We start from the raw sequence: 69,484 nt of genomic DNA, 5'->3' as shown, positions 1-69,484 counted from the left end.
TACCAACCTGGGGGAAGACTCAAAGCGCCCCAAAAGTACAGCTTGGGGGTAGGAGGGGTCCAGCATTCCCCAGACTCACAGAAATCCTGATTTCGTTCCTATCAGTGTCCCAATCTGGTTTCGATTACGCTCCTTGATTTCCACGCCTGTGATTTCTCCTAATGCCTCTCTCCATCCCCCTCGCCTGCTTCACTTGCTAATCCTGACGGCTCCCAGCCTCCCTCCTTTCCCTTTTTTCCCTCTTTCACCGTCTTTCCAGCGCAATCCATCACCCTGCCTGCAGCAGGGGGGATTCGTGGTCGCGGCGGCGATGAATCTCTGGTTCCTTATAAGGCCGGAGCGGAGGAATCTCCGGCGAGCGGAGACCGTGATGGCCGGGAAACTCGATCCCTCCTCGGGATGGAGCTGTGGCAAAATCGTGAGACGGTAAAAATAGACCGTGGCTTCCCTCCCTGAGAAAGAAGCAAGATTTTGTATAATTTGAAATAACAGTGGCAGGGCCAGGCAGGGGGGGAGAAGATCGCTCCTCGTGGCACGTATAATAAAGCACATAAATATGTCCGCAGCAGCAGCAGCATTATCAATATTTTTCTGCTTAAGGTATCGATTGATTCCACATGCCAGGGGCAGGGCTGGCTTTCTTCTCACCAGCCCAGCTTTTGGGAAGTGATTGATTCAGTTTTGTTGCTGATGGATGAAGAATTCTGCTGTTAGGAGGAAATGAATGTCAAATCCGTCGTGGCATCGATAAGGACGGAGCAAGGCAGGCTGTCAGGGCTGAAGAAGGATGGGGGGGGCAGGTTTTTTTTTCCTTGGCTCATAACTGGGCTTTTTGCTGGTTTTGTTTTATTTTGCGAGTGGATGTTTATTTTAATTGCTTCAATGCCTAGCCAGTTGTAAAATATAGAATAGAATAGAATAGAATAGAATAGAATAGAATAGAATAGAATAGAATAGAATAGAATATTTCAGGTGGAAGGGACGTACAACAATCACCTCCTCCAACCCCGGGATGCGTTTCCAACTGGTTTTCAGAGCGTGCGTAACCCAGAGAAGATGCAGCAGGCTTTTTGCCTCCCTCTTCCCTTCTCCCAGCATTTAGCCAGGATGATATTACCGGTTGTGCCAGAAACATCAGCTGCTAACTCTGCCGTGCCTCAGTTTCCCCAAGTGTAAGCAGGGAAACTGATCCCTGCCTCTCTCTCTCCGATATCTGGAAAGACAAACTGTTTACTTGCCAAGTGCTTAGAGACACTGGGGCTCTGTTTGTTAACTGGTGAAGCTGGAAATGTCGATTTGCAGGTCAGGGTGTTTTCTGCTCTGCCAGTCCTGGGACTGGTTTCAGGCTCTGTATGGGCGCGTTGGCAGGGTGCCGCCAGGACGGGAACATCCCGCCATCCCCATGGACCAGCGCAGTCTTGGGAGGTCGTTCGGCTCTGCCGGAGCGGGACGATCATCCGCAGGGCGTCCGCTCTCCTCCCAGCCAAACTTCCGAAATCCCAGAGGGCATCCAGGCGGCAAAGCTGTGCCCCTGCTCCTGGCCGTCCAAGACCAGCTGAGGGCTGCTATTTGGGGATAAAATTCTCCTCTTTGCTCCCCGAAACCTTTGCTACTGGATTCCTGCATGCGCTGGCCACCAGCCCGCCGTGGCCACCTGCACTTTTGCACTGGCTGCTTCCCGCGGCTTGGCCCCATCCCAGCCCTCTTCCGACAGCAAGATCCATCGCCGCCACCGCCCCGCTGCCCATCCTTCATCCTGCCTCCCCGCAGCGCCGGCCCCGAGGCTGCGGGTCTCTAAATCACCTCCATTTCCCCCTGCCAGGCGTTTCTGCGGTAGGGGGGCTGGTTCGGGGCAGGGGCTGGGGAGGGAGTCCGAGCCCCTTCCTGGAGATCAGCGAGGTTTCTGCCAGGTTGGGCCAGGGACCAGTAGCTCCAGCAGCGCCGGGGCGAGGGTCAAGCTGTGATCTGCCCGCGACGTGCCGAAAAGCTGCGGCGCTCCAGCCCCATTTATTTTCCTTCTCCCCCTGGGGGTCCCCCAAGTTCTCTGTGCAGTTTTGCCCTCACTGAGGTCCCCGGTGACATCTTCACCACCCAGGGAGGGTGAAATGCTCCATCCCACCCCCTCAGTGCCTCCTGACGCCGTCCAGCCCAGCATCCCCTCCCTGCTCAGCAAAAGGAAAGGACGAATCCCTCCTCCTGGGGCCAAACGAAGCTTTTTCTCCAAGATTTCCTCAAAGCCAGTTAATAAAAGTGGTAGCACATCAGACTGCAGCTTCCCAACAAACTCAGACCTTTCCCCGCAGCCACTGTCCATCCCGGCACCTAAAGCCCTCGGGTGCCGGACGGTAAAACGGGGGCAAACCGGAGCGGAGGGAGCGCAGGTGTGACCCCGTTTTCCCCTTTTACACACCCAAATCACACGGCCTGCAAGAGCGGAAGGAGAGAGGGGAGCATCGCGGCGCTGGGGAGCTCCCGTCCCCTCTGCTTTTGATTAAAATGCAAAACATTTTGAAGCATTTAGGGGAAAACAAAGAGAGCCGGAGAGCCGCCTTCATTTTCCCGGGATAATGATGCCGTGGATGACGTCACTTAACAAGGGGGCCTCAGCCACCCCTCAGCCCGCTTCCCCCAGCCCCTCCGCCTGATGGATGGCCCTTTCCCTGTGCCTTTGGCAGGGGCAGGAGGTGCTGCCTGCGCCTCCCCCCGCGGCGTGGGGGGACTCTGGGCTTTCCCCGCCCAGGGCTGGGTCGGGGGCCGCGCTTCCACCCCGCGGGGCGAGGAGGGGTCTGCGCAGCGCTGGCTGCTGGGGCTCTGGAGCCCAAGCCTGTGCTTCCATCAAGGGATGCGGCTTTTGGGGGGCTGTCTGGCTACGTCTGCCCCCTCCCTGCCCCGGTCCGCGCTCGCCGCAGCAGACCCCGTCCATCCGCCCACCCGGCGCGATGCTCCCGGGCATCCAGCACTTCCCTCCCGCATCCACCCGGCATTCCCTCAGTGCAGGGGGGAATTTGATCCTGGCCAAGCTGCTGAATCCGGCTCCTCGCAGAGATCCCGACAGGGAGAAAAGGGAAGGAGAGGAGACCAGGATGGCAAAGGAAGCCCGAGCTGCCGCTCAGAGATGCTGTCCCTATGGCAACCGCAGCATCCTCGCCTCCCCATCTCCTCCTCTGAGCATCTGGGCACGAAAGCCGGGCAGGAAAAGCCCAGGGGAGGGCGGAGGGGGCTGGCACGGGGCTGACAATCCGGTGCCGTGGCAGGAGAGGTGGGAAACCAGCAGGGTTCTGCCCGGAGAGCCGTGGGCGAGCCAGTGCGGGGGGCAGCAGAGCCGGGACTCCCACGCTGTAGCCCCACGCGCTGCTCCGGGAGATGCCGGATGGCCAAATCCCAAATCCTTCCTTCCACCTCTCCTCTGCTGTCCCCAGGAGGTTGGTTTGGGGACAACCTGGGCTTTAAGCCTTTGTGTCGCTCAGCGGAGACCCCTCCCCTTAGTTTTCCCCCAGATCTCCCAGTTTGGAGGATGCTGGGACCTCAGCAGCCCCAGCTGGTGACCCCAGCAATGGCCAGGCAAGCCCGGAGCCGGGACGCCCTGCGGGGCTGGAGCGCAGCCGGATCGAATTAAGGGATTTTAAGGCAGATGGGAGGCAGGAGGTGATGCTGGGAGGGCAGAGGCGTTGCACCTGATATAAAAGCAAACCTTTTCTCAGTGTTACTGGGATGTGGTTTCAGGAAACCCACAAGCTTCTCACTTTATCCTTTTGGAAGTGCTGAAGGTCGGAGCCTCAGAGCTGTGGTGGGCCCTTCCCGGGGCTCGGCTGGACACGTTCACCAGCAGCGATGCGGTTGGGAGAAACGCATTTCCATCCATCTCCCGGCAGGAGCGTGGCTCCCATCGGCGCCCGATGGTGAGGCGCTCATCAAGGCGAAGCAATGGGAGCGCAATGGGGAGAGGGGCTTCTCCGTGCCTGTGATATTCCTGCAGGGTGGAAATCTTCACGGAGAATTACTGCTTTGTGCTGGGGATGAGATCTGGACAAGCGCATCCGCTCTCCCCTGGGGTGGGAGGGGGAGGCGGGAGCCCTCGTCCCTGGGGAAATGAGGAACTGGGGCTGGGTCCCACTCCTTCCACGAGGAAAGGGGGTGCTTGGGGCTTCCCGTATTTCATCCGTGTGGGATCTGGCAGACACGAGCCTGGAGATGAGGAGAGCGTGTGCTGAAGGCTGAGCTGTGGTGGGTGAGCTCTGGGCTGACTGGGACGTCAGCTCTGGTCCCCACCAGGCTGAGCCCGGCGCGGCTGTGGAGCGGGCGCTGGTGTCCCCAGAGCCTCTTCCCAGCAACCGTGATTGAATCAGAAGGGAGCTAATTTCCCAGTCTGCTGAGATGATGAGGTAAACTAATTGCTGCCTTCGTTCCTTATGCAAATTAGCCAGCCGCTGGCCCTCGCAAGGAAGCCCGGAGCATCTGCCGCAGTGGGGTGGGAGCTGCCCTGCGCTTGGCTTTTGGGTGGGAGCTGCTGGGCTCCGTGTGCCGAATTCTGCCAGCCCAGCACCCTGCTCAGCATCCGCATGCACCCCATGCACATTGTCCCCTTGGCTCTGTCCCCCCACCGCCTTGCCCTGCCTGTACCCAGCTCCTGCCCCTTCAGCTCCATCAATTATAACCTTTGGCACTTTTTTTTTTAATTAACCATTTCGCAGTGGGTTGTGGCAGGCTCTTTGCTGGGGAGTCAGCTGCCTGTGTAGAGCAGAGCCAAGGAGGGAGAGGAAGGAAACCGCACGCTGCAAACGCCTCGTGCTCTGTAAGCCAGGTGAGAGCTCTGTAAAGGTCATGGAAATGGAGATGAATTGGATAAGGGTAATCTGATTGGGACCAGCAGCGCGTCTCCGCAGGGCAGCGGGCCCTTCAGACCCGCTGGAATTCTCCGCGTAAGTAAACAACGCCGAGGACAAGGAGGAAATTAGCAAAGGCAATTTTATTCTGGCTTCTAGAAGGGGTTTAATGAGGTCCACGACATGACAGCAATGCAGAAACGCAGCTGGCGTTTGCAACAGCGGGGGAGCAGAAAATCTGCCCGGGAGGAGCGGCCCCGGCTTTGGGGCATGCGTCTCCTGGGCACGCCGGGTGGATGTGGGGAGGCCAAGGCTGCCAGCCCCAAGATGCTGCATCCCCCCAAGGTTTGCACCCAGGTTTGGTGACCCAGAGAGGACCCGAGGTGGGCTGATGCCAGCACCGTGCGATAGGAAAACGCGGGTGGAGGAGGATTTGACGTCTCCGAGAGCTGCACAGCCCCACCCTCACCGCTTCGGAGGGGCGAGGTCGGGACGCCGGGGCTGTGGGGCCGAGCCTTCAGACTCCCCGGGGACACGCGAGACGCGCTGAAAGCAAACAAACCGTCATCTGCCGTTCCTGTCGCCAAACCCTTCCCCTGCGCCCGCTCGGGCGCGCGCAAAGAGCGCAACAACCCAGCACGCGGGAGGCGAGGGTGGGGGAGCCGCCGTCCCCGCGGCCTCCTTGCTTCGGGGTTTTGGTTCAATTTCTGCTGGGATCGGCTGAGCCGAGCGCAGGGAAGCCGGGAGGTTTGGGGAGATGTTCTTGAAGCCGGCAGCGTGGAGAGGAGGAGGGTGCGATGCTCAGCGTGCAGGGCGGGGGCTGAGCTTGGTGGCTGGTTTTTTGGCTGAGATGTAAAGCTGGGGACCGGCATCCTGGCGTGTAGGCACAAGAAATTAAACCGAGCCCCTATTCCACCTCTTGTGCTGATCGGAGGGTGGGAAGAGCTGCTCGGGGTGGCTTTGCCTTCACCCGCTTCCCGCCCCATCCCCTGGGATGGGAAAGGGCAGGGAACCCACTGGCCACTGCTGTGGGGATGCTGTGGCTGGCTGAGCCCCCAGCCCGCCCCTAGCAGGGCTGGGGGCCACAAACCCCCTTGGTTTTGCCCCCCGGGTCCCGCTGGCAGCCCCGGCTGAAACCTGAGCTGTGGCCCCTGGCAGCGACTGATGGGCTGGGGGCTGCTTTTGAAAATCTCCTTGGTTTAAAAGCATTACGGCTCCCTGGCCAATAAAGCGGGGGATTTGCTGAAGCCGCTTGAGGTCCCATTTTCTCTGGAACCCATTTCCACGGCATGAATCACCGAGTGGAATGAACTCAATTAGTTCAGACAGAGGCAGGAGATAAATCAGGGTCCCATTAGGAAACCCTGAGGTTAATTTATGGCCTCGAGCAGGACTGGCTGTCTCCCTCCTCTCCCCGTGTGCAACCTGCTCCGGAGCTAGCAGAGCAGCAGGGTGGGGTGCTGTTATCTTTCCCCGCCGTGCAAGATGGACCGGAGCTATTCCGCCTGCTCTCAGACCTCTCCTTGGCCAGATGACCCAGATCTGGAGAAGCAGGGCAGCTTTCCTTGCAGGGAGCCTCGTTCACCCGTTTGCTTATTCATCCATCACAGGTTTCCTGCAAAGGGATGCTTGGAAGAAAGCCGTAGCCTTCCAGGAAACCAGGGCTGGAGCTCCCCTTGCCCATGGTCTGGGCGCTGGAGGCTTCGCGCCGTTAAATCCATCTGTAGGTGATGAGCTCCTTGGGCCCCATCCTGCTCCCCCTGCTTGCAGTCTCGGGGGCGCTTGCTGGGTGATGGGACCCCCGTTAGCAGCAGGGGTGTTGGGGATGCAGGGAGGGCTCCAGGAGCGGGGAGGTGAGGATGGGTTTGGTCTCTCTGGCCGATCTCACAAGGCTTGAACCCCCAGCGAAGCTGCTGGGTGCTCGTTGGAGCACCTGGAAGCTGCATCCCTACCCTGGGCATCAGACTGAGATGCTTCTATGAATAACGCAGCTGCTCTGGTCTCCTTCCAGTCAATGGAGAGGGACAGGAACCTTCCAGGGACAATTTATCTCTTAGATGGGCTGACTCATCGCCTGGGAGGAAAGAGGCTTCTCCATCCCTTGCTGAGGGATCTGAAAGCAGACAGCCGCTCAGGGCAGCTCAGGAGGAGGATTTGTCTTTGTGCACACACCCAGCTTCACTTGTATCCCTGAGCCAGGACTTTCCAGGGCATGTAGGATGCCAAAATCCTGCCCTTTGCTGTAGGGCCAACGGGAAAGCCCTTGGGAAAGCCGCTGGCCAGCTTGGGGAGCTTGAGCCTTGGACCCAGGAGCGATTTCCGCTGAGCAGAGGGCTGCCTGGGAGGCTTCCAAGGACGAGTGGCTCCTTCCACTCTTGATTTCACCGGAAAGGCGCTTGTGTCCTGCCAGAGCATCCCTGCCGATGCTGCGGGGCATTCCCGGCCCTCAGAGGCTGCAGGCTGTGGTGGTCCCGGGGGATCAGCTCTCTGGCTCGGGCCGCGGAGGTGGTTTTGCTCTGGAGGTCCCTGGTTGCCGTTGCTGAGTTTTAAAAGAAAAAAAAAAAAAAGTGCTAATGGGCTTCCGCAGACGAGCCCTCCCGGGAGCGGGGCGAGCAGGGTGCCTGTTCGCTCTGTTTGCGATGGGCAGAACAAAAAATAAATAGATGGTGCTTTGGAAACATCAGCGTCTCAGGGATCTCATTAGAGAGCATCCCGCTCCCCTTCTCCTCGCCGCAGCCCCGCGGGCTCTCGCGGAGCGGGTTGTGCTGCTGCGGAGCGAGGGAGGAAACTCTGCTGGGAACGCTGCTGCACAGAGACCTCGGCGGAGGGTCCTCCGGCACCGCGGTGACCCAAGCCATGTGGTGCAGGGTACCGGCTGCTGTCGGGGTGGCCGGTGCCTGGCAGGCAGGAGCAGACCCCAGCCCCACCCTTGCACAGGGATGGACTCCTCCAGGCTCCCGGCATCCCTCGTCCAAACCGGGTCCCTGAGGCTGCACAGGTTGGGTGAGGGGGAACCCCGCTGGAAACCAGCGTTTCCCGTTACATCCTTTCTCTTCCTGAGATAAGTATTCAAAGGCAAAAAAAACCATTGCCCTCGATTCGACCCCACAAACTCAGAGCTTTCCATCACTTTTGGCTGGAGGTCTTTGAGCACGGGAACATGATCCGCTGTGGCAGGGCCCGTCTCCGCAGCCGGCGCGCTTGGCTGGATTATTCTGCGTAAGCAACTCGCCCAGAACGCAGCGGCTGCTCCTGTTTTCTGATCTCCCCTCGGTGGGTTTTCTGTCTGCCCCTGTTCAGCCAGCCGGCTCTCGGAAAGCTCTCAGAGATGCTCTCTGCAGGTTATCCCGGGTCCAAGGCATCTGCCGGGCTTTGGGTCGCTCTCCTGCGTTTTCTGCCCGTGGGACATCCATGGTAGGGAAACGGAGCTGGGGGCATGGCTGTGAGTCTGTCTGCTTCGTTTTTCCGGCTCTGCACCACGGGTCCTTGTCCCCCCTGTGGTGCCTGTGGCCGGGCAGCCCCCGCTGCAGCCTCGCCTGGCTCCGCTCGCCCAGCGACTGCCGCGAAGGGACCGGGGACCCTGCTCCCGGTTCGGGTGGGGAGGCTGCACCCAGCCCTGCTAACGCCCTCCTGGAAATCGCATTTCCAGCACCTCCAAAGGATGTTAAAATTAAAACAAAACCACGCTGCGTGGTTTTTTTTACCCTCCACAATTGCTTTTAATTAAAAAAAGAAAGGGATCTGTACAACGCTTCCATCTGTACGGAGCTTTGGTGGAAGCTTTGCTCGCTCCGCACGGAAACCCTTGACTGCGGAGCGCTTTGAGCGGGAATCGCTCCGGCTCCAACCGCGTCCGTTGGGTCGGTCGCAGCTCAGGCGCGTTCCCCTCGAGCGATGCCTTCCCGGGGAGCTGCGCAGAGCAGGGGTTTGGGCAACCTGCTGCCAGCTCCCAAAAGGTTTGAAAGCCTGGCGAGGGGGGATTTGGGGAGAAGCAGCAGCTTTGCTCTCGGCTCCTGTGGAAAGAGCGTTTCCCTGCCAACAGCTGCCCGTGGCAGGGATGCTTTCCCCGGGAAAAGCTACGAAAAGGAGGGTGCAGGGTCCCGTCCGGGGCCAGGTAAGGGTGACGGCTTGGGGGAAACGTGTTCCCCCCAACCCAGCCTCGGCCAGCCTGTGGGGTGGGCGGCTGAGCGTCGCCGGGCTGAGGGAGCTCCGGTTCAACCCGACCGTCCTCATCCCCTCTGGCCCAGGGGGACAGGAGCTGCTGCCGGCCATCTCGGTGTCACCAAGCTGCGGGGTCACCGGCACGGCAGCGGGGAAGGATGGGGGGTGCGCAAGAGGGAGGGAGGTGACCCCACCCCGACGCCCGGGCGGAGGGTCGCAGCCGGAGGGGTTACGCGTATCTGCCACCTCCGTAACGCTCCGTGGCCAAGCTGGGCCCGCGATGCAGCCAGGGGAAACGCTGCCAGCCCCTCGCAGTCAGGACCCCCAAACCCACCCCCATCGTGGCCCCGCTCCCCCCCGGGGCGCTGGCGAGCGGCATTGTGAGCAGCTACGCTCTCGATGTTTATTAGCCCTCATAAAACCTCAATTCAAAGGCTCCGGGGAGCAAATTTGGTGCAGTGCAGGCTTCCAAGACGTCGCCCTGGGGAAATAAACCCCCAGCGGGGAGGTTTGGGGGAACGGGGGGCGGGGGGCGGGAGGAAGGAGGGCAGCTCCTGTCAGGGCAAATATTCCCTCCAGTATTTTTCGGGTTTTATTGTTTACTTAGCAGCTTTTGTTTCAACCTTTTTACTGTTTGTATAAAAAGGCTGGCAGCACCGCTCTGCTTTGATGGCCGTCGGCGTTCCCGGGCGGATCGGCTCCCGGAGGCGTGAAGGCGGATTGAGCGGGGAGGGCTCCGTCGCGCTACGGCTCCCCAGTGATGCTGGGACACCAGTAACCCTCTAACGCCGCCCAGCTCCCGACCCCCTGGCAGGATCCACAGCCTCCCCTGGCAGCGGGGTCTCGGGGAGCTGTCCCCCCCCGCCAAATGCCCCTGCCAGAGGTTGCGGAGCTGCGGTCCCCTCTCCCCCCGGAGCACCCACCCCGTCACGGTGCTGCGGGGACCGGCTCTTCGGCAGCGATGGGGTGGCGGGGGGCTTTGGGTCCCCTCTCTGGTGGGGAAGGTCTCCCCTGGGTGGGACACCATGGTGTCTGTCCTGGGGGGGGCTTTTCCCCAGCGCAGGGCTGAGCCCCCAGCCCAGGGGCCCCAGCTCCCACTCCTCACCAGTGCGTGCGTGACCCTGGTGCCACAACCTCCCCGTGCCACGGCTGCGAGGGCCGACCCCGGAGAGGACGTGAAGTCCAGCCGGTGTCTCCGGAGGAGCGGATGAACCCAGGCTTTTCCCAGGAGCCCCCCCCCGGCTCCCTCCCTGGACCCACGCAGCCCCCGAAGGTCTGGCTCCAATCAACTTCAAAGTCTCCTCCGCGGGCAGCCATCAGCTGAAGGGTTTTTTCATCTCCGTTTCGCGGTCGAGTTCATTATTTCTGTTCGGTGCTGCCGAGGCTTCCCCAGGGGATGGGATGCAGGGGGGGTGGGGGGGCTGGGGGAACCCCCCTGCCTCACCTGGGGCAGCTTTGCCCAATGCCAAGCAAATGAGAGGGGGGGGGACGGGGCAGGGGACAGCCTCGCCATGCGCGGCCGGATCTGGGGACACCAGGGAGTTATCCCGCGGACGAGAGCATCGCGGGGAGGTGGGAACCAGAGGGGGGGGTGCTTGACCCCCCCTCTGCCCCAGCCCACGAAGAAATGGCTTCCTCAGCATCTTTTCCCCCCGGCTCTGCGATCCGCCTGAGCGTGGCTGAGTTAGGGACGGAATTGTGCACCCCCCAGCCGCCGCTTTCCCAGTATCCACGAATTCAACATTATCTGCGTCAGCGGGGAATTCAGGGAATCAATGGGCAGACAATTAAAGTGCACTGAAATTTGGGTGTACGGCGAAACAGACAGCAGAAAGGTTTAATCTCCAAGCGCTCTGGGTTGTTAACGATGCCGGGGAATGAAAATGCTGGGAGAGAGCCATGGGGGAAGTAATACCTGGGGAGCGATGGAGATGCATTTGGCAGAGAAAACCCCCGGCCTTTTAGAAGCCGGAGGAGTTAAAGGGAAGGGCTGGAGGCGACGGGGCGCTTGGCTGGGGGGACGGCTGCCGAACCCCCCGCGGGCTGCCAGCGGTGGGGCAGATCAGCTGGCGGGCAAAGAGCAGGGGCCGGGTAACCCCCCAAACACCCGCGAACCCCCCAAACGCCCGCGAACCCCCCCCAGCGCCTGCCAGCCCCCCCAGCGCCTGCCAGCCCCCCGCCCGGCGCGGTGACTCCTGCCCCGGCTCCCAGCGGAGGGGCCCTGCGGTTTGTCCCCCCGCCAGCGCTCTGCCTGCCGGACAAAGGGCGGCCGGGGCTGCCTGACCTCGCCGGCGTTTCGGGGCGGTTTCTTTTCACAGCGGCCTCCACAAAGCGCCGGATTGTTTCCCCTCCGGCAGCCGCCAGCTCCGGGCCAGCGTTCCTGCCTCCTCCGAGATGGCAGAAAGCAGGGAAAGGCTTTTTTTTTTTCTTTTCCCAGAGTTGGCTCCTGCATCCGGCGTTGCCCGTCCGGCTGCTGGCTCAGCACGTCGACGCGCGTGGTTTTGGCTCGGGTGAGGATGCTCTGGTGCCGCTGCTGGGGAGGGGGCTGGGGCTCAGCATCCCCCGCAGCCCACCCCTCCTGCGGGCACAGGGGGACGCTGGGGATGGGCTGACCTTGACCTCGGCAGAGATGGGGGGACCGCGAGGCCACGGCCACGGCCACGCGCGTGCACGCCGCAGCAGCCCCGCTCGGCCCTGAGATCGGGAGCCGATCGATCCAGCGGCTCGGAATAGCCAGGCCGGGCTGGGGAGGCTCTGCCGGGGTCACACGGACAAGCCCAAACACCTGGGACTAATTGCAATAAATAAACGAGCGATTAAGGACGTTGCAGGAAGACTAAGACACCCCAGACCTCCCCCTGACCCTCTCCTGGTTCCCCCGGCAGCAGCCGCCCGCCTGGGATGCTGGGCCCGGCTGTTCCCAGCAGGATGGGGGGCACCACGGCCCCCCTGGGGGCGGAAGGGGCGCGAGGCCGCGGGGCACAGCGCCGTGGGGCACGGCGGTGCGGGCAGCTGCTGGCGGCGAGGCGAGGCGAGACTGAAGTGCTATTGTCCCGGGGCGGATGGGCCGCAGCGGGAGAGAGCTGTGGATTTGTCCTGGTATACGGCACAGCACACGCCGAGCCCAGCCCGTGCCCCCGGGAGGATTTCGGCTCAGGGCTGGGGACCCCCGCGTTGGGGACAGCGATGGGGCTAGCGGGACACGGCGGTCTTGGTGTGGGAACACTGGGATGCACCAACTGCATCCCTCCAGACCCGACCCCCACCCTGCTCCGGGAGGGTTTTTCCTGGGGAGCGCAAAGCCCACCCCGGAGCTGCTCCCCATCCCGCCGTGGGGAGCACGAACGAGGGGAGTCCGGCCCCGCGAGCCCTCCCGGCGGCTCTGGGGGGCTGTAAGACGGATCGGGGGCGGCGGGGATGCTGCAGCAGCACGCAAGCTTCGTCTGGGGGTTTGTACGGCTCCTAGCAGCCCCAAAATCTTAATTTAAGTCTTAATTTAATTTAAGCAGCGCTGCAAGTCCTCATCATCAGGAGAAAGGAGCGGGTGCCGGCAGCGCGGGTCCTCGGCGCTGGGGCTCGGGCTTTGGGTCAGCGCCGGCGTGGGATGGGGTGCAGGGGGGCTCACCCCCTCCGGGCTGGGCTTTACCTGCCCCCAGAGCCCCGCTCGCTCCCCCCTAACGTACTTAACGAGCAGGCAATTTGCTGGGAAGGAAATCAAAAAGTAGGCAATTAAAAAGCTGGTAGCCACGAGGAGAGAGGGTCAGCGGTTCACCTGCTAACGCAAGCAGATTTTGTTATGATTCATTAAGTCATTAACTCCTTTTAATTGGAGCTCTTTTATGGAGATGCCATTTTACCTCTGGAGAGAAAACGGGAGCTGGGAGCAAGGAGAGGACAGGCGAGATCCCCTGGCAGCACGTGAGGTACCCCCGCGCGCCGGGGGAGCCCCCAGATCCCCCCGGGGCTGCGTTTCGGCGCTGGAGCCCACAGCAGCCCGTTCACCCTGCAAACTGGGTGGAAGGCAGAGAAAGGGGCTGCAGAGCGGCAGCGGGAGGAAAAAGGGGCTGTGGGTTTTGGGGGGCCGAGCTCTCCCCTGGCCCAGCCCCAGCCTCCCCGGAGCTGCTGGCTGGCAATTACCAGCCTTCCCAGCCTTCCCGCCAGCGGCGCGGGGCTGAATGCAGCCGATTTCAGCTGGCTGCCAGCTTCCACCGAGGAGAAAACTTCGTTAAGCGGCGATAACCATCGACGGGAGCCGAGAAACCCTGGCCCCCGCGCCCGCAGCGCTGCTGGGACCCCGGGCGGCGGAGAGCCGGGATGCTGCGGCCCTGGCTCACCGGGCGTTGGGGCGCGGGCGGCTGCGGTTCGCTCAGCCCTGCGTTATTCCCCGATGGGGATTAAGGTTAATCCTGGTTTTCTCTAAACCCTCCCGGATTTCCCATTCCCAAACACACGGCCCAGCCCCGCGCCCGCCCAGGGGTCCCGTCCCAGCCCCGCCGCCCGAGGTGAGCCGGGTGAAGTTTCCCGAAGGAAAGACAGGCGCAGTTTCAAAGCAGATTAATGAACCTGCACGACGGGCCTGCGCGGACAGAGTTCAGAACAAAAACAGCCTTAATTCGATTTCTCTGACTTGCAAATCGTGGCAGGGAAGTCAGCTGAAATCACATTAAGGCCGTTTCCACTCCGAGCCGCGTCCTCGCGGGGGTTTAATGCACTTTGGCTAATTTAATTTAAATGCTCGTTGAGACTCCCTGGGTTACGTGCCGGGCGCGGGGCTGGGGCTGCCGTGGCTCGGGCTGGGACCCCCGGGTGGGAATGGGGCGACAGCATCCCGCCGTCTGCGAACCAAACCCACGGGCTGGAAAAAACCCCTCATCTCTGCCCAAAGCCGCTCTGGGCTCGGGTGGCTCTGCCGCCGCATCCCCTGCCTCCGCGGCCCCGCATCGCCGGGGTCACGGGCTGCCGAGCACTCAGATTCTCCGCAGTTTGCAAACTTCATGCCATAAATTTTTTGGGGGCAGCGCTGGCCAGGGACGCCCGGTTGCAGAGGGCTGGAGAAGAGGAGGCTTTTTGTTCCCGTGCCGTGGTGGCCGGAGCTGGGCCAGGCTGCCCGGCCCTGGCCGCGCTGGCTGAGGACAATGAGCTGCTTCTTGAAGCCACCCCATGAAGGAATGTCCCCCCAAAACGTGGCAGACAGCGGCAGAAAGACTCGTCGAAGGACTCAAGCGCGGGGCGCAGCTCGCCTCTATCGCCCAACAGCAGGGGCTCAGCCCGGCGCTGTTTCGGGACGACGCTCCGCAGCCGCCTTCGCCTCGCTCCCAGGGGTGCGGGACGCTGCCGGCTGCTCGAGGCAGCTCAGCCCCGCGCCTCCATCGCAAACCCGGCAAGTCCCCAGCCTTAGTGCCACATCCCCCAGCCCACAAAGCCAGGGAGGGTCTCAGCGGGCGGCGGGGAGACGCGGCGGGTCCCCCCGTGCCACCAAGCAGCGTGGCAGCCCGTACCGCTGGCGTCAGCCCCGGCTGAATCACCCGCCAGATATTTCCCGCACAAAGGACCCATTTTCCTCCGGTTTTGCCATGCTGGTGTCACCGGCTCCGACTCGGCGGCTCCTGGGGCTCCCACCCTAAAACCTGGGCCCTGGACCAAAAAAATCCCCGTTGCCACGAGCCTTTTTCCCTTTTCTGCACGAACGGGAACCGCTCATTTACGCAGCGAGGGAAAGCGAAGGGGGCTGCACAAACCCCACGGCTGCTACGAAATGCAAAGCGCGGCGCAACGATGGCCGGGGGGTGCAAAGCCCCGGCCCCCGGCTCCATAAATCCCAAGTTGAACGATTGAATTGAACCCTGCATGAATCTCACATCAAAAGGGAATAAATCTCTCGGTGTTTACAGCGGCGGCTTTGGCACCAATTAGGATTTGTTATTGGATTAGGTGCCAGAAGATAGCAGCCTCCCGGGACAAAGCCATCCTCGGGGAAAAGCGGCTGGCGGGGGACGCACCAGGCCGTGGGGGCTGATCCTGCCGGCTGGGCTGCAGGCAGAGGCGGACGCTCCCGGGGTTCATCCCTGGAGAGACGAGGGTGGATGCAGGAGCACCCAAAATTCAGCTTTAGACGCTTCCCGCTCGCTGCAGCTGGGGGTTGCCGGGATCTGGCCCCCGCGTCCGTCGGCGGTGCCGCGGGGTTTTAGGGACAGTGACCGCAGAGGGCCGGGTCCTGCTCAGGTACCTCCTAGGGCTTGGCCCTGGCTCCCTGGGGCCCCCCCATTTCAGCTGGGCTCCACGCGGGTCCCCAGCAGGTCCGGACGTCGCCGAACACCTTCACCTCATCCCGTTCCTCTTCAGTGTCCGCTTCCCAGCGCCGCCGAGGCACAAAAGAGCTTTTGTGGCCTCGGAAGGAGAGTTGCCAGACACAAGATGGGGCTTCCAGAGCACATCTGTCCGCACAGCTGTGCTGGGGACCTGGGGGACCCAGCGATGCCACAGGGGACCCCGAGGAGGTGACCTTCCCCGGCAGGAGCTGCTCCAGCGCGGCTGCAGACGGGGGGTTGGAGGCGCACGCAGGCGAGGGCTGGGGCTTGGGGACATCAAGTGGGACCTGTTCTGGCTTTTAGGGGCCCCTGTCCACCACCCCACTCGCAGGGCGGCGGCAGGCAGCCGGGAGGCTGCGGCACAGGGGCCTCCATCGCCGGGTTGCGGAGCAGCTCCGTGCCTCGGTTTCCCCACCCGGAGCAGAGCAGCAAGGAGAGGGGACCCTCAGAGCGCAGAGGGGGACGCGACGCTCGCTGGCTGCCCCTGGGATCTGCCGGGCCCCGGGGGAGGGGGCTCAGCACCATTTCCACCCTGCGGACCCGGCCGGGGGGTGATGAAGTGCCCAGGACCGGGCTGCCTCGGGGGAAGGCGGCTCCCCGGGAGGGGTCTCCCTAGGTAGCGAGGGGTTTTTTTCGGTTGTTTGGGTTTTTTTTTTCCCCCATCTCTTTTTTTTTCCCCTTTTAATCCGGATTCCTGGAGCCGATGGGAGAGCGCTGCTTCCCTCTAGCGGCACCGGCCCTCCTGCGCCTGGGGTTGCTGGGCCGAAGCGGGGGCTCACGGCAGGGACTAAGGGAGTGAATGAGGGGCCCCTGTGCGCCCGCCTCTCCCTGGGTGCTCGGGCAGCACCTCTGGGCCCCCCCAAACCCCTGCACCGCTCCCGGCCCAGGCCGCCCCGCTGCAGCCCTCACGTGGCTTCCCGACGCCAGGACTACAGCTCCCAAGAGGCCCCGCGGGCAGGGATAGCCAATAGAAAGCGGCCTTACTCAGCGAGCCGGCCACCGCGAGGCTCGCCGGGAGTTGTAAGCCGCTCGGCAGAGAGAATGAAAAAGCAGAACTACGCATCCCAGAATGCCGCGGAGAGGCGCGGGGCCAATGAAAAGCGGGCGTCTTAGCGCGGCGCGCAGGCGCGCTGGGGCGAGCGGCCGGGGATTCATGTGGAGGTCAGGGGCGCTGCGGGAGGGGAGCGGGGCGGGAGGGCGCGGTAGGTGCGGGGCCGGGGCCGGGGCCGGGGCCGGGGCCGGGGCCGGGGCCGGGGCCGGGGCCGGGGCCGGGGCCGGGGAGGCGGGGAGGCAGGCAGGCAGGCAGGCAGGCAGGCCTTGGCTCACGGGGCGCCTGTCCCGGCGGCGAGAGGCCTGGGCGGGAGCGGGAGGCCTGGCGGGGGGGATCCGAGCTGTAGGAGGCGGGCTCGGGGTGCGGAGGGGCCTGGAGCGGGCAGCCGGGGTAGCGCGGAGGGTGTTTCCCGCACACGCGGGGCGCTGCGGGGCCGCGGGCTCTGAGGCCGGGGAAGACGCGTGAGGTGTGCGGGTGGAGCGGCCCGCGGGGCTGAGGTGGCTGCTGGTGGGGGGAATGCCGCCGGCGCAGGTTTTTTGGAGGGCGGATAATCCTCGGCTCCATCCGCACCTGCACAGCGGGCCCCCGGCCTTGTTTCATGTGCTTAACACGCTCTTTTTTTCTTTGTCTTTCTCTTTCCCCCCCCCCCCCCCAGGAGGGACTGTTTAAAGGGGCTGGAACTGGACGTGTGAAATGGCTGCGAAGGTGTTTGAAAGCCTTGGGAAGCTTGGCCTGGGGCTGGCTGTTGCAGGTGGAGTTGTTAATTCCGCTCTTTACAATGGTGAGTGGGAGAAGCTGAGCGCTTCCAGTTCACTTTCTCTCTTTTTTTTTTATTATTATTATTTTTGCCAGTGTCTTGGCTGTGCTGTGCTTTTACTGCTAATGGCGTCGGGGGAAAACGGACGTGAAGCTGTGCCGGGCTGTTTTATACCTCCTGCATTGCACAGGCAAGAGGATTTTCTTTAGAAAGCTGCCAATTGGGAGCAGACTGCGGGCCAACAGTCACGGCTGCATCTTCTCTTTGCCTTGTTGTTCCCCACGATCAAATTAATGTCACCAGTCTCCTCCAGTAAAAGGCTTTCACTGTCCCCAGTAGACCGTTTCCATGGGGCAGGTTTTGGGGTGTGCAGGTACAACAAATGGCAGTAGCGAAACCGCGCTTGACGTGCTGTTGTCTTCTCTAGTTGATGCGGGCCACAGAGCTGTCATCTTTGACCGATTCCGTGGGGTCCAGGACACGGTGGTAGGAGAAGGCACCCACTTCCTCATCCCCTGGGTACAGAAGCCCATCATTTTCGACTGCCGCTCTCGCCCCCGTAACATTCCTGTGATCACTGGCAGCAAAGGTGAGTGTTTGGACCCAGAAACCAGAAGAGAACCAGACGCTCTGAGGATAACTTTTTTTCCTTCTGGACGTGGAGATTCCACGTGTCCCGAGCCCAGTTTGGCACAGAGTCAGGAATGGTTTGATCCGTCTTTGTAGTTACAGAACGGATTAAAGGACCCCTCCTTCACTCCTGTGAGTCTCCCCTTTAAACACGATATCTGCCTTTACAGCAGGGCAAGGAATTCCCTGCGTGGCAAACAAACTGAGGCTTAAATCTTACCTGTAAGGAGGATTTGGATCTCGAGGGGAAAGGGGAGCAACAATAACTTGTCTTTGCTGGCAAAAAGAAGTCGGAATGTTTATTCTTTCTCACTTAATTACCCTCCAGAGGACAGCTTCAGGATATCTCCTGTCCCCGTGGTTTGCCACTAAACTCAGGACTCTCTTCCTGCAGATCTACAGAACGTGAACATCACGTTGCGTATCCTGTTTAGACCAGTGACTGCCCAGTTACCACGGATTTTCACCAGTATTGGAGAGGACTACGACGAGCGTGTCCTGCCCTCAATCACAACTGAAATCCTGAAGTCTGTTGTGGTAAGGACAGGACGAGAGCTGCCAGGCTCTGCTGGTCAGCTTTCTTTTCCCTTTGTAGCAGCGAGGAACACGCTGAAGTGTGGAATATGTTGTGCTCCAGAACAAGGCTTCTTTTTCCACCCCCCAGGCTCTCTTGGGCCACCCAGAAAAGCTAATTGTAGCTGTGCTAATTCTTTGTCGCAGTCATTCTGACTGCTTGGTGTGACTTGGTTCACACTGGATCATCTGTGGATGGAAAGAGATTTCTTCGTTACCTGCTCTGAGCTGTTAGCTCTGCTCTTCAGGCTGGGAGTCTCAGGCAGGAGACGGGGATTTTTACTTCTCCTGTAATCTTAGATTTCAGCTTACTGAAGACCTCTGGGTCTGGAAGCATCCCCAGGGGGACAGCCAAATAATCACTAACCAGCTTTAGTCCGGCTGCAAGAAGTGGGGGGAGTGAGAGAGAGACTGCGTAGTCTGGTCCGATCGGGGCTGAACTACGACAGTCCAGCTTTTGCGTTGAGTGCTCACCCAGACAACCTCCGCTCTGGCTTACACTTAAATTCCCAGTCCTTCAGTCTTTCTGTTACTTCAAACGCCCGGGCAGCTGGGTGTTTGCTAGCTTTGGGAGAACTCTGGGGCTCGTGGGTGCAAAGAGAGAATCTGTCATTCCTGGGAGCTTTCTTCTCACTGTTGTCCATCCCAATTTCAGGCTCGCTTTGACGCTGGAGAATTGATCACTCAGAGAGAGCTGGTCTCAAGGCAAGTGAGCGAAGACCTCACGGAGAGAGCAGCAACCTTCGGGCTCATTCTGGATGATGTGTCCTTGGTAAGAGCTCTCCCTTTTCAGCTTTTCTCTTTGGAGCGTGCCCAAATAAGAGCAATGGAGAAGGGAATCGGGGGATGGCCAGAGAAGAGTGGGCTGGAAGTTTGGACACGTGGACTACGTTTGTCTGTCTGCAGTTGCATGGTTACAGCTCAAGTCAGAACCCCTGGTTTTGTTGCTGGCTGCCTGTGACCTTGAGCAAGCCCTTGAAGGCTCTGCTGCACTGATTTATTCAAAGACTTCACTGTCGCAGGGCTTTTATAGTTAAAATGCAGAGCAAAGGCTTCTGTGGGTGATGGATCAGGCTGCACGCTGCTTTGGAAAAGGCAGCTGTTCCAAGAGCACCCTGAGACAGGGAGAAGGCGTGAGGAGGCACTGCAAATGTACACTTCTCATAGCATTTTTTTTTCTGTGAAGTAGTAGTTATTCTCCTGGCTCTGTAGTCTTTGAAGACGATTCAAGGAGGGAGCTCTTCCCTCTGACCTCCGGAAAAGCTTTGGAAATTAAATTTGTTGTAATCTGGCTTGTACATGCACCTCTCCCTCTCTGTTTTGGGACTTCCCTCAAAAGCCTGCTTAGAGAAAAGGGAAACGGGCTCTTTCATTTGGCTTTGAACAGGAAAGCGACTTTGTTTCTGCAAAATGTGAGGTTTTGACTGTTTCTGGTGCTTTCCACTGAGCAGGCTGCTGAAGGAAAGTCACCTTTCCCCTGTCCCATCCCAGGAGCCTGCAGCTGTCCACACAGCCCAGGCTGAGCACGCCGGTGCATAGTGGAGTATGAAAGGCGCAGGATGGCGTGGCAGACAGCGGGCTTGCCTGCCCTGGGAGGGGAGCGCTGGGCAAGCAGGCTCCTGCTGCCAATCCTCGAGCAGGTGGTGGTGGCAGGAGAGCGTACTGGTGTTACTGGGTCTGCTGGGCTGGAGTTGCACTTGTGGTGCCTCCCTTGAGACTTCAGAACTGGATGGGGAGGCCTGCTTGTCCCAGTTCCTGGGTTTTTAGGGATACTGGCATTCCATCTCTGTTCCAGTTTCACTGATTCAGGCAGGCTGCCTCCCCCCAGCACTGCTGCAAGCTGTCCGCACTGTGAACTTTGCTTGATTTCTGCCCTGCAGACCCACCTGACCTTTGGCAAGGAGTTCACGGAGGCGGTGGAAATGAAGCAAGTGGCCCAGCAAGAAGCAGAGCGAGCCAGATTCATTGTGGAAAAGGTACCTTGCCTTCTGAGAAACCTGGCGACGCTTGCTGGTATCTCCTTCCCACTCTAGCTTGCAGCAAACATCTCGCCCACTTGTCCAGGAGGCCGGGCAGTTGGAAATGGGGTTGAGGGTTGAGATTCGCAGCCAAAGTGATCCTGCTGTTTGTGAATTTTGAGAGGGTAGGCAAAGCTTTCCGTGGTGTTGGATATGGTGGACGTAGGGGCCTGTGTCCTAGGAGTGTTACTGACTGCATGCAGGACCACATCATCTCAGATCCACCCAGGATCTCGGTGAGCATCCACGGGAACAGTTTTGTGTTGGAGTACCCTGGTACACCTGAGAACACACGCTCTTTGGGATGGCAAGAACCTGCAACTACCCCCAGAATTAATCCAGTGAATGCAGTAAGATGAATGTAATTAGCAAGTACAATTAAACAGTGGAAGTCGGACCTGGTTTTAACTCCACTGAAGTTCTCGAATCTTTGACAATTTTCCACGAGGAGCGCCCTTAGGCGGGTTAATGTTTCATGAGGCTAAGACTGATAAGGCAATTTCAAGATTTTTTCAACCTAACAGAATACAGCTTTAAAATAAAATCACCTTCTGTCTTAGCTCTCCTGCTGGGGAAAAGGACAAGGCAGTGGTGAGGGGGGAATTTATATTTTAAACATGACAACGGCATCTTCCTCCGCTTTTGCTCTTGTTTTCTCTGTTGCTTATTCCCCTTCTCATCTCTTTTCCGTCAGGCTGAGCAGCAGAAGAAAGCGGCTGTCATCTCTGCTGAGGGAGACTCGAAAGCAGCCGAGCTGATTGCCAACTCGCTGGCCACTGCAGGGGATGGCTTGATTGAGCTGCGCAAGCTGGAGGCAGCTGAAGACATCGCGTACCAGCTCTCGCGGTCCCGCAACATCACCTACCTGCCCTCTGGACAGTCTGTGCTCCTCCAGCTGCCGCAGTGAACCTGGCTCCGCAGCCTTAGCTAGCTCAGTCACCTCTGCCTACCAGATCAGCCCTTTCCAAAAGAATCTTTGCAATTTCCTCGTTGGTAAAAGCAGAGGAAATATAATTCAACCCATTTTTGAATTATTAATCAAATAAAACTAAACGCTCTTGACAACAAACCTGCGTTCCTCCCACGTACGGTCAGAGCAGTGGCTCCACTGACCATTGAGCTAGGTTTGAGAATTGCCCCTTTCCAGGCAGTTTGAGCAGCAGGAGCAGAGTTTTCATCTGTTCACTCCTGGGACAAACAGGTAGCCCAGGCGACTCCCTGACCACAAGAGTGCTGTACCAATCCAGCTGCTTTCACAGCGATGCTCCAGTGCCTTCAGGCTGGCTGAGCCAGGGTCCTTACAGACTTGCAGGTCCTGGACTATGGAACAGGGATGCTCGGGGCTCGCTCTTCAGTCAAGCCAGTCTTTTTTTCAGGTGTCAGCTGAGAGTAAGAGGACATCTCAGCTTGTCAGAGTGGCTCTGCTGTGCCTGTGAGCCGTAGCACGGACAGCTGGAGGTACAGATCGAGTGGATTGTGGCTGGGGGTGAGAACAGCGGAGATTCCCTTGATGCAGGAGATGGATTTCAGGCACAGAGGAGAAGATACTTCCTCTGCAGGAAATACTTCTCATGTACATGCTGGAAACAGGACATCTCCACGTCTCCCCCTGCCGCTGTGCACTGATCAGTTTGCTGCCGCTCGCCCTGTTGTGCAGCACTGGTTCTTTCACCAAGGTCAGGAAGAGCAGCAGTCGGCCTATTGCAGGTGGCACCTGGGACAAAGAGGGGACGACTCGGTGCTCCGGGGCTCAGGCAGCCGGGGGTGGGCAGAATTCTCTGTTACATCAATGCTCTTTTTATCTAGGGAACTTGAATTGTGAGGAGGATGTGATGGGTGAGATTGTATAACCAGCCTTCAATAAATGTCACAGTCCCAAGTGTAGTAGTGTGGGTTTGGTTGTTGTTTTTTTTTTTTTTTTTTTTTTCCCCTTTGATATCTCAGAAGAATGAGGGCCAGGTCAGTGGAGCAAGACACCTCATGCTTGTGCTAGATTATTTGGATAAAAGTCAGCACAGGCAAATAGGTCTTGCTCCCAACAACTTTAAGTTTGAAACGTGATTCTTGGGCTGAACTCCTGCAACGAGGCGAAGCTGAGAGCATCCTGAGGTTATTGCCAGGGCTTTTAAGTGCTTTCCGCGCACAGGTCCGGTTGTTGTTTACTGCATTTTCCAGGGTGCGCTTCTGATGCAACACCGTGCTGTTGGGAAGAAAATGGGGGTGTATTGTACCAGATACAGCCTACAGTGAACTTCAGGACCTGTCAGTACTCCTTTCTGCTGGGCAGGGTAGGCTCTTGCGGCCATGAGGTGCCTGAGCTTGCAAAGTATTTTAAGCAGCTGAGCAGTCAGGTCCATAACTCCCAAATAACTTCCAGACCTCTTCCCCCTCCAGTGCTCTTGTTCTTTATTCTGGTTTACTGCTTCAGATGCTTGTAAGGAAGCTTCCACTCCTCTCCCAGGGCTCCTTTTAAAGCCCCCTTAGCCTTTCCTGTGTTTCTCTCCGTTAGTTTCATGCACCAGGTGCTGGGCTCAAAACAGTGTGTCTGAAATCCCTTCTCTGCTTCTGTGGCTCTGCATTACCTCTCCCTCCAGTCCTGCATTTTCAGTGGAGTGTGGAGTGTTTCCTGCTGCTTTTGCTGTTAGTCTCTCTTGAGGAGGTGTCTGAGGCTCTACCAGTGGCTCCTGGGTCTGATTAATCACTGTTTCCTTTGCTTTTGGGTGTAATTCTTTTTACACATGTTCCCTGGCTGTTAACTGCTCCTTTACCCTCGCTCTGCCTCACTTAATGCCTAGAGCTTCCATGAACTCATCGGACTTCAAAGCTGCTCCTGAACCTGTACCCGTTCCGGTGTGTGCTCGCTGGACCCCCTGTTTATATTGTGCTTACAGCTGCTTTTCAGCCTTACAGATCGTGCGGACCGCTGAGCGATCTGGCTCCAGACGGGAACGGTGACGCTAACATCAGGCTGTAGGTTTGTGTGGGCTGCGCAGGGATGCCGGCTGAGGAAACAGCCTTCGGCTTGCTGGATGGGTGCTGCTCTGAGAGCTGCGCAGCAGGGAGTGAGCACCGCTTGCCATCCTCTGCCAAACTTCTCGGGTGTTGGCAGACTCCTTAATGTAAAACCGAAACAGAAGGTTGAGGTGGTGTAGTCAAGGACTGGCATTCCTGGCCAAGGCTGAACTGAAGGCAGCTGAAGGCTGAGCTTCCCAGGATGCCAGCCCTTCCCTCGCAGTGTTCGGGACGTGTTAGCAGGGTGTGAGCGCTCGCTCTCGGCGCTCTGCTTGTCAGGGCAATAGAAAGAGCTTCAGGCTTGGGCAATGTGAAGGCAGGTTGCCCTTGCTGCTCAAAAAACCAAGGCGTTCCCACCCTCTCTGGTGTTTCTAACCTCGTTGCTCTTAATAATCCAGTAACAAAAACTCGCTCATGGAAGTGGAGTGTGGTTGGAGAAACAGGAGGGAGGCGTGTGGCTTTGTACCGAGGGCAGAGAGGGGAGTTTTGTTGTGCAGATCCTGCTCTGTCCTGCCAGAGACCCTGCGTAAAGCCCGCGATCAGCCTGGCGTCCTGAGACCGTCACCTGCTGCTCCGCTGGCCGAGGAGGGGCTGGCTCCCCGCTGCAGGGCAGAGCTATTGCAAGGGCTGCCTGCTCTTTGCAAGTCATCGGTACGGAGGTGCTGGAGATGCTCCGGAAACAGCAGACCTTCCCCCTTCACCTCATCCTTAGAGAGAGCAAGAGAAGGGGCTGTCTCGTGACCATGCCTGGAGGAGCAACCACTGGCTATGGCGGAGTACTCCACGACCACCGTGTGCCACATCTCTTTTGGGTGAGACCCTTCAGCCCAAGGTAAGCCGTGAGCACAGGGGGGAGGCAGCCAGATGATGCCACTTGAAGGGAGATGGAGAAACCTCTGGTTTGTTTCTGTGAACAGAAAAGCCGGTGGGCCCCTGGTCTGGCTGTCGCGCCTGGATTCCCGCTGTCTGAAATGCATGGCACAAGGCTGACTGAAGAATTTCCTGCTTATTAGGGATTGCAGCCATGCTAGAACTTCTTGCTTTGGGGAGGGGAATACTTTCTGTGGTCAGTTTTTCTTCATTTTGCCACCTATTTGGCACAAAACAATTTGCATTCAGTATATTTAACAACTTTTAATCCCCCATCAAATTAGTTTGAAATCTGTTTTCTCCAGAGGAAGGACAGTGTGATTGCACAAATCCAGTGCTTCCCCAGCAAGGCTGGATCTGTTACTGCGCTGGAGAAATCACGCACTTCCTTAAGTAACCCAGCTAAAATGGCCCAAAAATTTTCTTAGAGAAAGGCTCTGCCCTAGACAGCGTCTGGGTGTCTGCTAGTCAGAATTAAATGCCCCTCTGCCAGGGTCTCCCTCCCCAGCGCTGACTCACACCAGCATCACACCAGGTACTCCTGGATCTTTCAATCTTCAAAAAAAATTTGTCACATTCAGCACCAAAGTGTTGGGGCCAGGGGTGTTTTGCAGGCGAGTGATGGAGGCTGTAGCGTTGCTGCTAACCGTGCCAGGAAGGACGCCGGGGAGGAGGTCACCTTTTTCGGAAGGCAGGATGAATGCGAAGTGAAGCGCAGCAGAGGCCGGCAGCCAGGGCGCTCTCCCACCAGATGGCAGCAGCAATTCCGCACGGGAAGGATAGCGGGGACCAAAGGGTGTCTGTCCCGCAGCCTCCCGTCGGGACAGCTGAGCGAGGAGGTCACCCTGCCCTGGGACGAAAGGAGTGGACGTGGACAAGGGCAGACACAACAGCACGGTCTCTGGGTGAGGAAGGAAAAGGAGAAGCTGGCACGGGAGCTGTCTGGGGAGCAGCACCTCTTGGGCAGGCAGGTTTAGCCCCTCTGCCAGGTTGTTTCGGTAAACCTGATGCCCACTTCACTCTGCGCTGAGCATCTCTAAGTCCCAGCTCCGGTTTTAACCCCTCTAGCTTAAGGCAGTGCACTGAAAGGTGCAAATGCCTGTCTCCCTTTCCAACCCTGGGCCCAGGGGGGCTTGGCTTTGCAGCCAGTCTCCTTGCAGCCCTGTGAGCACTCCTCCTACCCCTTTCCCACCCACCAAAGGCCGTTCCCAGTTTATTACTAGGGAGGAACAATAGAAATGTCTAGGAAATGTCTGAATTACTTCAGAGGTGCAAATTGTTGACATTAGAAAGCAGCATTGACTCTTCAGGTCCAAACCATTAGTATAATGAATTCACACTGGAGGGCCTGCTATTAGTAACTGCTTGGCAGTTCGTTTTAATCTGAAGCCCTGTAGTTTTGCGGCCCCAGAGCAGCTAAGAGTAATGGCAGCACGGACTCATCACTTGTATTTTGCTGAATACAGCCCAAAATCTGAGCTACAGAGACCAAATTTTGGGCAAAGTCTGCTGGTAATGGGCAGCATAAGACCTGCTGGGGCCACCGAAGTGCCCTGTATGAGGGGGACTGCAGCCCTCTGCTGCCAGAACGCATCTCCCACTTGAGACCGAAGAGCAGCGGTTGGTTGCCACCTTCACACATCAAAGCCCTACAAGCCAAGGTGAAATCTCCCTGCCCACCGCTCTGCTGTGGCTGCAAACTTCCAGAGAGGTTTGATTTTGTTGTTTGTTTTTTTTTTTTTCCTTTCTGGGAGACTTTGCCTTACTTCTCCTTCCTTTCATGCTATTGGAAAAGCTGAGCTCTGCACCACCAGCAGCAGCTGGGCCAGCCCGCTAGCAACATTCAGACCAGCCAAACAAGCTTTTGTTCATGATAAACAAACAGGAAACTGCCTGATTTCCTCTGTGTGCTCACCCTCTCTCTCTCGCGTGTGCTCTCTCCCTATTTAATAGATAACCAGCCTACCTGACTCGTGAAGAGACCAAAAGCAACCGTGTGGACAGGCACTCTGGAGCAGCTGTAATTTGCAGCATGGCTGTGGCGCTGGAATGGGCATCTGCTCCCCGACAGACGCTGATGCACCAGAGCTGAAGCCTCTCCAGGTAAGGGAGCTCCCCAAATCTCTGATAATTTATACCCTGCAGCAAGTTGGCAGCATGTCTGAAGTGGTTAGAGAAAGGGACAGGGAGGAGTTTCCTTATTGCTTCCTTTGTGCTGTTTATATCCAAGTGGATCTAGCAGAAAATGCCTCTGTCCTGAAACACAGAGGATGTCGGGGGAGAAAGCACTTGGGGAAGTGGGCAGGAAATAAAGTCCCAAGCTAGACTGGAGCTCAGCTCAGCTGGGAGATGGGGAACAATTCTTAGGGCCAAATTTGGTTTAATTATTCCTTGCCTGGCATTAGTCAGTGCTGGGGGCTGAGACGTTCCTCATATGCCTGTTTTCCATCAGCAGAACTGAGCTGACTTCAGTCCAGCAAGTCCTGGCTTACACTAGTGTACCTCACAGAGGTAGGCTGGCTTTACTTAGGAATGACTCGAATTTTTGTGCTCTGGTTTTCTACTTAGTGAAGCAGGAGAGGACTGTCACAGGTAGAGAGGTATCAGGGTGAGGGACGGGCGACAAAGTGTACTCGAGCTAGGGGATGCAGAACAAACTTCCAGAGAAAGGGAAGCATCTGAAAAATACGGTGGATACTTCTTTTAATCACGTGCCCGCCCACAACCATGCTGGGTTCACTTTTGCCACCCACAGAATGCAATAAAAACCCAAATGTATGGGGAAAGGACCTGGTGGAGCAGGCATCCAGTTCTTGCTCAGCACATCCCCATAAAGAAGAGGAACTAGAGAGGCTGGGAAGCTCCCACGGGAGGCTGAGCTCAACTCCTGCTGTAAAAACAGCATTTGGGGTTCCCCAGACTGGATCTGCACGTGATGCTTATCTGGACCGAGTCAGAAACCTGCAGCGAGTTATCCTTGATCTCTGACTAGCCGTAGCTGTGCATGAGTTTGGGAAATTGTGTCCTAAACTGAGCTGCAGGAGAGCAGTGCAGAAGGTGGAGTCAGTGGAAGATGCCAGTTGCACGATGCGCTCACGTCCCCCACGCTAGCAGGGGCAGAAAGGCAGGAAAGGCAGGAGGGGGCTAGGAAAGAGTGCGTGCAGGATGCCTCTGAAACAGCAAGTTAAAAATACTCAAGAGGGGCAAGAATAGGAAGGAAGCAGGGGCTAAGCCTGAACAAGGTGACTCTGTCCCAGAGACATGAATTCAAACACGACTTCCACGGGTAGAAGTCTTGCAGCGCCCGTTCCGCAAAGCCGGTACGTGCAGCTCTGTTGAGGCTCTGTTTCCATCCCTTACAGCATCCTCCTCCCAAGCACATCTTTTCATGGGTGCTTTTCAAACCAATCACATCTTTTCATGGGTGCTTTTCAAACCAAGCACATCTTTTCATGGGTGCTTTTCAAACCCCGAGGGAAGTTTCTACACAAAAAGTTAGGCTGGAAGATTGGGTGTGAATGGGAAGGACTCCAGATAAACCAGTTTGTTCCTCACCAGCCAAGGTACACGGACTCTACTTGCATTGCTTTGGTAGGGATTGATGCTGAGCTGAGCAGAGGAGCTCTTCCTGCAGGAACAGAAGTGTCTGCTACAGCCCGTTATGGTGACGCTTCCATTTAACAACTACCCCAGCACAACCCTTAGACTTTCCCTTAGGCAGGCAGTCTGCTGGGGAGACCACTTGAGATGACAGCATAACACCAGAGCTTGTTAAACAGACAAGAAAGAGGAGAAGCCCAGCTCTGTGAGTTTCCCTCACTCCCATCCTACTCTTGTCCAACGGCCATATCCCCAAATCTGTATTTTACTTTATTAAAAAAAGCAAAAAACCAAGGCTCCCAAAAAGAACAACTTTATTTTTTTTTTGTGGCATAATTTTTATGCAGAGGCTGATGGCTCTGATAATACAGTCATGTTACCACTTTGCCCCCAGTACCCCAAAGTTAACCCCCACATGGATCTGCCAGGCTTTTCTGGAGTTCCGCTTTTCAGGTGTTTATTGCATGTCAACTCTGCCTGTAGCTTGCTGCTCCCAGTGTCTCATCTTGGGCACAAGGAGACGCTGGTGCGTGTTAGCTCTGCAGTATTATTTGGAGGCAGTTAATCTTTAATTGTGGCCTTACATCAAACTAGGAAAGGAGAAGGGAGAATGGGAACAGGAATTTCCTCTGCTTGAACTTCTACTTTGCTCTGTATAGTCTCACAAGCCCAGTGCCTCTGCACTCAGTGGTGGTGGTTCCCTCAGTGCAGGGCTTCCTGTGACAAAAGCTGGCAGGAAAACCCCTTTGTTTTCCTTTTGCTTCCTTTCCCATTGCTTGAGAGGATCCTGGATCCTGCAGGACATAGCAGGATACCTAAAAGATAAAGCATTTATCTGAGAGTCAACTGGCTGGGTTGCAGACTGGGTCAGTGAGGTGTCAGCGCCCTGTCTGTGCCTCAGTTTCTCTCCTCACCCTTGGCTTGTTTTCCTAGTGGGGCAGAGCCTGTTCTTTGCAGGTCCTTGAGCAGCCCCTGGCTCTCCGTGTCAAGTCATGCCCAGTTCAGGCTGTTCCCAAAACAGAACTGTTGTGACACAGAGGCCTCAGCAAAACGCCAAGCACACGGAGAAGGGCTAGTGCTGTTCCACTTGGCCCTGCTTAGCGCCAGCCCTGTCACCAGCACCGAGAAGCCACCCAGAGTCGCCTCTCGCCACGGGAGCAGGAAGGCAGCCCCGTCTCCCTGTTGGCTGTGGGAAGAAAGAAGGCTAGAAGGGCTGGTTCGCTGCCTGCTGAGTTTTCCCAAGAAATCATCCCAGCAGGAGTCCAGATGAAGCAGAGCCATCACTGCCTGGGCAAAGCCGAGGACTCTTGTAAACTGGGCCCCGTCTCACGGCAGCACGGCTCACACGGGACTGCAGGCCCCAGACTGGGCGGACATCTCCCTTTGCTGGAGTATTCCTGCAAGTTTCCTGCTAGAAAGCCATATAAAATAAGCACAGCAGATGGCTCAGGGATTGCCCAGGAACACCCAGCTTTGCAAACCCAAGAAGCCTGCCCATGCCACAGGAAAATTAACTGCTGATAAAAGTAGTTTGCTTGTTTGATTTCCTCCTTCCCACACTACTCTGCAGCTGGTACTAGCGGTTATCCCCACCACAGAGCTCGCTGCAGCTCAACAATACTCTTAAGTTTGCTTTCTCAGCAAGTCCAGAACATCTAGTCCTCCAGAAAAAACAGGAGGGGAACACTGTTCTGCTGTGTCTGAGGCCCCTGGCCCAGCAAATTCTCATGCTTTCACTCTACTTTTCACCCTGAAAGGTCCTAAGCTGCTTAGCACAAAAAAGATCTGCTTTCCAGGGATGGACAATGTCACCTACTGCTGTATTGCTGCTACTTCTGGAGAGAGCTGCAGACAGCTGCTTGCTGAAACGCTGCAGCAGTTTAGGGAGGAAATGAAGATCTGTATCATCTGTCCCTAGCACCACACGCAGTGAGGAGGACACAGGAGGGCATTTCCCATGTTGGTTGTGCTTTAGAGAGAAGGGAAACGCCAGAGAGAGGGGGCACGGGAGCCACAGCATCTTACTGAGCAGGGAACAAGATGCAGAAAGTTGCCTCTGGAAGTCACACTCCAGCGTGCAGGGAAAGCAGAGATGACAGCAAGGAAATCGGAGGGCTGATACGGATCTGCGGCTGCGAGGCAGGTGTGTGCTGGGGAGTGGATCATGCGCAAGCAGAGATGTAGGGCTGCTGCTGCATTTTGTTTGTTTCCCTTTACCTGGCCGACATGTCTTTTCATGTCAAAAGCTAGATCAAAGAGAGGGATGTAAATAGCTGAAACAGGCTTCCTTGTGGGAACAGGGCTGAGTGTCACAGCCGGCCTCTCAGCGGGATCCCTCCCTGGGAGCAGCAAGAAGAGCTGTCACCCTCCATTAGCCAAATACCCAGGGGAGAAAGTGTGCGACCGCAGGGGGCCCTGGGCATTCAGGAGCCAAACCATCCAGCCAGGCCAGGAAGAGTCACTCTCCTCTGCAATTGTCTCTTCCCTAGGCCACTGCTGATGGGACACAGCAGGGCCATGAGTACAACTGCTTCGGTTTCGGCCTGTCAGAAGCCTTTCAGAGTCCAAGGATATTTGCACTTGGTCTCCGATTTATTTCTTTCTTAAAACTCTCCCTCTGCAGTCACGGTGTCCACTGAGAAAGAGGGACGTAACACTTCCCTTCAATCTCTGCACAGCTCTTATTTAGGGAGAGTGAGATAACCCTTGCTGACATCATCCAAAGCAGAGCACCTTTGTCAGGAAAGGCCCCTGTGATCCTCCAGCAGCCATTTCAACACGAGGGGACCTCCTGCTGCAGGCCCAGGGTCTGGAAGCCAGGTTAGAAAACCACAGGCTGCATCAGAGCAAAGGGAACAGCAAAACAGCCTGGGAAACCAAACGCTCTCCTCGCACGCTGGAGAGGTCATCAAGGCCCTGGCCTGCTCCTGCCCCATGGATGGACACCAGCAGCGGCTCCACCTTTGTGGGTGTTGGATTAGTTCGTGGCTTCACTTCTCATCTCTTTGGAAAAGAGAGCTCACTGTTTTCCACTGTCCCTCAGTTGTCCTTCTGCTGAAATCCCACATTTGGAAGAGGGGCTCTGTTGCTTTTTTCCTGTTCATTTACCTTCCAAGGAAAATGTCCTCAGCATTTTTCCTTTCCGCCCTTTTTAAGGCAGGAAATTCTACATGGCATCCTTCACATGCACACAGTTAGCCAAGAGCAGCACCACATCCCCCGACATCCTCTCTCTATTTTTCTCAAGAAGCTGCATTGCACAAGGGTGTTGGGCCAAGACCGAGCGATGCCTATGCTCTCAAAGCGCGGGGTCTCACCTGGTTACCCCTTCCCTCTCCAGCTATACACAGCCCCAGCAGAGATTAGAACAGCCTGGGGCCTGCGCTGAACTGGGCCAGCAAGTAACAGCTCCCACGGGGCTGGTCAAAGCGAGCCGTGCTCTGCTCCTTTCCCATGCCCCCACAGCAGGGGTTGCTGGGGCAAGGAAGAAAACTGGCAACATTGTTCTGATCCCACCATGGGGCTTCCCCAGCCTGCCCTGCCCCTTTGATTTCAGTGTGAACTTTGACTCTGAGAGCCCCAAGCCCTGCTCTGCGCAGGGAGCTCAAATCTGGGTCGTTACATTCAATAATCAAGAGTAGGTCAAATACCCTGGCATGTAACGTTACATTTCAGGGAGGTGAGGGTATACAGACTTTTTGCAGAACCTGAGATCAAGTGCCCTACGCTGTTAGGGGGGTGCATTTGCAGTAGCCAGAGCAGATGAGGAAACAAACCAGAGGTAGAGAAGGGATTGCGGACTCCAGGATTTAAAAAAGGGGACTACACGAGTCTGAGAGTGGGCAAGAGGGAGCAAAACCTACACGGCACAAGAGATTCCTGAAGTCCGTGGGAAGCAGCTCACGCTACCAAAAGGGCTGCTGCCCTTCCCCCTTTTCCTGTTTCTGCTACTCTCGCCAATTCCTTTACCGCCGCCAAACCTAAACCACAGCCGCGCTCTTCCCTCCTACACAGAGCTCAGCAGCGGTTTTCAGGGCTAGAGCAGGCTTCGCAGCTTGCCGGGAGAGCGGGTACCACTGCAAAACGCTGTGCCAGCCTGGAAAGCAGCAGCCCCGACCCTCCCCGCATCCTTTTATGAGCCCCATACCTGGCACCAACAGAGCTCTGCCAGCAAAAAAAAAAAAAAATACTTTTTACTTCGTGTCACATCTCCCTCATCCATCAGGCCTGGGCCCGGCAGGTGGGTGTAATCAAGAAACCACAGGCCAGAGTTAAGTAGTTATTAGCATTTTAAGGGGAGAGGAAGGTTTGAACAAGTGAGAGCTGGGGTTTGGCACAGTAACAGAAGGGACTGACTCCTCTGGCTGCTGTAAATCAGACGGGGCCCCACCGACGAGGCCTTTGTGAGGGCTTACCTGGCTCCCGAGGGGCAGCTGTCGCCCTGCGCGACACACGGCGCCTCCCATCCCGAGCCCGCAGGCGCTGCGTGAGGCGTTATCCCCCTCTATCCGCCGGGAGCGGGGCTCCGAGGCCTGGCTCCCGTTCCGGCCGTTATTCCCCCGGCGGCAGAGCTACGAGCAGGGGCCTTCACCGGACCGGCGGAGGCGCCCGCGGAGCCAGGCGAGGCGTGGGCCGGGGTTAGCCGCAACGCGGCGGAGCGCTCGCCGCAGCTTGCCCGGCTCAGCTGACTGCAATTAGGGCGGCCTCGCTAATTACCGCAGCGGAGTAACGGTCGGCCCCGCCGAGGGGAGCCGGCGCCCCCCTCCCTCCCCTTCCGCGCGCGCCGCCTCACCTGAGCCCCGCGGGGCACCGGCGCCGGCCCTTGCGCATGCGCAGCCCCCCCCCCTCCGCCTCACCTGCGCTCCGCGCTCCCCTCCGGCCCCGCCGCAGCCCGAGGTGAACAGCGAAGGGCGGGAGCGAGGCCGCCGCCCGACGGCGCATGCGCACCTGGGGCGCCCGCTCCCCTCAGCCTATGGGTGCCCCGTGTGTTACTCCCCCCCCCCGCCCCGCCACCCGCCCCGCGCGCGCTCCCCGGCTCGCGCACAGGCGCGCTCCCCGCCAGCCGCCCCCCCCCGCCCCACCTCACCACCCCGTCCGCGCGGCGGCAACCACCTCCTCGGCGCGCGCCCCCGCCCGCACCCGGCACGCGCGCGCCCGCCCGCCCGCGCGCGTGCGCGCGCGCGGCGGAGTCGCGAGACTGGCTGCGGCGGCCACGTAGCGCTGCGGCGGCGGCCGAGGGGAGCGGGAGCCGCGTCCGCCGGCGGCGGCGGGGCCTGGGCCTGAGCCTCAGCCCGACGGCAGCGGCTCCTGGAGCGCCGCGGCGGCGGCTGAGGGGGCCGAGCGGAGGGAGAGAGGGAGGGCCCCGGCCGCCCTGCCCTCCGCCCTCCCGCCTCGCCTCCTCCACCCGCCCTCCGCCGCCTCGCCTGTGCCCCCCTCCCCTCGCCGCCCGGCATGGAAGGCGGCGGGGGCGGCCCTGAGGGGATCGGCCTGGGTGAGTGTGGGCCGCTGGCTCGGCTGGGGATCCCCTTCCCCCTTCTCCGCGGGCCTGGCGGCAGCCGCCGAGCAGCGCTAGGCCCAGCCCGGGGGTGGGTGACGGAGGGAGCGGGGCAGAGCCGCCTCCCGGCCTGGAAGGCAGCGGGGCTGGGGCGGGGGGGGCGCGCCGTGCCAGGCCCGCAGCCCCCCCGGGGGAGCAGGGTGCGGGCAGGGCACCCCCCCAGGCGAAGGGGGTGCAGCCAGGGGAGCCCCCCGCGGGAGGAGGGGAGCGGGCGGGGGAGGAATGCTGCCGGAGGGCCGGGGGGGGGGTCGGGCCTGGCTGCTGCACCCCGCTGGGAGGGGGCTGTGCCACCTGCCTGGGGGGAGGGAAGGTGAGTTGCACGAAGCAAGTGGAGGGGAAAAGAAAAAGGTAAATTCTTGCTGCGTTTGGCTGTGCTGGATTGCCTTTCCACACCTCTCTTCGCTTTCTGCCTTTGCTTTCCAGCCCCCTCCCGCGGAGCGGTGGCGTGGGGGCCGCTGGCAGCCCCCTCCTTCCTCCGTGTCACCCGGTGATTGTGCAGCCACGGCACCGAGGGAACGAGGTTCCCAAACGCACTCGCTTCTGGGGCTGGAGTTGTCACTGGGTAGGTGAGGAGGTGAAGTCTTGCCTTCTCCAGTAGCTGGTTCTGGGTCTAGGTGCGTGAAGGGGGAAAAAAATCAGATGTTTTCTCTCTTCCTCAGCCTTTTGCCTTAGGTATCTTCCCCTTCTCTTTGCTCGCAGGACAGATGTTGTTGTGGTGTGTGCGTCCTAGGGTCTGGGGTTTTGTTTTGATTTGTAACTGCACCTTTGGGTCCTGTGGATGCCTCGGTACAGGTATTGTTAGCGTGAAAAGATATCCTTCAAGATAACGTATCCCTTTGATCTCAGTAGTATTATGTAAGTAGCTTTAATCACAACTGAGTTTTGGCATCTTGTGCAGTAGAAGTGATTTAAGTCAAAGCGAGGGAAGTACTGCAGACATAAAGGATGTGAGGAATGTGCATTTTTATCTTTTCAGGGGATGACCTGAGTTGTATTGTTCTGGGAATGGCAACTGGCACATGCTTTGTTGACAGCGGTGTACGCGCGGTGAATCAGGAGAATGGTGGTGGGGTATGTGTGCGCGCTGAATAAAGGAGATGTAACGGCTGAGCACTGATTTGTGAAGGATGGTCTGGTGCACCTTGATTTGCAGCCGTGCTGATTGACTGCGGCTTGATTGTTCGCATGTGGAAGTTGGGCGCTCTTTCTCCTCAGTTATCTGGTGTGTATTGACAAAATGCGTTTTATAGATGCAGGACTATGCATACTGGACCTAGTATTTTACGGTAACAGATAATTTACATCCTTTACGTGGGTCTAGTGTTCTCACCGGTACCTCCCTGAAACCCCTTTATCAATTACCTGCATGTCAGATGTGCTTTTTTTTCTGCTTTATAGAGATTATGCAAGCGCTCGCAATATGGTTGTTGTGCTGAATGAATGAAGAGTCCCATCCCTGCCCCAGGCAGCCAGCACTTTAATTGAGATGTTGATAATAAAGTTGAGATACAGCGTCAACTCACAGTGTAGATGTGGCAGAAATCTTGAGAGAAATTTGGGACAGAAATTTTGAAAGCTTTTTCAGAGAGTATGAGTTTGAAAGAGAAGTGCAAAATCATGAAGGCTTTTTATTTTTCTAACTAAGCAATTGCATGTAATAGGATGTCTGAGGCTTAAGATTTTATTTATAATTTTATCTAGTATTTGGTGACTAGCCCGTATAGCTACTTCAGCATTTATTTGCAGTAATTGAGATCCATTGTATTTGGGAAGATCAGTTCAGGAAACGTTTTGTGGCTTAGCGTTAGTAGTAGTTGTAAAAAATGCTTTCAAATATTTGCATGATCAAAAGACTTTGGCGTTACAGACTATAGTGAATTGGTTTTAAAGGACTTAATTGGTTATGTCTTCTCATACTGACACAGGAAATCTTTGACTGATGTTTTCTGGACAGTAAATTCTTCAGCAGTTTTGTGTGAATTGTTAGGTATATACAGGAGCTAAATTATAAAAGCAGTTTGTCAGGTTCTGTTGTAAGTACAAGATATTGGGATGTTCTGGTTTTGTTCTCGTTACCAGAATCACAGAACGTGGAAACTTCAGACTGAGAGGTGCAATTTCATCTAAAGGTGGGAAGATTTTAGATGTAGAAGAAACTGCTTGTAGATGGAACATGCTTTGTCTGGTGTTGTACCGCCTAGAGCATGAAATGTCCACGTAAGATGGACAAGGTGTACGAACGCAAAGGACTCTTCCCAAGTCTTCCAACTGTGTTAAGTAGATATTTTCAGTAAACAAGATCCCATCTTCCAGTCTTGGTATCGTGTGCACTGCTGGAAGAGTGGTGTACCAATAGCATATTTGAGATAAGCACAGGTATATTTAAGGTGATTACAAAACTACATGTCATCAGTGACCTATTTCTTTGTGGCACACTCTAATATGCCTTATCAAAGAATACATTTCTTTCTAACTCCACAAAAAAAGAGAGGCATAATTGGAAGGAAGTACCAACCAACTGAGAAGATTGATATGCTCTGTAACAACCTGATTCTGTGGATTATTATTGTATTAAAATATTTTATAACCATTCTCTTGGTTAAGTTCCTACAGCACAGAACAGCTGATCTCTTAATGTATTCTGCTGTGAAACAGCTCTCTCCCTATAAGATCCAGATCTTGACTTTTAAATGGAAGATGAAGTAAACTTTAAAGAACACAAGTTTGTTTTTTAAAACAGTATTAGTTTACGCTTTGCTAAATATGTGCTATTTGTCTTTTCAGAATCTTATGATACCAAAGTGTGCATTTCTGATGTGGAGGTCATTTTATTATCATGAAGTTACACACTTTAAATATTAATGCAGCCAATGAGCAGATGCTGTCTACAGTTGACATTGCCCTATAATGTCTTGAGCTTCCTCAAGCTGAGGAGGCACGGTTGAATTATTTCAGTGTTCTCCAGTAAGAACGTGCAGTTTTTAACCTGTTCTTTCTGTGGAGCTGCCTAACTTCCAACTGTTTCCACTGTAAATACTAGGCTTACGTATTTTAAGAACTTTGCAATAAGTCCTTTATTGTATCAACAGTCTAAATAACTGATCTCTGTTAACATAAAAGGATGTTTTGTCTAGAAGTGACAAATTTTATGCCTTTAGGAACATTTTAATAACAACATAACTTGTCCTTGAAGTGCAAACTCGCATACCCTTATACGTGAGAAAGCGTGGATAAAATTATATACCATCTTGGGTCTTTTGGGGATCTTTGTTTTCAGTATTTTGGAAAGTGGGTGGGGTTTGCTTGTACCTCTTAAGTAGAATCCATGCAGCTCGTAACTAGTAAGAGCATAACACGCAGACTTGCCTAGTTTGGTTGAAACATTCGTTATAACCTAAACTTCTAGTATGGAGTTTCCAAATTACCTTCACAAATGCTAAATTTTCCAAGGGAGCTTAAATTGGTGATTTTTAGGTTGCTCCTCCCTCCTGAAAAACAATTGCATAGCGACTGAAACTGGCGGTAGCTCTGGTGCCAGCAGCTTAAACTCATTAACACAGGCAGCTTGCATTAGTTCCCTTGACACTTTCAGACACCCTTCCCTGAGGAGGTTTCAGACTAGGAGTTTTCACTCAAGAGGAACATTTAGCTAGGCTAAGCAACTACCAGCACGTTATGCTGCGTTGCTCTCGTTTGTGTATTTTTAAATTTTGCAACTTGATTCTTTGAGTGGAAAAGTGATTTTTAGGAATGTAATATGAAAGGCAAGTGGGCCTGCTTGAGGATAGGTTACTGGAATTAGGATCCGTATTAACATTGAGACAAAACCTGTTAAACCAATTTCATTCTGTCTCAGGTGCTAAATACAAGTGAGCAGAAAGTTTTTCAGGTGGAATTTTGGAGGAATATTTGTGGTACCACTGCGAAGACAGATGGCCTGGTAGGATAAGGTAGTAGAGCTTTTCATTTTTTACAAGCAGAAGGTTTTATAGTAGAAAATTTACAGACAAGCATCCATTGATCCACATACCTTCTTTTATGGGAATGTTCCACACAAAAAGTTACAAATATTTGAGTTGGAGCATAGCTGAATCTTGCAGGTGCAGACAGCTTACTAGAACTCTGCTTTGCCTATGGCTGCCTGGTCTCGTGGAAGACAGCAAAAATCTGTTCTGAACTCCACAGTTGCTTGCAGGTCATGCTTATTTAAGCCTTTTTAGTGCTTCTGTGATGAAAAGGGAATTATGGAATGTGTCTTAATAGTGCTGTCTGAAGACAAATTACGTACAGTGACAACTGTGAATTTTGATGGGAGAAGGCAGATTGTTTCTAAGGAAAAGTCTGATTGCTGTTAGCGTCCAATATCCTAACACACAGCAGGTACTGTCAACTAGCTGTACTAGTGTCACTGTAATATTTTTGGACATTTGCTGAACAGGAGTATTTATGTTTTCTGATTGATGCAGATATTTTTTGCTACATAAGTTTTAAAGAAGCAGCTCTCATTCCTGCTCGTACTTCTGTAGGTTTTCTGCCTCTGTCATTTTTAACAAATTACACTGTTTCATACAATGATGGGAACTCTGTCCTTAATTCCGGTAACGTTCCCTTTTTTTTCTTTTTCAAGCTAGCAGATTTGAGGTGCTTCTCGCATAAATAATGGGGTCAGATGCATTGCCATTCCTCAGTTTATTTTCTGTGCTTTCTGACTGCCGTAAATTCTCCAAGTTCCCTGTTAAATGACATGCACTGTGCTTAGATTCCCCATGTGTTAACTCCTGTCACCTTATGAGGAACTCATGTTGGGATAGGTGTTTAATGCACTGTGACACCAGTAGGCTTGACATGATGAAAGTACGACTTGAGGTATATAGATGGGACTTCAGAAGTCTTTTGCAGGGACAGGAACATCTCCTAATAAATCTTCATCGCTCGTGTCATGCAATAGTAAAAATGGCTGCTGAGAATCTCCAGTTTGCTTTAGTGTAACGTGCATGTCCTGAGTCACTCATTTCACACTTACTAGCTGCAGGACAAAATCCGTTGGTGAGAGTGAAATGCTGTGCTGACTGCAGTTTAAAGGTCTGAGAAAAGTGATGTCCTGAATGTAACTGCAACTCTGCCAGGCAGTTTTGTTTTAACATGTACCTAGTTGCACTTTTCTCCTTCCACTTGTACCTTTCTCACTTCATTCCAGTATTTCTGCCTTCCTGTTTGTTGTCCCCCTCACTTCTGCACTTTCTTTATTAACCTGTTTTCTACTGCTCGTTTCCTAAACTAGTCTGTTTTCTTTCTTTATCTAGTTGAAGGTGTCCCCACTCACTGGGAGGTTGGACTAGATGATGTTTAAAGGTCCCTTTCAGCTCAAACTGTTCTATGATTCTTTTCCCTCTTTTAGATTTTCATAGCTTTTTCCTCTGTTCTGCAGATTCCTTGATGAAGGATCCCACCTTTAAGTTATCTGGCCCACTTACAGTGCTATAAAGTCATTTAACATAACCTCTCCTGTGCACAACTGACTTCTATCATCCCACACTCCGAGCACTTTAAACTCAGGCAATAAGGTGAAGTTAATTATCCCTGCTGTCAGTGGGCACTCTTTTTCTCTTCTCACCCTCCCTTTGCACAAATAACCCCAATCTTGCTGAGATACTCAGATACTGAGGTGCTATTCCCTGTCTTGCTTAGGAAGTAAAGTAACTGTTCCTTTTTTCCAAGAGGGAAAATAGAAGTTTGGGTTTTGGTTCTTTTTTTTTCCAAGTGTTCTCCCTCTCATCCTGAAACTTGTTGGCTGCGGTAAGGACAGCGTCTCATTGCTGAGATTTCAAATTCACTGAGTACGTCCTGAGGTGGTTTCTGTGATACTTGGTTCAGACCTTTGCCAAGATGTGGATTTCACTTGAAGCTTGTAACTCTGATCGGGCTGTTCTTAAAGACAAATCTGTGGCTAACATGTCAGTAAGGAGAGCAAACTCATCTCCAAGAATATTTTTATAATAATTAGGAACTTGTTTTTAAATGAAAGCATGAGCTACACAAAAGCTGAAGTCGATTTGATTGTCATTATGGTTGGACTTGATGATCTTAGAGGTCTTTTCCAACCTTAAAGATTCTATGATTTGAGAAAAATTCCTGTTTGCTACATGTTCTTGAAAATACATTATTTTTTCAACCTCAATTCTTAAGCATCATCCTCACATTTTTTCCACAAATTTGTTGTTGTGCTTCTGGTTCTCTTGGTGTTTTATGGGAGGGGAAAGCCACATTGCACCTGATTTTCAGGAAGGAAAATCTTGCAGTGGACGATAGTGTTCGTGAAGTTGCCCAGTGAGCTGGTTCAGAGAACTGATCCAGCTGAAAATTTATCCGAAGGAATGGTTATTTTCCAGGCAGACCGATTTCTCGAGGCATCTCACTTTGCAACCATAAGAATGCTGGCACTGACATATGAACAGGGAAAGAGCGTACTGCCTCCTTTGGCAGCCACGCAGACTTAGTTCAGATTAAAATGAAGAAGTAACTGATAATTGTCCCCGCTTTGCCCTGAAGGAAGGTTAAATACGAAGCGGAGATAAGATGTCCGTAGCTGCATAATGAATTAGAGGAAAAACTGGGAATAAAATCCACTGTATCAGTGGGAAAAGTGTTTATGCTTGAGAATTGCAACTGTAAAACATGTGAAGGTTGAAATGAGCCGCTGTTGTTGTACGGCCTCTGTTTTGGTCACACATGGACTTGCTGGACAGCTTTGTGTCTCCATGTCTAGCTGGTAACCTCAGAGAGAGCGCTGAATGTAGCCTCTGCTTGCAGAGGCCGAATACGTGCAAACGGGAGTTCTGTTGAGGTACTGTTACTTGGTTAGCATTGCTTGGAAGCTGATAAACTTGTGTGTTGTTAAATGTGCTTTGTTAAATTATGTAAATATTATAAAAGCAAGATGGACTGTTTTTCCAGAAGTTTACGTGGTGCAGCTAAAACAAACACAGCGTGTAGTGTTGCAAAGATTCAGTAGCTCAAAACAAGACAGTAATTGGGAGTGGAAGATAGCCGTACCGGATGGTTGTGCAGGGTTTACAGGAGCATTGTGACATTGTGCAAGAAGAGACGCTTACAATAGTTTTGGTATTGGCACACGTAGACTTTGTCAACACCAGCTTACTGAAACTGCTCAAGAGTCGCTCAGGACAGCAGTTCTGCTGGTGCTTTGTGCTCGATGGACACACGTATTTGTATTGGCCCCGAGGCTAGCTGGGCTTGGTCCCAGCAGGGTTTGGCGGTTCAGTAGTTAAAATGCTGCTTGAAGTTCTGAAACTGAAACTCTGTGGGCAAATGCAGGTGTGTTTTAGTAGGCAGTGTGAAAGGAGGAGACTAAGAGAAGGCCAGGTAAGAAAAAGGAGGCAGCTCCTTGTGCTGATTCCCCATCAGCGCAGCATTTACCGGTACGAGGGTGTGGCGAGTCATGCTGCTAGCCAGCGCATCTGCCGCTGTGCAAGGGACAGTTGTGCAGCTGCTGCAAGCTTTTCGGTTGCTATGGAGGTTTTTACAGACTTGTTGCTGGTTTCAAAGTCGAAATCATAGTGTGTAAAGAGCTCTAGATGAAAAATTGAGAGAATTTTAAACCCATCCATAAGCACATTCCAATGATGTGAGGAGAACAAACTTTATTTTAGAGAGATCAAATTCACACTTCCACGAAGCCAGGGAAGATTTTTCTATTTAAATCTTTTTTTTTTTTTCCTACTACATACCACTCTCAGCAAAGTTCCAAAATATTTAGGAGGGTTTTTTTTTTTAAGATAAACTGGTAGACTGGAAATGAATCAAAATATTTTTTAAAAACTACGTTAAACTGTGACTGAGGGACTCTGTAAAGTGTGTGTATGTGTGTAACATCGCACTCTCAGCTCAGATTAGATTATTTGAAACCTTTCCGTTATTACAGTGTAAAAGATAAATGATACGGGAGCACATTAGGTGCTGTGATGTGTAGTACAGGCTGATCAACAAAAAGGTGTAAGCGAGTAACTAAACCTGTCTGGGAGTTTGGGAGTTTTCTTAAACTGAATTCTTCTATAAAATATACCGAACTGTTACCTCCATTTTACATGTTGCAAAGGTCTCCTTTAGGGGTTTCTAGGAGAGGAGGTAAGTCTGTTCTGGGTATAAAAGTTTATTTCTTGACAAGTTAGTGCTGTCAGCTTTAAACCAAGGGAACACCTTTCCTGCAGAGTAAATGTCCAGGTGGAAGTTACACCCACCAGCTTTACTTTGCTGACAGACCATTTGCATGTTTTTGAGCTCTCTCAACTGACCCCATCTACATATTCAAAGACACAGATACGCATCTAGTGCCCCTTTCTCCACCCCAACTCTCTGGGAGGAAAAATGCTAACTTTGGGAAACAGAAGTACAGCTCTTGATGATCGATTTCCTTTTTGTTTTCGTACGGCTTTGTGTGTAGCCTGTATTGTTAGTGCAACCATTTGCAGCCTTGAATAAGTGATGTTTTACAGGAAGTGTCATCGCTGGCAGCTGTGGAAATAAACGGACGGTTTAAAATCTTAGTGCAGTTTTTACTAGACTTCAAGATATGTGAGCAGATAATGATGAAATCAAGAATTTTTAAAGCAAAAAGGGATCTTGCCACAGCAATAAAAAGTGATTTGGAACAAAGAATAGGCCAAGAGGTGACGCAGTCTCCCTTCAGTATCATAGCAGTGGGTAGTTTTGAACTTCTGGCACGTGTTTTGATAAGTATACAAATTTGAAAGGACAGGTAATCTGTTAATGTGGGCATATAAAGCTTTTTTAATTCATCTATTGGTCCTCAAGTTATCGAACAATTACAGAAAAGTAATAAATGTGAGAGGTGTATACATGTGAATGCTGCTGAGTGGCAACTACCTGGCTCTGTTTTACTCTTGCTTTCCGTTTCTTGCATTGAAAGATATAGATGAGACACAAGAATAGATTTGAATTCAAGGAAATTCTTAATTCAGTCACAGATGTTTAATTTTTATCTCTTTAAGTTAGTAGGAAGGGCTTAGACTTTTAATTTGAGTGTATATTGTGGTGTACTAGAACTTCTTTCAAGATGGTTTTGCCTAGTAAAGGCAAATGTTGAGGTTTGAGGCTGTCAGACCTAAAACTAGTTCATAGCCAATAGAAAGCCTTCAGCTTATTGCAAAAGCTGAGGGATTATAATGCTGCTGCGTTCGGAAATGGCAACCTCTTAAACTATTTTCTGTGGAGATAATGCTTGAAAAATTTCCAGATTCACAGTTCTGGAAATCGCTGGTTTGAAAGCCTTTGTCCCTCAAACCAGATTTCTAGATACAGCCAAATAATTCATCTTTAGAGATAGAAGAAGCTTGAAGGTTTTTTTTGTCATAGTTTTCATGTTTTAGCTGCAGGATATTATATAAGGCGTTTTTCTGGAATTGGAAATATGGTCTGCTTCGTTTTCCATTAGCCTGTTAAATACTTACAGGCAAATTGCCAGCTCCATACAGTGAAAATATGTTGCCTGCTGAGTTAGCAAGATACCTATCATGGATTGTTTTAGGAACGGTCGAAAAAAATAACTGGAAGGTGAGGCAGTCTAGATGCTGTACTGTATCTTCAGGCTTTCGTGTGCCACCCCATCAAACATGCTTCTGCCCAGACCTTTACTTCGAGAATGGGATGGTATTTATTCACTCCCCAGTCTTTTGTTTGCCTGCCAAGACTCCCTGCAATACTTCCAGTGACTGCCAGCGTTGTTGGTTTTTATGATACGCGTGTCGGTTTGCTTAGTTGTACCAAGACGAATCCATTTGAGACAGAGGTGCCCAAATATGTGGCATAGCTTTAAGTTCACCAAAATACAAGCCACAATGCCACACAGCATTTTATATCTGATCTTTTATGTGAGTTGATGGGAAAGTCTGCTTCAAGGGAATTTTGAGCTTGCAGTGAGAAGAGAACGATGAATTTTCTGGTTTTCACAGGGCAGTCCCGGGAATTGTGAGTGCTGTTTCGGATATCCTCTTGCCACGTTACACCATATTCCCAAAGGCTGTGTCGGCTGCACAGAAACGTCCTTCTGATGATGTGGATAAGTAGGATTGCTCTTCCCTCTTTCCTTGGTAGCTCACTAAGCGTGAGCCTGTTCCAGATAGCATCTCTTAGGCGGGTGTTCGAGCTGTCCCTGGCCGTCTGGCAGATGACAAATAGATCGTTAGTTGGGCAGAATAGATCGTTAGTCGCAGTCAGGCTTTTCATTTTGCATTTACATGGGCAAAGGCAGGCTTGAGTACTTGCCCATAGAAATGCAAAAGCTGTGAGGATGTGCTGACTGCAGCTCCGTCCTGAGATAAAACTTACCGCTTAAGAACATATTTTCAGTTTTTTGCATATAAAGCAGCTGAGATGCATAAGAAAGGAGTGATTGTACGATGATGTAAATAATTCCCTCTTGTGCTATAGTCCTGATTGCTAACCGCTGCCATGATGTAACTTGTACCAGATGTGTGTTCCCACTGACTGGGAATTGCTGTGCCCGTGCACTATTTTGTTTCATGCACCTGTTCTTCAAACTGTGCAAGTATATTGAAACTTTTTTTTTTTTCCCCTGTGCTCGGAAATATTGCTAATGTATTGAACTGGAGCGTTTTAGTCTCTTTGTATTTTCACTTTGCAATCTCTAGGCATTTCTTGCCAATACACTGTTCAGAATTCACGTTAGCTCAGGGTTTCGTAGAGCAGAGCTGTAGTGAGAAAGCATTACTGTTTTTGTTATTTTTAGGAAATATACTGCAGAACTTTGTGCTGGCCACTGTACTTAAAACTAAGTTGTATCTATGCCGTGAAAATTATATTTTTTCTAATACGTTTTCTTGTATTTCTATCCTGTCTGCTGACTTGAAGTTAATTAATGGGTAACTGATTAATACTAACAGAAGCTAAGTGAAGAGTCACACTCTTATTTACCTCTACGCTTATACTTAGCAGAACGATGCATTTGCCTGTCAGCCTTTCAAAACAATTACTTGTGCCAGTTTATCATCATTCTAATACTACTTCTGTATCCAAATATTGTCACTAGTAAGTGTGAAAGTGTTTAACTTAAAATAATACTGCTCTTTTGAAAGGGCTGGGCTACACTTGCATTCTGAATTCACACAGGTTTTAGCTGCGCTAGAAATTTCTCCCTGATGAGCAGAGAGGAGGCAGGGAAGCTGGCGCTCCAGTTTTGGCGAGAATTGTGGGTGGTGGGCAGTGTGTCCCAGAGCTGGCTGAATGTTGCAGCTGTATCTAATCAACCCCCCCAGCCTGCAAGTGTTGTCCCCAGTCTGGGTCCGCTTAGCCGGTGTGCAAAAACCAGTTAACACACAGAGTGGGGGTCCTGTTTTGTTCCATGCGTGCAAAGATGGGTGCTAGGTGGTATTCCACTAAGCTGGCACACCTCTTAGAAATATAGGGGGTCTTTTATACAAAATAATAACAAGGAAGAAGTCACAACAAAATAACAAATTGGTTAGTAATTAACGCTCTGTCGCCATTGGTTAGTTAGATTTAAATTAGCCTCGCTTGCTTTTGAAATGAGCGCGCGTGCTCCTTACGGGTGGGGAGGACAAGTCGCCTTGGTCCTGAGTTGGGTTGGTGGTCGCCATCTCCCCCTGCCACTTTTACCTCAGTGACTGGTGCACCTTGCTGACTTCGTACCTTCTTGGCAGTCTCTTCATCTTGTGACCTTATCCGGGCGAGATGTTTATTTGTTATTCTTTTAAGTTCCTCTTCAAGGGAAATGTGATCAGCAAAGCATGCAGGTTTATATAATACATGCGTTTATTATTAGTTAACCCTTAACTTTGAGTTGTCTGTTGTAGTTCAGCCACTGAGTAATTTCTTCAACAACTACTTGACTGGTTTGAAATTGGTGCATTATTTTAAGTAATGTAAATTATTTATTTATGCACATGGTTGTTTAACCACTTGTAAACTGTGTGCAAATCTGGTTGCCGCAGGACTTAATGGAGGTGCTGGATTGTAGCTTCCAACCAGAAGACATCCAAGATCTTTAGAAACTTCAGATTGGTAATGCATATGCAAAATTATATTGCCTTTAATTATAACGCAGTTTTGTTGTTTGTTTGGTTGGTTTTTCCCCTTAACTTTTACTTTAACTGTAGTTTGAAAGAAGTCTTGTTTTATGGGAAAAGAAAACTTCAAATTTTGAGATACTGGGGCTTTCTCACTGAACTCAGTTTTTATGTAGTGGTCTGTATACCTCAGTGACAGAGTGGACCTGTTCGTGCCCCACAGTGCCTGTTCATTATACCCATCAAAAAGCTGCTGCTAAACTGAGGTCTGCCTGCTTTCAAACTGAAGAGGGGAAGAAAAAGACGTTTTGTGGGTTGTCTGGTGTGAAGTTATAGGCCTTGTGTTGGAAGGGAAGCATGCAAATAATTTGTGCGCTTGTCTGCAGCGTGTGGTATTTCAGTGCTGCAGCGCTCGCTGGGGCTCAGGTTCCCCCACGTGTTAGGTGCTGTATGCTTTTGGAGGAATAATTTTGTCTTGCTGTCTTGTGAGCTATATTAAGGTGGTGAGTACTTCTTACCGGACCAAGCGGGAAGTGAAGTCTAGGACGAGCGCCTAGTAAACAGAAACAAAATAGTAATATTCTGTTCCTGTCCTGAAAGGCTGTATGATAAGAAACAAACAAATGGACGGCTAATAAATTAATGCGTTTCCATGTTGGACACTGACTGTTGCCATCTCTTTTTTCATAGTATTCACTTTTCATGCAAGAAGTGCCTGCAGGAAAGCCCCAAACTCTTACCCTTCCCCCTCTTATTTCCTTACGGTGCGTGGCAAATGCTACTGCTTTGTGAATTGAGGCATGGGTATTTTTTTAAAGGAATTTTCTGGTCCTTGTGGCTATCTGGGAAGAGCAGGGGGAGCTTCCAGATGTTAACTCAGTAATAAATCAATACAGAGCCATCGTTGTGTCAGCAGACAAATCACCCTTGTGCTTGTGGTCCTCCTAGACTTGCCAACCTACAGCCAAGTGAATTAGACCAGCATCTGTCAGTTTTCAGAGCTGATATTGATAACTTTTCTACGGGCAGCAGTTAAACAGCTTTAAAAAAAAAAAAAAAAATAGGCCACTGTCACATTGACCGGGAGTGGCAGGGTCGTCGCTGGTTGTGGAGTGCCCCGAAATGCCTCTCCTGTCCTTTTATGGGAGCCACCAGAAACGTCCATGAGCAGTGAAGTGCACATCTGCGGAGCTGGCGGCCGGTTTGTGACAGCAGGCAAACAGCTGTGGGCCACGCAGAGGTCACCGGCGCACAGGGAGCCTCGCTGCGCAGAAACGACCGTGCAGCCACTTCGCTTTTTACAAAAGCTGGAAGAAGCAGTGTTTCTCTTTACATCCACGTCTGCTTCTGGTGGATGCTTGCCAGAAGTCAAGTCCTGCGTCCTTGGCACAGGTTGGATGAAAAGATGAGATGGCCAGGCTGTCAAGCTGGTCCCTCTCTGAGGGTGGGCTAAGGACTTGTCCTGTAAAGCCGTGAACCTCTGAGTGTGTTGCACTTGGTCTGAGCTGATCTGGAGGCATGTACTGAGACAGAGTTGGGGCAGGTAATTGTGTAAGTGATCTCTGCTGTAAGTGGCTCTATTTTTAGTACAGATAATGTGAAGAAATGTGGTTTTTCTTTAGAAGTAGCAAAAGCATTGTATGAAGTGCTGCTCCCACATGCATGCTTCCTCCACCCACACGTTTGTCTGCAAGTTGTTTGTGCTTTTTTCCTGGGTTTGAGCCTTTAATATTCGTAGGCTTGTAAATCCTTCTTGTATGATCTTTGATTGCTAAGCGTTGCGTGCACCTCGTAGGCTCATTCTGTGCTCATAATACAGTGATTCCTTAGCTTTATGTCTCAATGGGCTTCTTCAAATATTGCTTTGAAACTCTGTATTCTTACATTTTAATCAGAACAGCATGGCTGAAATTCATTCTCTGAGCCCAGGCTCTTCAGCAGCTTGGAAAAAAAGTGGATTCACCTTAAAAAAAAAAAAAATCAAAATCCAAGTGCTGCTTTCTTACATTTGGGATTAGAAACTTAAGGAAAAAAATCCTCTATGAAAATATTAGGGGCAGTATTAAAGCTTCCGTCTCTCAGAACTGTCGGTAGTCAGCGCACTGTTTGCGTTAAATGTGTAAGGACAGCTCTGCTTTACCGGCTGCTTGGGTGCGAAATCATGTTGTTCGAAAGTTGCGGGTCCCTCGAGGGTGGCGGGCGGTGTATTCAAAGTGAAAGTAGGTTACTGATTCTGCAGAGTGAAGTGGTTTTCAGACCAAATAGCTTTGATAACTCAGAATACGCTCCTTTGTTGTTCTTTATTTGAAGTGGTACTGTGTTCCTACAAAGTGGTTTGTTGTACAGCGTATTCCTTAAACTAGCAGAGGTGAAATGATGACGGGATACGTAAAGGAGGTGGGGGCAAAGTTTCCTTTTCAGGACAAGTTTTTCACTTTTTCTGGTTATCCAGCAGCAGCGTTCCGATAGCCATCCCCATGTCCTCGTGCAACTTGCGAGAGGTGCTTAATATGCTGAGGAGATAACCGGGTGTAATTTTCTACATAACATAGTGATTTTTTTTTTTTTTTTGAGCTTCTGAATGATTCATTAAATGTTGTTAAAGGAAAAGCCAAACTGGATTTCATCATGCCCCCTGCTTTCTGAGGGCCTTCCTGGGTATAGGGTTGTTAATTTTGGCTTGCCATCGCAACCAGATTATTTCATTATTTACCAGCTTTTCCATCTGAATGTGACTTGTGATCACAAGCCAACGTTAACAGCCCATCTCCACGTATTTCCTGGCCCAGCTGGGTCTTGACGCTCGTCTTCCTGCCTCACCTCTGGAGCTGGGAAGCTGGGAGCTGGGACCCCGCTGAGGATGGAGCCGGTATGCAGCCCCCGGTGCAGTACTGCCAGTTTGGCTGCAGGTCACTGTCAGGCACCTCCAGGGCGCTTTTTGGGGTGCATTTGGGCATATTGGAGAACAGTGCGAGAATCTGCTTAATTAACTGAAACTGGTAATTGGACGGCTGGTTATTGGTCAGATATTTTCCCCAGCATGTCACTTTACACGGGTTGTAGGGCAAGGTTCAGTCTACCATTGGTAGGTTCATCTCCTGTTCAATTAAGTTTGCTTCAAAGGGGGAAACTTCTAGCGGAAAAGTAAAATAGAAACTATAATATAGAAGCTGTATCAAAACGGGTTTGGATGGAAGTTACCGTGTTTGTCGCGTGGAGAGGATTTTGGCTCAAGGAAATTTACCATTAAAATCCATGTCTGTAATGCTGCTTTACGTCGGTTGTTTTTTATTGTTGCTCCAAGAATACTAATAATGAAAACGGCCATACAATTTGGCAAAATCCAAGTGTTTTGTACCTGTCTGCTTGGACTTAGACCAAGTTTACAGCCTCAAGGAAATTTTCACACTCTGGGAGTGGGGAATCCGGTTTTCTTCATATTTAGCTGCTTGATCCATCCACTTTCTGTTAGGGCCCTTCTCTGTCCTCTAGTCAGGAGATGCCCCTTAGGCTCTGTCCTTAATTCTCCTGTTTTGCACCCTCTAAGCACAGGTTTAGTTCTGAGTGCGCTCTTTGGTCAGGAGCTCCAATGTATTTCTAACTTGATCCGTGCAGCCAAAAATCTTAGCTTGATATTGCAATACTGTGCTACCGAAATGTAATTGTCATGGTGAAAAATAGATGTGAGAGCTTGATTACTTGTATTCATTAGGGATCACGTGGCATTTTTTTTGCAAGAGGAAGTAATAGTGTCCTGGTCAAATTCCAACTTGGGTGACTGTGAGTGAAATTTAGATGGGCGAATGTAATATTGTTTGGCTACTGCATTGAGGAATAAGCAGCTGGGGGAAGGGAGAATGAGACAAAAGAATAAATGCCTTAAATCAAGGGCTGTATGAGGAATCTCTGAGGTGGAAACAAGCAGGGGACGCAACGTTCTTAATCTAATTTAGTGCTGCAAGTTGAAAATGTCGCCATTGAAATTCTTCATGCATATCTGCATCAATGGAATGTTGTTCAGTGTAATATGTCCCCTTTCTGGGTAAGGATGGGCTCCCTTTGGGGGGTACAGAAGGAGAAGAGGTATTTCTGTGTAGGCATGCACCTTGTTTGATGGAGAGGCAGAGTCCTGGGGCCATCAGAGCTCCCGAGAGCTCAGGAGAAATGCAGACCAGCATCTCAGCCCATTGTCGAGGCAGGTGGCAGGGATCTTTGGCAGCTAGAGAATATTCATTTTGAAATGGATACCGTGCCTTGATTCCCATATCCCAGGGGTCCAGGACCAGTTCTGGTCCCCACAAATGCTTGCATGTATTTGTACCTAACTGCCAGTTTTGCTGGAGACAGCGCTGACAGTCCGCTCCCAGCAGATACAGCTCATAGACAATGTACTCTGTGCTGTACCCAGTTGTACAAAAGCAAAACAAGAATTTGCTGAAGATTTGAGTAATTTGGGTTTAATTGACTTTGTTTTCTCTGTTGTCTTTTATAGATAAAATGTTCAACGGTTCATTGGCAACTTTCTTCAGAAGAATACTTACTACTGCTCTGCTCTTGCCATAATACCAGAATTCTGTGACCTACACATCAGTGCTAAACACCAGCAGAGAATTGTATTTTGTTCACTCTGTGTAGATGGAACAGGCCTCAGTCTTGAGAATCCATCCTGATTTAAAGCTGCTTACTTGATTTTCTGGGATTAAAGGTGCTCAATGAATCAGGGCCCCCCAAATGAGTCAAACAGCCAATTCTTGCCAACAGTTGGTTGAAAACTGTGCCGCGCATGTAGCAGGGATGGCGCAAGAGGACAGTCGCCGTGGTCAAGTGCCACCCACGTTTTATCATGGTGCCAGCCAGGAACTTGATCTGTCCACCAAAGTATACAAGAGAGAGTCAGGAAGTCCTTACTCCGTGCTGGTGGACAGCAAAATGGGTAAACCACACCTCCATGAAAGAGAGGAGCAGCCGTATTTCAGGGAGAACAGATCGGTAGGAGAGGTCCGGGCTGTGAAAGAAGACAGAGAAAACTCTGACAACTCTGAGGAGGAAGAAGAGGAGGAAGATGAAGTGACTTACAAAAGGGAGCAGATTATAGTAGAGGTAAACCTTAACAACCAAACATTAAATGTATCAAAAGGGGAGAAGGGTGTCCCTTCCCAGTCCAAAGAGACTGCTGTTCTTAAGACCAGCAGTGAGGAAGAGGAGGGTGACAGTGGGGAAGAGACCACTGAAGACAGTAATGATTATGAGGAAAATGAGAGGCAGAAGAAAAAAGAGAAAAGAGTGGAAAAAGTTAGTGTTGCACAAAGGAGAACAAGGAGAGCTGCATCTGCTGCAGCAGCCACAACTTCCCCATCACCCAGAACTACAAGGGGTCGTAGAAAGAGTGTGGAGCCCCCCAAGCATAAGAAGAAAGCTGCAAAGGAGCCCAAGGCACCTGTGCAGAAATCAAAGTGTGAAGAGAAGGAGACTTTAACCTGTGAGAAGTGCCCCAGGGTGTTTAACACACGCTGGTACCTGGAGAAGCACATGAACGTCACTCACAGGCGCATGCAGATCTGCGACAAATGTGGGAAGAAATTTGTTCTAGAAAGTGAGCTGTCCCTTCACCAGCAAACAGACTGTGAAAAAAATATCCAGGTAGGTTTGCTCACCTGCTTGCCAGATTTCCACACCTTCTGTCGTGCCCTGGATACAGCTAGCGGACACTTCAGAGGCGGAAATCTTTTGCGCAGACCAGGTTCTGACCGAGACCTTGTCTCTATGTATCAACAGTTTGGTGTCTTCCAAAAGAAGTAAATTGCAGGGAACAGAGTGTACAACTGACCTCTGCTTTAGTAGAGTTACTCTAGTATTTAACTACAAGCTGGGGAAAACGCAAAGCTACTTTAACAAGTGTCAGACTCAAGAGTAACTGGCCTGAAAACAAGTGCATTGGCAGTGACGTACTTTGGCAGGATAAACCCTCCTTCTTCAGGTGCTGAGCGCCTGCAGCTACCGCTGACTTTAAAGTTCAAAGTGTTTCAGCCTCCTGTAACTCAGTCACGGGGTATGCTCAGGTAAGGTTTTCAGGGAGAATGGAATTATGGCGCTTCGCTGGTATGGGAATCGGAAATTTCTAAAATACTGGAGAGGCAAGCAGGTGAGAAGGAAACGAGTGAAGTCAGGATTTGAGCTTGTGTTATAAAATGTAACGGCTGGACAATTGGAGACAGATCATTTACAGTGCTGTTCATGTGTGCATGTGGAAGTTTATGAATTCAGCGGCTAAGTCTGTTCGTGAGCCTGCCCTTTTCCCGTTGTAAAAAGCTCAGTAAATCTCTCTGATAATATAAAGATCTCTGGTCTTTCTCACCAGAAGATTTGCAGCTTTTAATTATATGTAACAATGGAAGCCTGTGTTGTAATAGAACTATTTTAAACTTTTAAGTTGTGAAAAGAGTTTCAGAGTTTCTGATTCATCCGTGGTTTGTACTCTGCTCACAGACATGTGTGTTCTCATGTAACCGGGGGCACTGTTGGTTTACCTGGCGATTTGAACGTGCTCTTCTTGCCTTGTTAAACTAGGCACAGTGTGGCCACCTACTTCTGAAATAATCCCACTGCCAGCATGAAGCAGCTTGAGTCCAGTTTTTGCGCAGCTGAGATGTTGAGAGTTTGTAGGGCAATAAGTTTTTTGTCTGTCCAATGAGTTTTTCCAGAAAGATTTAAGATTTTTGTTTGTTTGTTTGCTTGCTTGAATGCGAAACTGAATTGGTATTCACTTCCCGCTGTGTGGGAGACGGTTGAAATATTTATTGCAATTTCTCTTTGCTGTGAGACTCGAATGCAGCTCTGTGTAACGTTATGCTGTTTTTCCTTATGTTTCAGCTCATAGGAGGAAGACTGAAGGAAGGAGTGTAATATAAGATAATGAGTCTTGAGCATAGTTAGTGAAATACATAAATGTTTCAGGATGGCCTTGCAGTTTTTGAAATACGTACTTGAAAAGTTTAGTGTAGCAGACAACATTTTAAATGTAAATTTAAGGAATGCCCTGTCGTCCAGGTGGCTCATTCACAGCATAAAATCTTTTGACTTTAAACAGGAATTCATGAATGGTTTGAAAGTGTGATATAGAATGGAGCAGTATGCGGTAATCCTTACACGCACGTGCTTCTGAGGGGTTACAGTCCCGTGTCCAAAAGTGACAGGAAAAGAAGAAACTGTAGAAATTGTGTTTTATACCCAGTACCAGAAGAATCAGGTCCAGGAGCTTTCCCAAATATTTCTAGTGGCAGAAGCACTGCTAGCCATCTTGTAAGTTCTGAGTATAAGCGGATATCCAACAATTATTTTTGTCTGTCCTGACATTTGGAATGTGTTTCACAGCTGCCTGCTAATTTGTTTTTATTACACTTGGCAAAAAGAGTACGAGGATATGAAAGTTTTACATTAATATAGGGTTTAATACGTCAAGGGGATACGGAGCTTTGTCCAAGGAAAAAAAATGGTGTCATTATGTAAGTGATAATTGAACTGATAAACACGGCTGGCTCCTCGCTATATTTTCATCTAAGTGATGGAATGTGTCTGTTTTTCCAGGTAATTTCTGGTTTTCATCTCTTCAAAATTAGCACCTTCACAGAATTTCTGTTGTCACCTTAGACTCTCTGTGGAGTAGCTCTCAATACTAGTGTTCTAAATTACTTGCTGCTGATTGTCAATTAAATTGTAGATTAACCACTTCAAGGGCTCAGTTAACCTTCAGTGAAAGGATTTTTGATCATTTCTTGGCATTGCTTTACTCTGTAGGGTTTTTTTTTCCCCTCCAAGGACTACAGTTTGTTCCTGAAGTGCCTCCAAGTAGGTACTTCTGGAGGCAGAGGCTCTCCGTGGAGTCATCGTGGCGAGGGGTGTAGCGGAGTTCCCAAGCCTGTAGAGATTCAAGAACTGGAAGCAGCATAACTTGTCTGCGTGGAGAAGAAACAACCCAAGTTGGCAGAAGGCATATATTTGCTAGTTCTGCAGTGAAGAGCATACAGCCCTTCTTACTTTGAGGGAAGGAGGCTAACTGATAGGCAGAAAGATGGCGACATACTGAAAACCCTGAACACTCCAACAGCTAACAAAAAATAACAACCCGCAGTTCCTTCCTCCTCACTTCAAAGATGAAAATTACTCGGTATCCTCACGTACATGTCTGCTATCAAGTTCTACAACAAAGACTGTTCTGGAATTTTCAAAATTGTACAAGGATTTTTTTTATCAAGTCTTGGCAAGTCCTAACTACTGAGGAAAAAAAGATACGTGAAACCCTGTGGATCCTGCTCGTGGCTGACTTTCTGGACGTTTCGTGGTAGTTGTGGGAAGAGATCAAAACATTGTTTGCGTATTGTCATTTTAGACCTGCAGTGCTACTGATCCATGTAAATGAAGAGTCAGAACACAAAAGAAGGAGGTGACAACTTGCTTTGCTGTATGAGCTATGTACCAGACTTTCCACGTGGTCCAAGAGCTGCAAGATGGAAGCTGTCTTCTCTGTAGAGCTAAAGGAATGGGAGAGGTGTGACTAGTTCACGGGCCCTTAGACGTGGAGTCTGAGGGGTCACAGTGCTCCTGTGAAAGCCAGGGCTGGACGTGCAGATGGGTTTAAGGCAACTTGGTGGTGTTGGCCTCCTCCGCCTCTGTTGGCTTCTTCCCACACCAGGGGTTTGGATTCTTCCCACAGCAGCAGCGTCAGTGCCTGTGAAGTTCTCTCCTCTGTGTTAGCTCCTTGAGGGCTGCATCCAGTTCCGTGTGCTGTTGTGTTTCGGGAATAACTTAGTGGTACTCTTCAAGTGGCACCCAAAATGCAGCGCGTGAACGTCCTCTCTAATCCTGCTTGATCTGGCTTTTCTTAGTGTAATCGTTTCAAGTGTGAAGCAGTAAATGTAAGCTGAAGTACAGTCTGAGACAGTATACAGCATTTCTGCTTGGCTTGGGCTTTTTGAGTAAGATATGCGGCTTAACCCCACAAACTTGAATCACTGAATCTTTCTAATTTAAACTTCCTTCTGTTTATCCCATTCATTCAGTGCGTTTCCTGTAATAAATCATTCAAGAAGCTCTGGTCCCTCCATGAACATATCAAGATAGTCCACGGATACGCAGAAAAGAAATTCTCCTGTGAGATTTGCGAAAAAAAGTTCTACACCATGGCCCACGTGCGGAAACATATGGTTGGTGAGTTATTGATCAGCGCTTCTGTTGGTTTTACCTCATAACTCTATTTGTGGTTCTTAACTGGTAATCGCTGTTTTGAGGAGAAAAGTAATAAGGCAAATTCAGTTGTCTGAGCTTTATCCTTAGTAAAATTTCAAGTCTGTAGTACTGGGCGGCAAGCAAAATATATATCTGTGTACATACGTGTATATACTGACAAGCTGTTCAGTAGTAATCGTTTTCCTGCTCGGAGTTGGAGGAAAAAATTGGTTAAAGGAGTGTTTGTGTTTGAATGACCCTCTGATGTACTGTTGTGTTGCAGCACACACAAAGGACATGCCATTCACATGTGAAACCTGTGGAAAATCATTCAAACGCAGTATGTCTCTCAAAGTACATTCCCTACAGCATTCTGGAGAGAAACCTTTCCGATGTGAGGTGAGGCAGCAACTGTTAATGTGTGTAGATACAGTAGCATAAGGTGTAAAATTAGTAACACTGTCGGCAAGGGAGTGTAAGTGGAAACTGAACTGACTGACTTCTAAATGAGGTGCAGTTTTGTAAAAATCTGGGGGAAATTCTAGGAGCACGTCTAGCAGCAGGTCAAGCTGAGGTGCGTTTGGTTTGCTTTTACTGCTGGCTGTCGTGTTTTTCTCAGGGAGTACGCATTGCTGCAGGATTCGAATCCTAGTTTACCCTCGGTGTTCACAGCAAAGCCTAATGCAAATTTTGTTAATCCTCCCTGTCCTTCCCAGTAACTTGAAACAGCTAGAAGTGGCGACAGTGAAAATAAACGCTTGATTTTCACTTCTGGGAAAAACTGTTCTGTGATTCTGTTGTCCTCACTGCGAACTATTACCTCCTTGAGATCCAGGACAGTGCTCTGAATTTGCATTTCTTAAACCAAGTGTTCGTGTTGGGATAGGGGAAAGTATCTCACTGATGCATTCACATGTGTTTGCAATTGTAGTTTTATGCCTGCCCTCGGGAAGGAGAGCGTACGGGACAGACTTACCCAGTCATATGTCTGGGGCAGATAATGTCTCAGTCATCTGATGGGGATGCTTGTGGAAATCACATGATGGAGGCAGTGGGGGTGCTGAGCCCTTCCTGTTTCTAGGGCAGGTCTGGTGGCTCACCCCGTCCACAAAGTGGGGTACAACTCCAGTCGGACACGTAGTGCAGCCGGAGCAGCCTTGGGGATAAGACTTGTAGGGAAAGAAATTACCTCATACCAGTAAATAATAGCTGGAAAACAGACCGGCTTGCTGAAAAACAAGCCTGCCGTAGAGCTGCTGTTGGTTTTTCTGGGTGAGCAGAGTCCTCTAGTGGAGGCACGTAGTCCAGCGCTGGCAAAGCTGCAAAACCTCCAAACCATACCCTCATCCAACAGAAGCACTTTTCTGTTGGCATAAGCGTGTCTCTGCCGGGCTTTTGCCAACAGCTGTGTCGGTTGAAGGCTGTGACTGTTCCACGCTCCTTGCCAAGGCTCTCACGCCAGCAGGCCTTTTAGTACAGACCAGATTCTGCTCTCGCTAAAGGGTTTAAATTCTACGTTTGTGTGAGGGGCTGTGTGTGTACTGCTGCAGGTATTCTTTACTCCTTCACACAGTACGTTTGAGTGCTGTCCCGTGACTGCCTTGCTTCCTGGTGTGTGCTGCCTGCATATCATGGGTTGCTGTTTTTCTGTTTTAGAACTGCGATGAGAGGTTTCAGTACAAGTACCAGCTGCGTTCCCACATGAGTATCCACATTGGGCACAAACAGTTCATGTGCCAGTGGTGTGGCAAAGACTTCAACATGAAACAGTACTTTGATGAGCACATGAAAACACACACTGGTAAGAACTGACCAAAGAAAAGCACAAGTACCTCCAGGACAAAAACGTTCCTGTACTTCCAGCTCTGTTTCTTTCCTTGGAATTTGAGATCAAAACTGTTATCCAACCTAGAAAATCAGACAGGAGAGGTTAATACATTACCTTACTGTTAAATCTAACTCTGTAGTCCTGTGATTCACTGTGGGGGGAATATGAGAGGTTAGGCTTACTTCCCTGTTTTTTTGGTCTGAAGGAACGCCTTGTTCCTTGCCTTACAAAAGATTGTCTCATGCATCAAAAGCCAAAGGTGAGAGAGGATTTTGTAGAGCGAGGACTTCTGTGGAACAGCTGTCTGTTTGCTGAAGGGAGCAGTCACAGTAGCTTTGGTGGGATGCAGTTTGTTTGCCTAAGTATGCTGAAGTCAGTATTAGCAGATGTTCTGTGCCTAATGGACTGCCGTATCTGTGCTCGGCAGGAGAGAAGCCCTTTATCTGTGAAATCTGTGGGAAAAGCTTCACCAGCCGCCCAAACATGAAGAGACATCGCAGAACTCACACAGGCGAGAAGCCCTACCCGTGTGATGTGTGCGGCCAGCGATTTCGCTTCTCCAACATGCTCAAGGCACACAAGGAGAAGTGCTTCCGTGTTACCAGCCCCGTCAATGTGTCAACTGCTGTCCAGATCCCACTGTCCACGACTTCTCCTGCCACCACAGTCCCTGCTGTAGTGAACACAGCCACCCCCCCAACTCCACCGATCAACCTGAACCCAGTGAGCACGCTTCCTCCACGCCCCATTCCCCACCCGTATTCACACCTTCACCTACATCCTCATCCTCACCATCCACATCACCTCCCAGTCCCCCCGGTTCCTCATTTACCCCCTCCTCCAGCTCTTTTTAAGAGTGAGCCTTTAAATCACAGAGGCCAGAGTGAGGACAGCTTTCTGCGACACCTGGCAGAAAAAAACAGTTCAGCACAGCACCACTAACATCTTTGCTTCCTGCCAGCCGTTTTCCCGTTTTATGCACATGGAAACCTGCCCTCATGGAAGCGCAGAGGGTTAGCTGGTGAGGATCTTTGTCTTTCTCTTAGCCCCAGCAGATGGTCCTAATTTTTCCCTTGAATCACTTAACAAACAAGGAAAACCCTGTTTTGGATCAGCAGTGCTCATTTGAACCTGGGAACCAACAGGACTTAAACCCGATTTGCTTGCGTTTGACTGGTGACTTTTATAAATTTCAGATACTGAGACTTGTGGAATTTTATAATTTCATATCAGCTGATGAGGTATGCTTGCTTTTATATCCTGGACTTCTCCTCAAAGAGGAGATAGGCCTGGTTTTCTTTGTACTAATCGGAAAGGCTGTGAGATTAATACAGAGCATTAATTGTATCACTGTGTATCGTAATGGATTCTTTTCAGCTTTTGGTGCCGGCTATGGAGTGAGCCAGCCACGTATCACAGTATATTTGAGCATTATAAAGAAAGACAAAAAAATTTCTTGTTTGTGTAGCTCTCCTAACACACTCTTTATTTTACTACAGAAATTATTTTAGAGTTTTTTTGTATAGACCTATTTAGTAGTCTGTTTCTAAAATGAAATGTATTTCAATAAGCGGTGTAATTTTTTCAGTGTAGCTGGACCTATGTTGTATAATAGATAAATTTTTATAATCATCAAAATGTGATTCTTAAAAGATGCATATAGCTTCTATAGTTAAAGATATTCTTACAACCATACAACTTAAAGGTGCTTCAGAGAAGAAAGGAACCCAAGAGGTCTCTGGAAAGGTTGCCTCAAAAGTGATGTTGATTTCAGAACTTTACGTAATTTATTTTAGTAGGGCCTTTTTCTTTTTTTTTTTTTCTTTTTTAACCTTATGTTTCCCTTTTCACAGTTTCTCTTAAGCTTTTTTGGACAAGGACGTTGGGATACTGTCTTCCTGCTCCACAAGGTTTTCTTTAGCTCAGTTGGAGTGAGGTATGAGATGGGTTAGAAAGGGAGCTCCTTACGTGTAGGGACCCGCTAGTTTGGGAGCAGAACATCACAAGAGAATGAGAGATCTGACAGCAGAGAGGAAATAAAGTATCTCAAGTCAGCCAAGCCTCTTTTCCCTTTATGTAGGAGAGCTGGTTTTAACGGCTTTTCATGGTATGATTTTAAGTTGGGGGTCATATCAAATGCTGCTCTTCAGATTGCTTTTTGGAATTCCTGGAGTTGTTAGGAGAGGGGAATTAAGTGAGCTCATCAATGTGGTGTTCATGACTGGCTGATTGTAAGAGTGAGAAGTTTGAATGAGAAAATGGTGTTTCAGTTGCATTGTTAAGAAAATGCTGGTAGCACCGTAGGTACCGTGTGAAGCTCTGTCCCATAACTATAATGTGCATAAAACGATGGGATGATTTCTAGGGGTCGTAGTCATACTTTTGGCAAATCTGAGTTTTACAGTCGTAGGATAGGAAACTTTGAATTGTAGGCATGTCACTGTTTCATAATCCTGGGAGGCAGTGAGGGGGAAATGACAAGTTAGTGCAGGGATGGTGGGCTGGAATGCCAAATGTGTCTGTTTTAACCAGTGAGTAGCTGTTATTTTTTCAGGTTTGTATTTCTCTTCAACTAAAACTAATTATAGCAGCATTATGCAATCTAGGAACTTGTTGCCACCTTCAGTGAAGACAGAGGCCCGAGGCAATGTACTGTAAGTCCTCTCTTCCTTAAAATTACTACTCTTCTGTGCTGCTTTTTGAATTAAATCCCACCAATCTATACATCCAGAGACCCTCATAGGCAGACACTGAACTTACTGTTCTGCTTGGTAACGAACTGGGGTTTTGTGGCAATAGGATTAATTTTTTTTTCGAGATAGCAGAAATGGTGGAAATTCTTCCTAGCATTACTCCAAGGTTAATGCTGTTAAGCACTGTGTTTTGAAACGCCATGTCCTCTGTCTGTTGAGAATTAGCTCCTTAGTTGATGTTTTTCACCATTTTCTACCACCTAAGCATAATGTTGGGTTTTTTTTCATAACAAGCATAGGAAACTTTAGGAACCAGAAAGGGCGGGTTTGGCCCAACAAACCTACTCGTTTTTGGCTGAGCTGAAACCCCTTCCAGCATTTCTGAAAAATAAAACAATGTTTTTTAAATGTTTTCTCTAGGATATTTATATACACCCTCTTACCTTCTAGAAAAAAAAGCCCGTTATGGAAGTGAATTTACACTCATGCTGATGACTGTTGTACTTACTGTGGCTGGTCCGCCCCGGAGGTTCTATGCATTCCACGTCACATTTGCAACCTGCATTTCTGTTGTGCCACTATTTTATGGTCAGGCCTGTTATTAAATGATTTTTAAATGCTAAAAAAATTTCTTGGTAAATCAATTGTATTCCAGTTTTGCAAAATGATTTTCTTCTCAATAAATTTACAGTATTAGGCTGCTATTCATAATTCTAAAATCTGGGACAGTTTTTTTCTATTACTTAGCTCATAGCAGTGATACACGCTGTATTTTTTCCTTCCAAGACTTACAAACTTCCTTTCTGTGGAAGAAGATTAAACTATCTAACCTGCTTATCAACCTGTCATTATGTGACATGACGTCAACAGATTCTCCTCGTTATCTGGGGCAAGCGTATCGAAAGCTGGGATACTGGTCTGAAAGTGTTGCAGTGTGGTATCTTACAAAGTACATATTTCAGCCAGAAAAGGAAAACGGGTGTTACAGAAGGCAGGAAATTCAAGGTTGAGATTTGCTGTGGCTTCTCACTTCTGCTTCAGTTTCCCTTGGCACGCGCACCTTCTGCAGAGTCTGCGCAACGCTGAGGAATGCGTTCAAGTGTGTTTACTACTTCCTACTTACACTGACAAACTAAGCATAATGGTTTGTATCAGCTTTGCTGCATTTAGGGAGTTAAGAGGTTGGTTTGTGTTGCTAAAAATGCTTCCTTTGAGGAGAGCAAGGACAAATTATACCGACTTTGGGTTTGGTTTGAATGTTTCTGGAAAGTGGGACTAAATTCTCCTTTTTCCCCAAAACATCCTACAGCCTAAGGCAAAATTTTACAGGATTTTTAACATTGCATTTTTAAGTGGGGGGCGGAATTAAACAGAACTAATGCACAATCAGGAAGCTGGCACTCTAAAATGAGGATTTTAAAGGACAGCATCTTTTCTGGAGAAGTTTAAACTGCTCGGCCACCGGACAGTGCCTTATCCTCACTAAAGGCATTAGCTGCGTGAGCTGTTTGTTCAGTGTGTTATCTCAGACCAACTTATCGTTCTGGATAAAGGTGTGGTGATCATTTGGTTTGTATTCTCGTGCCTGCCTGGATTATTGACTCTCCTGTTTACACAGCTCAGCTACTTCTTAGATGGCCTAATTTATATTGCTGCACACGTCGGAAGTTACTGTCACGCACCTTGTGTTCCCAACCAAATCTTAAATCATGGAAGAGTCCTTTAAGCTGAATTTAGGCTTTTATCACTGGGAAATGAGTTCATATCTCAACAGTGCAGTCCCTCCGGATGTTTTTGTCTTTGCCCCGTTGAATCTGGAGCATGTCAAAGCTAGTTTCAGTTTACTGAAGAGAGGAGGAGGTAGAGCTCAGGGTGTGCAATTTAAAAAGTAGTGCTTCCCTTGGACAGTCGTAGTCTGTCTCTGTAAGTGAAGGACCAAGTTTACCTCTGAGCAGAAAAGATTAGTATTTTTGTAATATATTTAATGTGTTGCCTATTTCTTTGCGTTATACTGACCAACGATGTGACTGTCAGTGGGGTCAAGTACTATTTTTTTTTTTTTTTTTTTTAGGAGTTTGAGAGATAGGCTGTTGTGCAGGACTGTTTCTATTTGTGGAAAGATCGTGTTTTGGTTTGATTGTTACTTGCAGAGTGTGCAGGTAATGTGCCTTTGAGGAGAATACGACAAAACAGTATGCAACTTGCAGTGAGGCACTCAACAACACTAATAATGTCAGTCTTTTTCACTCTTGGCACTTGAGCTCAGGGTCCTAACATGTTTAAATGATTATTTTGTGATTTCACACTTCTATTGACAGTATGTAAAACAAACAAACACTGTATAGCTCAACAAGACTTTTCTTTATTTGCTAGAAAGGAACATCTCACTTATAAGTAAAAGATGGATCAAGTTTCTGGTTTTAGCATTGGTTTTGGTCTTTCAACCTGAGAGACAGTGGAGGTGAATTAAATAAACGCTTACCCGTTTTCATGACAGGTTTTTCAGCCTATTCTGTGCTACACCGTCATTAAGATATGAGTGATTCTTGATGGAAAACATGACTTTATTCTTAAGTCTTACCTGCTTCTGAACTTTGAGCTCTACTGTTTTTCAGGAATTACTATAAAAGTTCTTCAGATCTCTGTCCTTACAGTCTGATGATATTATTTTTTTAATGGACGTATAATTTTTTGTTATTGTTTTGGAGGGGCATAGTAGGTACTGCTGAGCAGAAAATTCCTGTAGAGTTCAAGCCTGATGTGATCTTCTGCATCCTGGTTAGAAAAGCGTAGGATGGAGGTATGTGTACTTGTTAGAGCCAGTAGCCACGTGTTTTCGAAGGATGCTGTTTTTATCTTAAAGACAGTGAGTCTGGCACTGTGTATTCTCCTGAGTAATTACAGATAACCTTATTGTACACTGCTTTTAACAATTTGGAATTGCCTTTTGGCTTTTCGTAGATCGCCATCATATAACCTCTCCAGTTTGGAACTGACAAGTACTGTACCTCTCTAGACTATACTGTAAATCTGCAAGTACTTCCAAAGTAGAAGAAAGGTACATTGCAAATAAATGACTAAAAAATGCTTTCACTCTTTTACGGTTTGAATTTGAAAGCAGAAATGTCACTGTGCGAGTTTTGACATGGGCATTAAGATTTAAACAGTCTTTCATAGCGCGTCGCTTGCCAGCTTCCATCAAATGAATTTGTCTTGTACCACCGTTATTATTTTAATCGTGTCTTGAAAACATTTTTGTACAATATCACCATTTGATGTCTTTTGTAGAATGCTCTTTCCTATCAATTCACAGGGAGCATTCTCTTCAAAGGGTGCAGCTGAGGAAGAAAGAACACTCATTTTCCCAGGGCTCGTGTGCACGTGAATGAAATTTGACGGTTTTTTGTGGAGATTTAAGGGTTTTCAAAACTGGAATTAAACTCAAATTCCTAATTTTCACTGTTTTAGCAGACGAAAGGCAGTTTTTGAACTGGTGCCTAGGGAAAAGTTTGGGGTGGATCGCAGGGGCCACCCTCTGCTCTCCGACATAACTGGTGCTTTTTTTGGACGATGCCGCCACCTCCTGTCTCATCAGCTGTGCCTTCTTAAATGGGGATAAAGATTTGAGAGGGGTTTGGTGGTTTGGGGTTTTGTGGTTTGGTTTGGTTTTTATTCTCCATTTTTTAAATCGGCCTGTCTCTTATTTTTTTGATTAAAAATCCTCTTGCTTTCTGGCTCTGTTGCTGCTTTTACAGATTGGAATTAGCAAATATCTTCTGATGAAATTTCTTTGGATATTGGGAATAGCTGAGTGTACTGAGTCATGGCCTGCATATATGTACAGAGTGGATCTGTTTTGCAACGTAGGACATCTTTGTGTACTGAGAACTTGTGTACACAAGCACTGCAGTCAGAGGAGGCTCCCCGAGAACAGCAGTTGGTCAAGATGTTTGCAGTCTGTCCCTCTGCTTCATCATATTGCTACACGTTTCTTTCACCTATGTCTTTACTGATCCTTCTCATTTAGCATGAAAATGAGGACGTGCGGTGTGCGCTTGCATTTCTAATTCTTAGGCTGTTTTCCATGGTGTAAGGCTCTTCACCATCTCCTGCAGCACAAGAGCACAGATGAAACACATTTGAAGGTGAGAAATTATAGAAAATTTTCCACCAAAAAGGAAACACAGCTTTTGAATCCCATTTCCTGAAAAACCTGCCAGACTCCTGGGCGGAGTGCAGACACAGACTGAAAGTCCCCTGTTGAAGTGATCTATTAATTGTTATCTTTCATTTGGAGAACTCTGAGCAGGGTCATTACTGTTTATTTTAATCAACCTGTACAGAGTAGCTTAGTTCCCTTAGATACTTCTAATCTTGTTTCTGCACAAAGGAGAAATTTGTAATACCACTTATGCCGATCAGTTGAGGACACCTTTCCAAGAAACTACCCATCTGACCTCTCCTGAGCTAGGTGTCTGGTTTCCCCAAGGGTCGCCGGAGCCTTTTCAGCTGAACTGACCAGTTACGGAGCCTTGGCGCAAAGGTTGCTAGGGAAATACCCTGCCCTTCCGGGGACAGTGGGGTTGATTGATTTTTCTGGTGTACCACTGAAGTAACGCGCTTTCCTAGGATAAGAAGAGGCATTGAGGGCAAGAATGAAAATCTAATGAGCAGTTTAAAGGTAGGCACACACGCAGTCTGTGCAGTTAGTGCTGTTAAAATGATTACCCCAAAGAGAAGCCAGTTATTGATCCTGCTGGGCGGGTACACCAAGTTCGTTAGAAGTACGGGAATACATCACCGTATGTCAGTGCAGGAGGCTGCTCCTTTTGGGGGATTTTTCTTTTTAGTTCGTGTATCACTTAGACAGAAGAAATATAAAGATTTGTTGGGAATTCTTGTTGGTAAGAAAGGAGGAGACTCTTGAGGTGAGCTGCAAGAGAATTACATTTTCTTCCTGGTTTAGAGGGGAAGGTACAGGAATGAAGCCATGGTAAGAGCAGATATTTTGTTTCTCCTGGGTGTTTACCGTGGTCTGGCTGGAAAAAATGGCTAGCAGGCAGCGTTCAGAAAGCCACTGGGGCGTTTCCAGACAAATGCAGGCTGCCGCAGGGTTTTTTCCTCTAACACAACTGCAGTTTGAAAAACAAACATAATTTGTTAAAATAAAAGTTTTGAGGAGTGCTGCTTCACTCTGCTGCCTCGCTGCTGATGTTGAGCTTACAGCCCTCGTGCTGAGAGGGATTGGGCGATGTTGCACCTTCCATCTTCCAATCTGGAATTCCAAAATCAGTTATGGAAAGATTTTGGAGATGGTTATGTGTGTGTTTTGGAGGGGTTTTTTTGTTTGTTTGTTTTTGTTTTTCTTTTCCAATGCAGCAATGACTAATTAATAACATTCCGCTAGGAGCATGGGAGGGTTACGAAAGTGAGTTGTTGCTCCATTTGAAAATCGTAACTTGGCATGTTTCTCAGAAATGCACAGTGATGAGTCTTCCCCACATGAAAATTTACATCATGTGTTAAAAGAAAGGGAAGGATGGGCATGTAGGGAGCTAAAATCTTCAGACTTTGTGCTTTCTCCCAATCTCCCATTGGAGTTAATGCGTTTAGATGTCTAATGAGAGGTGATACCAGCAAGAAGCGAAAGGCATCAACACAGTGAAGGCAGGAGAAAGCTGCAGCGTGGACATCAAGTAGCCAAACTGCTGCCAGCATCCTGCCACGAGTAACACTGACCTGAAAAAAAATAGTGAGCGTCTGCGATATATCGGAGTTTTCTTATTTGACGTGAACAAAAACAAGTGTGTTATGGCTAAGTGCTGTTTCTGTTTACAATTTTTATTTTGCAACTTCATCTTCAGATTGCCTCAACCCTGTTTTCCCGGTAGTCTGAGAATAATAATCAAGGGGCAACTGATAGTGGAATGTAACTGTGTCTTTCTCAGTCTTTGATGCATGCTGCTACCATGTGCTGCACGTTTGAGGGGCTATGTGAGTTAAAACTGTGGGATGTTGGTTTTGTGTTCGTGAATTGTGAGCTGCAAAATAATTCTGCAGCCATGTATTAGCACATCTGAGCACTTGCAAAATGAAGGACTGAGGCAGCGTGTTACAAAACAGTTTCCAGTTTTGCTTTTCAAACAGGCATTCAGCCTGCCTTCTTCCCCGAGTAACTCTGTGCAGGGCAGTGAATTGAAGCGGTGTTTGCATACGTTCCGTGTGAAATACTGGTATGCTTTCATCTCCGTGCTTAAATCTCTCAACCTCCCTCCTGCAGCCTGTGAGAATTACTTAATACCTTTACCAGGAAGACAACTGTCTCAATAAGCTTTGATAAAACTATGAAGTTTATTAGTAAAAAAAAAAAAAAAAGCAAACTGTTGTAAAAGAGAACTTGGTATTTAAGGTTTCCAGTGGTGTTTATTTGTGTCTGCTTGAGCAGCCTGTGTGATTAAATCTAGTGTATTACTGTCGCTGTCCTGCAGATGTGGAACTGAGAGACCTGCGTGCCATTATGGAAGCGAGGGACGGCTGGGGTCAGAGCTCTGCGTTCTTTCTGATCCAGACTGCTGCCCTAACCACAGGATCACCATTTCCCTTTTCAGTTCTTTTTCAGATTTTCTACATAATTTCCTCTCTAAGGTTTTTCAGACGGTGGATAGCGTGTATAATAATAAAGGAGATAAGAATCAGTCGCCTCTTACTTTGGGGTTATATTGAAGCTACTTCGTACAGGCAGAAAGCTGCGAGCACAAAAGATAGCAGCTAGGAAATCTTACTCATCTCGTGATGTGTTTCTGATCGCTGAAGCTGAGCAGGGAACGGAACGTAGCCAGTGCTTCCACTGACGATGTCTCAGAATAATGATACATAAAATCAGTTCAGACTGAAAAACCATTCCTTCCCAGACAGCCTAAGCACGAAGGTATCAGCTTTCTGTTAGGCCTTAGATATCATGAGTAGTCCAAAGGTCTTCTGACGCTTAAAATGAACGCCTGCGTCCTGTTCAAACTCTGGTTTGGTAACTGTGCTCTGGTTCTTATGTAACCCCTGGGATTTCAGCAGGGTAAGGTGTCCCGCACCTCCCTTTCACGGAACGGTTTCTGGAGGGTGCTGAAAGCAGATGCGTCGTATGGCAACAGGGAGGTTGAGTTTTGTATTAGCTGCAAGATGACCTAGTTCCCAGGGGCTGGAGGAAGAACCAGCGTCTTGAGAAATGAGAGCGCCAAGGAAGCGTGTTATCTAACTGCCCATTCTAGTTGCAGGTTTGTAATGGAAAATGATTCATCAGCCGTCATCAGGGAAACGGGGAGGGTGTCAGAATATACTGCTTCACCTCGAGTTCGAGTTTGTGCCTCTTTCTTTTAGAAATCGTGTGTTTAGTAATTGAGGGTGGTTAATTCATAGGAAAATTCCTCCCTGGCCTGAAACGTTGTCTCGTGTTCTGTGAAAATGTAAGCTTTTTGTTTCTACCAGAAAACAACTGGATTTTATTACACAGTGTCTCAGGGATTTTAATTTTCTCATTTTAGGCATATATTTTCATTGATAACAGTAATCCATCTGTTCTGCCTACTGATGAAAAAAATACAGAAATAATGTTAGATTGCCACAGAAGATAACTTCAGTGCTTTAAATTAATTTAAGCTAACTTGTGATACGTTACATTGCTGTCATAGCTCTTGGCTTTCCTCATCCCACAGAGAAATCGTTCCCCAGAGGGTTGTGATTTAATCTGTGTCCTTTCTGTGGAGAAGGAGACCGACCTGCAGGAGGAACAGCTTGTGGAGGATCAGCCAGGAGATGGCAGTGGAGCGGATCGCTGCCTGCTTCTCGAGGAGGCTAGTGAAGTGGAGGAAGGCAGGCAGCTCGCTCCGCTGACGGTATATTTCCCTGTTTGCAGTCACTGAACACTGTTAGGTCCGTGTTGCAGTGACTCTTGTGGCTCTTGCCAGCAGAATTGTCTGAGGTTGTTTATGAACTGCACAGAGACAGAGCCTGGAGAGGTTTGTTCTCAAGTATTTTCTAAATATGCTCAGCAGCTTGAGGCTGCAGTGAGATCTGTCACCTCTGTCAGTCTCTTTAGAAACCGTTGTGATGAGTGGTGTCAGTGGTTGTATGGGATGACTGGCAAGGAGTAGGAGGATTTTTAGGCTTGGTTTATGACGAAGCAGCTAGAGATTGAACTTCCCTGGGAAAGAGCAGGATTTCCAGCTGAATGAGTGCAGCGTGTTTTACAAAGTGGGCTGCAGTTACTGAGAGCATCATCTTGCTCTGCTCACCAGCGTGGTGGTGTGAGAGCAGCCGACGCGGCCGATACGCTGACCCGCAGAGCGCGGAGATAGGCAGCGTTATCTGTGCGTCGCCTGTGCCACTTCAGCAGAAGCTTATCCCACCTGATAAAAAGCCCTATCTTGTTGCCTGTGTTTCCTGATTTCTACATGTTCTATATAACAGAACATCTGAAATACTTTGACCTCTGATGGGCGGTGACCTAACCCGCTCCTGGTGAGTCCTGCTTTCTTCCTGAGTCGCTTTTAGCATTAAATGCAAAAGTGAAGCCCCCGCTGACAGGAGAAACTTGGGGAAAACTCAGCCTGGATGGGCATTGCCCGCGCGGAGCAAAGCTGGCCACTTTCTGTGTCAGCTGTCCCAGCCGCTGCTATGGGGAGGACTCCCGCAGAAAGAGATGCACGTGGGTCACCCCACGGGGCGAAACGGAATGAATGGAGTTTGCTGTCATCTGGCTTGTTAGTTCTGGAGGTTTTCCCTGATACTGACCATGTAAATATTATCCAGCCACCAAAAACGTGTTGCTGTAAAAGAAATACTGTTGGTTAGAGAACACTGTGTTGAGAAGATGGCACGGGGTGAGTAGCTGTCATTGACGTTTCCTTATCCATGTGCCTTAGGGATTAGCTCCCCTTGGGAGGAAAGGAGAGCTTCCATTTTACCCTCAACTTCCCCAAAAAGTGTATTGCAGGCGATGGGCCGTGGCACAGGCGGCCAGATTGATTTCTTGGGGGCTACCGACCTAGTCTTAACGCAACTTCTTTGCTGTGCTGCAGGATAGAAATAAAGCGACGGGGGGGGACGGGACAGACAGACGGCGACGTGGACGCTGTGGGCTTAGGGTTGCTTTTGTGCTGACGCAACCCACTTGGTGAAAAAAAACAGGAGGGCAAACTTGGAGAGGAGTGTGCAGCAGTGTGTTTCTCGTAGCGCGGGGATGCTACACCCGTTGTGGGGAATCCGTGTGTTCCTAAGAGGGTTGCCTGTGTATTCAGGGGTTGCCAGGAGCCAGGTCAGGCCAATGCAGAAAGCGCTGTCCTCACTTGCTCTCCGGGGTTCGTAACAGCGGAAAATCACTGGGATACAGGCTCACCCTTGCCAAACTCCTCCATCTGTGATGTTTCTGGAACGATCTTTGCCCCGCTGCCTTTCAGAGGGAAGGAGAGAGAAGGCAGCGGAGAATTTGCCCTTTTGAGGTTCCCGCTTGCCTTATACCCGCTGACAAATCGCTCCAACGCCGTTCCCTGTGTTAGCAGGAGCTGCTGCGACTCCAAAGGGGGGTAACGCAAAACCCATGCTGCGCAAACGGCGTGTGCTCTGCGGCAAAAAGCCAGAACGTCTCAGACTAAATAGACGATAAAATATTCCCTTGATAACCTTGTTTCTCAGGAGAGGCGGGTGGCGGCGGGCGGCTATCGGTCTGTAAAGGTCGGTGTCCTTTAGCGACTGGGAGCAAGGGCTGCTCGGAAAGGTCTCGGAATAGCAGCGCTTTGGCTGCGTTCAGTGCTCCGAGCTCTGCTCTTGGCTGAGCCTGGAACGGAATTTTGCCCAAATGGGGAAACATTAGAGCTTTGGGGGTACAGCTCGAGCACTGGGGGACGTGGCGTTCCCCGGAGCAGCCAGCGTGGGAGCAGAGAACTGTGGGGTTTTGCAGACCCTATGAATTTTGTCTGCGTGCTTCCATTCTTAGACATTTTTAATTAAAAAGCAACACAAACCCCAGCCTTTGGTGGGCTCTTAACTACGTGTTTTTAAGGCCGGGCTGCTGCGTCCCCTCCCTGCCCACACCCTCTGCTCCAGCCTTTGAAAAAGCTGGCTTTTTTTTTTTTGGTTTGTTTTTTATCACAGGCGCCTCCAGTGCAAATTAGACGTCCTGCAAAACCAAAGATACCACGTAAACACCACCCTGGAGCCGAGGAGAGGGTATTTTGGGGTGTGGACGCGCTGGGGCTGCCCTGCCTTGTGTGCCTGGCTGGGCACCCTGCAATTGGGTGTCCCGGGACAGA

The 69,484-nt window shown here is 50.5% G+C and overlaps 2 protein-coding genes across 2 annotated transcripts; both read left to right on the top strand.

The window, feature by feature from the left end:
* Nucleotides 1-16,370: 16,370 nt before the first annotated feature.
* PHB1 (prohibitin 1) lies at nt 16,371-22,205 on the top strand. The gene is made up of 7 exons (XM_086766793.1): nt 16,371-16,453; nt 16,999-17,124; nt 17,528-17,689; nt 18,125-18,267; nt 18,959-19,075; nt 20,184-20,279; nt 21,016-22,205. Exons 2-7 carry the CDS (start codon nt 17,037-17,039, stop codon nt 21,226-21,228), a joined length of 819 nt encoding a protein of 272 aa, XP_086622919.1. The 5' UTR covers nt 16,371-16,453; nt 16,999-17,036; the 3' UTR covers nt 21,229-22,205.
* A 10,829-nt stretch (nt 22,206-33,034) lies between these two features.
* ZNF652 (zinc finger protein 652) lies at nt 33,035-59,894 on the top strand. The gene is made up of 6 exons (XM_086766708.1): nt 33,035-33,294; nt 49,933-51,080; nt 54,497-54,644; nt 54,946-55,061; nt 56,319-56,463; nt 56,918-59,894. The coding sequence occupies exons 2-6, from the start codon at nt 50,172-50,174 to the stop codon at nt 57,430-57,432; spliced, it is 1,833 nt and encodes a 610-aa protein (XP_086622834.1). The 5' UTR covers nt 33,035-33,294; nt 49,933-50,171; the 3' UTR covers nt 57,433-59,894.
* Nucleotides 59,895-69,484: the final 9,590 nt, after the last annotated feature.

Source organism: Chlamydotis macqueenii, chromosome 25 (genome assembly GCF_036417535.1).
Source record: "Chlamydotis macqueenii isolate bChlMac1 chromosome 25, bChlMac1.mat, whole genome shotgun sequence".
NCBI classification, from domain to species: Eukaryota; Metazoa; Chordata; class Aves; order Otidiformes; family Otididae; genus Chlamydotis; species Chlamydotis macqueenii.
Note: the sequence above shows the minus strand (reverse complement) of the source record. Positions and strands in the feature narration are given on the sequence as shown.

Coding starts and splice junctions, on each gene's coding strand:
- PHB1 (XM_086766793.1), top strand. CDS start 17,037: ATGGCTGCGAAGGTGTTTGAAAGCCTTGGGAAGCTTGGCCTGGGGCTG. Junction 17,125..17,527: donor TAATTCCGCTCTTTACAATG/GTGAGTGGGAGA, acceptor TGTCTTCTCTAG/TTGATGCGGGCCACAGAGCT. Junction 20,280..21,015: donor CCAGATTCATTGTGGAAAAG/GTACCTTGCCTT, acceptor CTTTTCCGTCAG/GCTGAGCAGCAGAAGAAAGC.
- ZNF652 (XM_086766708.1), top strand. CDS start 50,172: ATGAGTCAAACAGCCAATTCTTGCCAACAGTTGGTTGAAAACTGTGCC. Junction 54,645..54,945: donor CGTGCGGAAACATATGGTTG/GTGAGTTATTGA, acceptor GTTGTGTTGCAG/CACACACAAAGGACATGCCA. Junction 56,464..56,917: donor GCACATGAAAACACACACTG/GTAAGAACTGAC, acceptor TGTGCTCGGCAG/GAGAGAAGCCCTTTATCTGT.